At 39.3% G+C, this 72,089-nt stretch overlaps 1 long non-coding RNA gene, 2 other non-coding genes and 1 pseudogene across 3 annotated transcripts; 1 reads left to right on the forward strand and 3 right to left on the reverse strand.

The window, feature by feature from the left end:
- The first annotated feature begins 679 nt into the window (after positions 1-679).
- Positions 680-1,546, forward strand: LOC101149173 (mitochondrial fission factor-like; annotated as a pseudogene).
- A 13,397-nt stretch (positions 1,547-14,943) lies between these two features.
- LOC129529690 (uncharacterized) lies at positions 14,944-55,505 on the reverse strand. Its single transcript, XR_008675241.2, has 2 exons — positions 39,727-55,505; positions 14,944-39,596 (listed from the first exon to the last, which is right to left on the reverse strand). It is a non-coding gene; the product is annotated as an uncharacterized lncRNA (long non-coding RNA).
- On the reverse strand, positions 15,894-16,003 carry MIR221 (microRNA mir-221). Its single transcript, NR_106258.1, has one exon. It is a non-coding gene; the product is annotated as a microRNA mir-221 (primary transcript).
- MIR222 (microRNA mir-222) lies at positions 16,714-16,825 on the reverse strand. The gene has a single exon (NR_106305.1). It is a non-coding gene; the product is annotated as a microRNA mir-222 (primary transcript).
- Positions 55,506-72,089: the final 16,584 nt, after the last annotated feature.

The following is a 72,089-nucleotide window of genomic DNA, read 5'->3' on the forward strand; positions in this document are numbered from 1 at the left end:
TTCTCTTTAAAAAGACAAAACTGATGGAATATCTAATGTATTCAAATTTATTGAGAGAAGGAATGAAGAAGAGTCTGGAAGCAAAAGTACATGTAAATACATAGAAAACTAAGGAAACAAAAGAAACAAGAAAAGTATTTATTCCAGGGGAAACACAGTTATGCAGTAAAGAAAAAGTAGTCATAGTGAGTAGTGAGTAGAGGTGGAGAGAGGGATATCTAGATAGATAGATAGATAGATAGATAGATAGATAGATAGATAGATAGATAGATAGATAGACAGATGATAGATAGAGAGATGACACATTTTATGTAATCGCAATCTAAATTCCACCAAGTTGTTTCATAGAAGTTGGAAACCTTATTGTAAAATTTATATGAAAATATAAAGTATCTAAAATAACCAAATGAGGCTCTCCTAGTCTGCCACCGGCCAACCTGACAGGTGCTTTGTCCTAGCTCTTTCCTGCATTTTGCTAATGGTCTCTGAGAGCACCCACCCTGGCAGCCCTCACTGGGAACTCTCTACAGACCCAGAGGAACAAAAGTGGCTCTAAACCCGGCACATGCACTTTGAATGAAATTAAAGCATTTAATATGAAGCACGGGAGCAGATAGTGCCAAATAGCAAGTAGTAGCTGGTACATATTTGGTGAGTAGGGAAGCACTTCCTTCTCTAGATGGAAGAAATTAGTCAATTTCAGTATGAAATGGAATACAATAAAGATATTAGTCAGCAAATGAGGGTCCCAGAAAAACTAAGTCAGCACCATCAAATGGTGACCTGGAACAAGAATTCCAAAAAGGAGTTCTAAATGCTAATGTGATGATGCAGGTTCTAGAGAGGATTGTTACAGCAGAGAACAACGGAGACATTCTGTTTTGAAGACCAGTGGATTTTGACTTTATTCAGTCAACTCCCTTTAAACCTCTGGCACTAAAACCACCGCTTCATGTACTTTAAGTGGAAGACCACCAGACTTTCAGGATTTAGAAAGACCTCCTTCAACCCTTCAAAATGAAGAAATCTGTGCATTTGGCAAGCTAAAAAGAGACTGCTCTTTGAGTGAAAATGTTGTTGGCCAAAATAGACGTTGATCAGGAGTGATTTCATCGTGACACCATCACCATAAGAAGCTGTCTTCCCAACATGTTACCCGAAAATAGAACTAATCTTTCCTCTGTTCATGGCATTCTGTCATTTATCCAGTCTTCTACTCGTAGGGCTTACCAGCATATCGTGGATGAGATGGGTGAAAATCGCAGACCTGTGCAGTATGGCAGGTCTGCTGCTACCACTTCTAATCTGCACCGTGACAACATCAGGTATGGCACTTCAAACATAGATACAAGTGAAGGAACTTCGGATGACATGACTGTTGCAGATGCAGCTTCGTTAAGACGACAGATAATCAAACTAAATAGACGCTTGCAACATCTAGAAGAGGAGAACAAAGAACGTGCCAAGAGAGAAATGGTCATGTATTCAATTACCATAGGATTGTGGCTGCTTAATAGCTGGCTCTGGTTTCGCCGCTAGAGGTAACTTCAGCTCTTAACATACTGCCTCAACAGCTAGAAATATAGAGAACTTGCAAACTTCTTTGTTTCTGTCTTTGCATTTTATGCCGTTACATAGTCCATGCCCTGATGATGTGTTTCTTCCAGAGAGAAGGGGGGAAGGACCTATATTGTCAGAGGAAAGGTATATTCTGTCACTCAGCTGTATTCACTTTTAACCAGTTCTGCAGTAATACCTACTTAAAATTCTCCCTTTGCATGTTTTGTAAGTAGGCTCTAGTTTGTTGGGATTTTTTAAAAAGGAATTGATTTTTTGCCTCATCAGTCTGCACAACTAACTCTTTGAATGGGAGAAAGAGTGCATAGAGAATGGATTTAGAAAAGTATCTTTAAAAGAAAAACAATGTTTTATTCTGTTTTTCAAAGACTAATAGATTAAATGATTTTGTTAATAGATGGTTTTGCACCTACATTTCAACATTAACACTTTTGAAGTCACGGTCTGGTGTCAGATTTAAGTAAATCAAACCACCTAATATTTCATGATCACCTTCATTAAGCACATGTACAGGTTAAATTAATTCATAACATTTCAGCAGTTTATCTAATATGTGTGCAATATGTGTGTTCTTATTTTCATTTCGGTCTTGCAGTTGGTTTTCCATAAAGTGCATATTTACTAAGCCCATGTGTGAATAATTTTTAAAACTACAGCATTAAGTACAAATGTAGTATATTTAATAAACTGTCAATCAAAAAATAAAACCAAATAAGGTTTGAAAAAGAAGAATAAAGTTGATGGACTTAAACTACTGACTTCAAGTCTTATTATAAAGCTTTAGTCTTTAGTAATCAAGATTGTGTGGTATTGGCATGAGGACAGACATACCTATCAATAGAGTAGAAATAGACCCATGCATATATGGTTAATTTATTTTCTTAAAAGAGAGCAATGTAATTAAGTAGGAATAGGATAGTCTTTTCAGGAAATGGTGCTAAAAAAATTAGAAATCTACATGGAAATAAAAAGAATTTCAACCCTTATTGTATATTATACACAAAAATTAATTAGAAGTGCATCATAAACCTCAAATAAAAGCTAAAATTATGAATAATCTATAAGGAAATGAAAGATTTCCTTAATAAGATATAAAAAGCATGGTACTCTTAAAAGTAAAACAATTTAAAAATGTAGTATAGATACAAAATGGAATACAATTCAGCCTTTAAAAGAGGGAAATTGTGTCATTTTCAACAATATAGATAAACCTGGAGGACATTATGTTAAATGAAATAAGCAAGGCACAGAAAGACAAATACCACATGATCTCACTTATAAGTGAAGCTAAAAGAGGTGAACTCACAGAAGTAGAAAGCAAAATGATGGTTACAAGAGGCTCAGAACGGGAGTGGATGAGAAAATGGAAGAAGCTTATCAAACTTTCAGTTAGACAGGAGGAATAAGCTTTAGTAATCTATTGTACAGAATGGTGACTATAATAAATAATAATATATTGCATATTTAAAAATAGCCACAATAGTAGATTTTAAATGTTTTCACCACAGAAAGGTAAGTATTTGAGGTGATAGGTTTGTTAATTAGCTTAATTTAATCATTCTATATTGTAAACATATACCAAAACACCACATTGAATCACATATATATAATTATTAGTCAATTAAAAATAAATTTTTTAAAAATCTAAAGAATTTTTTAAAAAGTAGATAAATTAGATGTCAAAAACTTCTCTTCTTTGAACAACATTAATATGTTTGGCTCCAAATCTCATCTCCAATTATAATCCCCATGTGTCAAGGGGGGGAACTAGTGGGAGGTGATTGGATCACGGGGGCAGTTTCCCCCAGGCTGTTCTTGTGATAGTGAGTGAGTTCTCATAAAATCTGATGCTTTAAAAGTGTTTGGCAGTTTCCCCTGTGCTCTTGCTCTCCTGCTGCCGTGTAAAATGTGCCTTGCTTCCCCTTTGCCTTCTGCCATGATAGTAAATTTCCTGCGTCCTCCGCAGCCATGTGGAACTGTGACTCAAACCTCTTTTGTTTATAAATTACCCAGTCTTGGGTAGTATCTTTATAGCAGTGTGAAAATGGACTAATACAGAGAATTGGTACTGGCAGAGTCGGGTACTGCTATAAAGATAACCTGAATATATGGAAGCAACTTTGGAGCTTGGTAACAGGCAGAGGTTGGAACAGTTTGGAGGGCTCGGAAGAAGACAGGAAGATGCGGGAAAGTTTGGAACTTCCTAGAGACTTGTTGAATGGTTTTGACCAAAATACTTATAGTGACAAGGACAATGAAGTCCAGACTGAGGTAGTCTCAGATAGAGATGAGAAACTTATTGGGAATTGAAGCAAAGGTCACTCTTGCTATGCTTTAGCAATGAGACTGGCAGCATTTTGCCCCTGCTCTAGAGATCTGTGGAACTTTTAACTTGAGAGAGATGATTTAGGGTATCTGGTGGAAGAAATTTCCAAGAAGCAAAGCATTCAATAGTTGACCTGGCTGATTCTGAAAACATTCAGTCATGTGCATTCATAAAGAGAGGGTTTGAAATTGGAACTTACATTTAAAAGGGAAGCAAAGAATAAAGGTTTGGAAAATTTGCAGCCTGACCATGTGTAGAAAAGAAAACGCATTTTCTGGGGAGGAATTCAAGCAGGCTGCAGAAATTTGCACAGGTGAAAGAAAGAGCCGAATGTTAATAGCCAAGACAATGGGGAAATTGTCTCCAGGGCATGTCAGACTAGCAGCCCCTCTCATCACAGGCCCAGAGGCCTAGAAGAGGAAAATGGCTTTGTGGGCCAGGCCCAGGGCCTCCCCGCCACCACTACCCACGCCCCGCCCCCGCCACCAGTGTGATATCTTGAGGAAGCACGGCGATCAAGGTCTCTCCGAATAAGATTACGACACAAAGCTGTTGATATAACCCTGAGGTAGGACAGTAAAGGCATATTGCTGGCCTTGCCACCCAAAGGCAAATTGCTTCTTGTGGGCCTTATGGACAGGAATGGAGAAAAGGGCATTTTCCAAGGCAATGGCTACATACCAGGTACCAGGAAATGTGTTAATTTGCTCAAGCAATGAAACCACATCTGGTACAGCAGCTGCAATTGGAGTCACCACTTGGTTAAGCTTAGAAAATCCACTGTCTTTCTCAAAGATCCATCTGTCTTCTGCACAGGCCAAATAGGAGAGTTGAATGGGAGTGTGGTGGAAATCACCAACCCTGTGTCATTCAAGTCCTTGATGGTGGCACTAATCTCCGCAATCCCTCCAGGGATGTGATATTGTTTTTGATTTACTATTTTTCTAGGTAGAGGCAGCTCTAATGACTTCCATTTGGCCTTTCCCACCATAATAGCCCTCACCCTACTATTCAGAGAGCCAGTGTGGGAATTCTGCAGCTGCACCGCTTTTGTTTATAAATTACCCAGTCTCAGGTAGTATATTTATCGCAGTGTAAAAACAGACTAATACAAATACTGTTAAGAAAAAGAATAGGCGCCAGTCGCGGTGGCTCATGCCTGTAATCCCAGCACTTTGGGAGGCCGAGGCAGGTGGTTCACGAGGTTAGGAGTTCCAGACCATCCTGGCTAACATGGTGAAACCCCGTCTCTACTAAAAATACAAAAAATTAGCCGGGCGTGGTGGCGGGCACCTGTAGTCCCAGCTACTCGGGAAGCTGAGGCAGGAGAATGGCATGAACCCAGGAGGCGGAGCTTGCAGTGAGGTGAGATCGGGCCACTGCACTCCAGCCTGGGCGACAGTGCAAGACTCCGTCTCAAAAAAAAAAAGAAAAAGAACAGGCATGCAACAGGCTGGGAGAAAATATTAGCAAAACACATGTCTAATAAAGGGTCTCTATGCAGAATATATAAAAACTCTTAAAACTGAATAAAGAGAAGACAAACATTCCATCTAAAAACGGGCAAAAGATATGAAGAGATATTTAACCAAAAAAGGCATATGAATGGCAGATAAACACATGAAAGAAAGTCAACATCTTTAGTCATTGGGGAAGTGCAATTTGAAACCACAATGAGATACTACTCATAGCCACTATTGCAGCTAAAATTAAGGACTGCCAATATCAAGGGTCAGCAAGAATGTTTGAACAAATGGCACACTCATAAATTGTAGGTGAGAACATAAAGTGGTACAATCACTTTGGAAAACAGTTTGGCAGTTTCTTATAAAATAAAAAATATACCTACCTGTGACTCATAAGTATTTTCCCAAGACAAAGGTAAATATATGACTATACAAAGATTTAATGTACATAAAAAGCTTTATTCTCAATAGTCAAAACTAAAAACAACCCAAATGTCCATTAAAAGATGAATAGATAAACAAATTGTGATGTATCCATTTAATAGCATACTACCAAGCAGTAAAAAAGAACTACTGATTCATGAAACACAGATGAATCTGATAAACATGCCAAGTGAAAGAAACCTGACTCGGCCAGGCATGGTGGCTCATGCCTATAATCCCAGGACTTTGAGAGGCCAAGGCAGGCAGATCACCTGAGGTCAGGAGTTCAAGACCAGCCTCACCAACATGGAGAAACCTTGTCTGTACTAAAAATACAAAATTAGCCAGGCGTGGTTGCACATGCCTGTAATCCCAGCTACTCAGGAGGCTGAGGCAGGAGAATCGCTTGAACTCGGGAGGCGGAGGTTGCAGTAAGCCGAGATCATGCCATTGTACTCCAGCCTGGGCAACAAGAGCAAAACTCCATCTCAAAAAAAAAAAAAAAGAAAAAAGAAAAAGAAAGAAGCCTGAATCATAAGGCTATATATATAATTCCATTTACATAAAACTCTAGAAAACGAGTTTACTATTTTTCTGGGTAGAGGCAGCTCTAATGACTTCCATTTGGCCTTTCCCACCATGATAGCCCTCACCCTACTGTTCAGAAAGCCAGTGTGGGAGTGCGTGCCTTGTGGGGGTGAGTGTGTGTCTTGTGGGGGTGGGAGGGGTGTGGGAATTGACCTAAAAGAGACATGAGGGGGATTTTTAGGATAATAAAATGTTTTATATCTTGGTTGTGATGATTGCTAATGGGTATATATTTATCAAAACTTTTTGAATTATATACTTAAAATTGGTGCATTTTAATATATGTAAATTATACCTCAATAAAGTTGTTTTTAAAAAATCAGTGCAATTCACCACATTAACTAAACAAAGGAGACAAAAACCAGATGATCATCTCAGTAAATGCAGAAAAGGCATTTGATAAAATTCACTATCTACTCATGAAAAAAAATTTAACACTCTCAAAAGAGAGGTAAACTGCCTTAAAAGGCCTATTTTTACAAAGAACCTAGGGCAAACGTCATACTTACTGGTGAAATGCTAAGTATTCCCTTTGAGACTGAGAATAAGACAAAGATGCTCTCTATGCACTCCTCTATTCAACACTGCACTATATGCCCTAGCCAGTACAATTAGTAAACAAAGATAAATAAGAAGTATAAAGATTAGAAAGGAAGAAAGAAAACCTATTCATAGATATATTTGTGTACATAGTCAAAAATCTACAGTTAACCTTAGAATTAACAAATAAGTTTAGCAAAGTTGCTGGATACGAAGTCAAAAAAACGAACTGCATTTTTATATACCAGGACAATTCATTACAAAGCGAAATTTTGAGATACCATGTATGGTAGCATCACAAAAGATCAGATACTTAGGAATGAATCTAATATATGATGTGCAAAAGCTCCACACAGAAAACTTTAAAACATTTGAGAAATTAAAGACCTAAACCAGTAGAGAGATCCCAGTATTCACATATCAGAGCACTCTATAAAGCATAAATATCAATTCTCTCCAAATTGATTAACTACGTTTGCAATTAAGATCCTAACATTTTTGGCAAAATTTACAATGGATTCTAAAATTTATAACACAAATGCAAAGAGCTAAAATATCCAAAGCAATATCAAAGAACAGCTCTAGTGGATATCAAAACTTATATAGCGACCAGGCATGGTGGCTCACACCTGTAATCCCAGCACTTTGGGAAGCCGAGGCAGGAGTATTACTTCAGGAGAGTTTGAGACCAGCCTGAGCAACATAGCAAGACCCTATCTCTACAAAAAAAAAGAAAAACTTAGCCAGGCATGATGGTGTGCACCTGTAGTCCCAGCTACTTGGGAGGCTGAGGCAGGAGGATTACTTGAGCCCAGGAGGTCAAGAATGTACTCCAGCCTAGGTGACAGAGTGAGACCCTGTCTCTAAAAACATTTTTTTAACCTATACAGCTATGGTAATAAAGACAAAGTATTATTGGTACAAGAATATTCAAATGGACCAATAGAATACATATCCCAGAAGTAGACACAGACATCTATAGGCATTTGATTTATCTGTGAAAGTTGCACAGAGCCGTGGGGAACGTCTTCAACAAATGAAGTTGAATAACTTGTAAATCCCTATACTAAAAAACAAAATTTGACGTCTAACACACCCAATTTATAAAATTCAGTTCCAGGAGAATTGTGTATTTAAATGTGAAATGTGAAAGGCAAAACAATAAAACTTTTGGAATAGGAAAAGGTTTTAACAGGACATACAAAAAATAACACTTACTAAAGAAAATATTGATTGATTAGATTACATTAAAATTAAGAATTTTTGGTCATTGAAACCATTGAGAAAATGAAAGGGAAATCATAGAGTAAAAGATATTTGCAATAAAATAACAAAAGGCTTACATCCGGAATATATGAAGAATTCTTACAAGTCAACAAATAATCTGCCTGAACATAAAAATGAACAAGAGAGTTGAAAACTTCATTAACAAGCAATACTAAGCTATAATTTTAGAATTCAGAGTGATAGTTACCTTTGGGGAGCAGGGAAAGATACTGACTGGGAGGATACATAGGAGTTGAGTTTCTGAGATACTTGGAATATTCCATTTGTTGATTTGGGTGGCAATTACACAACTCTATTTAGTGAGTTGTTTATTTATTTTACGTGCATTTCCCCATATGCATGCTATACTTCACAGTATTAAAAGTTAAAATGGAAAAAATATATCAACAGGAAAGTTACAGAAAACCTCCAAAGCTCAAATGCATACAAAAAGATGTTCATAATCATTAGCAACCAGAGAAATGCAAATTAAAACAATAAGATATCACATCTTTTAGACTGGCAGAAATAGCTTCATCATGTCGGTTATGGGCAGGGATGTACCAAGGAAACCTCATTCACTAACACTGGGAACATGGACTGATCAGGCCATTCTGTGTGTGTGTGTGTGTGTGTGTGTGTGTGTGTGTGTGTGTGTCCTATGACCCAACAACTCCATTCCTCATTATACATTCCAAATAATTTCCTACAGAGACCCATAAGGAGACATGCATTATTAGAATGTTCAGTACAATGTTATTTGTGGTGGCCAGGAATTGGTTCCCATGTGGGGTCTATCACTGGAAATGGCATAGGTGAAATGTGGTAGTTGCACTCCAAGGAGTATCATGCAGAATTAAAAATAACAGATTAGAAACAAGAATGGACCTTAAAAACGGTGCTGAATTTTAAAAGTAAGAAATGGAATGAGATACAACACAATGCCACTCGTGTAAACTAAAAATACTTGGACACCAAAACAAGGTACATTTTTCAAGAACACATAGAAACTACATGATACACATTAAATATATTTGACTATGTGTGGGGAGTAAGGGAAAATGGGAGTATAGAATGGTGATAAAATGAAATTTTTTTATGAACAAGAAAGAAAACTATGAATAGTCACAATCACACACCAAAGAAACTGATCACTGAATTTAACATCACCAGTAGCAGGACAAATCGATGTAATGTGTATCCTAATATGATGCACTTAAGGACACAACTGTACTTACGTGTTATTCTTGCCAAACATGTATAACCTGACTTTAAGCAGAAGGAATTACCAGAAACCCAAACTGAGGAACACTCTACAAAATAACTGGCCTGTACTCTTCCAAAGTGCCAAAGTCATGAAAGACAAAGGAAAGCTGAGAAACTGTTTCAGGTTAAAGGAGACTAGAGATATAAAAACTAAACGTGGGATCTTAGATTGGATCCTAAACTAGAAACAGAACAACAGAGAGACAAGTGGTGAAATCTGAACACAGTGTGTAGGTTATAGTATTATACTGATGTTAATTTTTTGATTTTGATAATTGTAGGTACATAAGATATTGTCATCTGGGGAATTGAAGGTGTGTGGATACTCTCAATTTTTTTATTATTAGATATAATTCACATATTTTGAAATTCACCCATTTAAAGTGTACAATTCAGTGATTTTTAGTATATTCACAAAGCTTTGCAACCATCACCAGAACATTAATTTCATAATATTTTCATCACCCCAAAGAGAAATGTTGTATCCATTAGCACTCATTCCCCACTCCTTCCTACCTCCAAGCCCCGGCAACTACTTATCTACTGTCTCTATAGAATTGCCTATTCTGGATATTTCATATAAATGGAAATACATAATATGTGGCTTTTTGTATCTGGCTTCATTCACTTAGCATATTTTTGAGGTTCACCCATGTTGTAGCATGAATCAGTACTTCATTCCTTTTAAGGCTGTGTAATATTGCATTGTGTGGATATAACACATTTTATCATTCATCTGTTGATGGACATTTCCGCCTTACAGTTACTGTGAATAAGAATAGTGCTACTATAAACATGCATGCACATGTTTTTGAGTACCTGTTTTCAATTCTTTTGGGTATACACACAGGAGTGAAATTTCTTCATCATATGGTAATGCTATTTAAGTATTTGAGGAACTGCCAAACTTTTCCAAAGCAGCTGTACCATTTTAAACTCCCACCAGCGCTGCCTTCATATTATTTTTGCAACTATGTTGAAGTTTGAAATTATTTCAAAATGAAAAGTTTTTTAAAAAAGAATATAGTCAGGTTGTTGTGCCTCTTCTAGTAAGAGCCAACAAACCAATGTCCATTGCTTCAGGGTCTTACAGAATGAGAGAAAAAAAGCTGAGAAAAAGTGAGAAAACAAGCCCCTGGTTGTTTGCACCTTTCCATCTTGTTTTCATGCTTAACACTTTGACATCAAATGTGCAGGTTTCTTCCCCCACACCAACCAATTCTCTGACACTAGCTGAGTGCCCTACAATTTAATTCTGGCAACGTCTAACTGGAATTAGTGTCAGATGGTGCAAGTTAAGGACTCACAAGACTGCCCCCACTTCAAATGTCAATTCCAAGTTCTGAACCACTTGTATTTCTGACTGGCTATTAATCAGGAGTTCCCACTGCTCCCTCTTTGTGTTAGATAATTTGCAAGAACAGCGCACAGAACTCAGAAAAAATGTTTACTTAATATTAATGGTTTATTATAACGGGTACAAGTCAGGAACAGCCAAATGGAAAAGATATATAGGGCAAAGTATGTGGGAAAGGATGAGGGGCTTCCATGCAGCCTCCTGGAATGCCATCCCCTTAATATCTCCATGTGTTCACCAACCCAGAAGCTATCAGAACTCTGTAATTCTGGGGGTTATATGGAAATTTTATTACATACACAATTGATTACATCATTGGCCATTGGTAACTGCTGTGATCTGATTGCATCCCCCCAAATTTGTATATTGAAACTTAATCTCCAATGTAATAACATTAAGAGGTGGGGTTTTAGGCAGTGATTAAGTCATAATGGCAGAGTCCTCATGGATGGGATTATGGCTCTTATAAAAGCACTTGAGGGAGTGGGGTCTTCTCTTCTGCTCTTCTGCCATGTAAGGATAGTTCATCTCTTTTGCTCTTCCACCTTCCATCATGTTAGGACACAGCAAGAAGGTCCTCACCAGACACCAAATGTTGGTGCCTTGATCTTGGACTTCCCAACCTCAAGAACTGTGAGAAAAATAAATTTCTGTTCTTTATGAATGACCCAGTCTCAGGCACTTTTATATAGCAGGACAAATGGACTAAAACAGAAACTAGTACTAGAAAATTGGGGTGTTGCTATAACAAATATCTAAAAATGTGGACACAGCTTTGGAACTGGATAGTGGATAGAGGCTGGAAGATTTTGAAAGGTGCAGGCTAGAAAAAGCATACATTGCCATGAACAGAGCATTAAGGATGATTCTGGTGAGGGCTCAGAAGAGGAAAGCTGTAGAGAGATGCTTTTTTTGAGAGTACCTAAGTTATCATGATCAGAATGCTGACAGATATATGCATAGTAAAGGCCATCCTGAGGAAGTATTATATAGAAATGAGGAGTGTCTTATTGGAAACCAGAGGAAAAGTCATCCTTGTTGCAAAATGGCAAAGAACGTGGCAGAATTTTGCCCACCTCCTAGAACTTTATGGAAGGCAGAATTTAAGAGTGATGAACTAGGATATTTGGCAGAAGAAATCTTTGAGCAAGGTGTTCAGGGTACTGCATGGCTTCTCTTAACTGCTTACAGTAAAATGCAAGAGAGAAATATAGTGAAGATGGAATTTAAACTCAGAGGAGTGGCCAGGCATGGTGGCTCATGCCTGTAATTCCAGCACTTTGTGAGGCCAAGGGTGGGTGGATCTATTGAGCTCAGGAGTTCGAGACCAGCCTGGGCAACATGGTGAAACCCTGTCTCTACCAAAAATACAAAAAATTAGCCAGGTGTGGTGGCACATGCCTGTACTCCCAGCTACTCGGGAAGCTGAGGTGGGAGGATCACTTAAGCCTGGGTGGTCAAGGCTGCAGAGGGCTAAAATCGCACCACTGCACTCCAGCCTGGGCAACAGAGCAAGAACCTGTCTCAAATAATAATAAATAATAAAATCAAAGGGGAAGCAGAATTTAAAGATTTGGAACATTCTCAGCCTGGCCAAGTGCAAAAGCATTTGGAAGAAAACACCAGGGGTGTGAAGAAGTGACCATTTGCAAGGAGATTAGTACGGATAAAGTCATATACTGTTCATCAAGACAATGAAAAGTGACCCTGAACATGGTGAAACCCCATCTCTACTAAAAATACAAAAATTAGCTGGGTGGTGGTGCACACCTGTAATCCCAGCTGCTGGAGAGGGTGAGGTGGAAGAACCACTTGAACCTGGGAGGTGGAGGTTGCAGTGAGCTGAGATCGTCCCGCTGCACTCCAGCCTGGGTGACAGAGTGAGACTTTGTCTCAAAACAAAACAAAACCAAAAACACCCTGAAGGCATATCAGAGACTATTGGTGCTGCCTTTCTCATGACAAGCCCAGAGTGCCAAGGCCTGGGGCACATAACTAAAACTAGGGGCTTAGGGTAACCAAAGAACCTCTGCGTTCACTGCCCAGTGATGCCTCATCTCTGCTCCATTTACTCCAGTGTAGCACTCCTCACCCACCTCAGCTGTGGTTATGCCTAGGTGTGGCTAGTGCCCCCAGTGTCCACATTATAACTCTGCAGACACACAGAGCGCAAGAGCTGTGGAGGCATGACTAATTCCACGTAGGTTTCAATGGATGACTTGGAGAGCCTCAGGACCAACACAGAGAACTGAGACAGGGATAGTGCCACCAGACTCCCCAGTGGGACAATGCCCAGTGTAGCCATAAGACTGGGACTGCCTCTGAGACTCCAGTACTGCAGAGCCACTGGAGTGTGATCCTAGCCTGGGAGAGCTGCAGACACCCAACTCCAACTTGCGAGGTGCTGTATGGAATACGCCCAACAAAACCATGGGGCTGAGGCCCCCTATGGCCTTGGGGGCTTAACCTCCATTCTAGTGTGTCTAGGTTATTCTCAAGCCTTAAGATTTAATGTTGTTTACCTTGTTGGTTTTAGCACTTACTTAGGACCTGTTATTCCTTCTTTCTTTCCTATTGCTTTGTTTTGGAATGGAAATGTCTATCCTATGGTTGTTCCACCATTGTATTTTGGAAGTATATAACTTGTTTGACCTTATAGGTTCACAGCACAAAAGCAATTTGTCTCAGAATGAACCTTACCTTCAGTCTCACTCATATCTGATTTACATGAGATTCTAGACTTTTGAGTTGATGCTGGAACAAGTTAAGATCTTTGGGGCTACTGAGATGGAATGAATATATTTCATACGTAAGAACATAAATTTGGGGGGCCAGGAGCCAGACACTATGGTCTGAATGTGTCCTCCAAAGTTCATATGTTGAACCTTAGTCATCAGTGTGATAGTATTAAGAGGTACAGGCTTTAAGAGGTGATTAGGTTACAAGGGAAGAGGCCTCACTGATGGGATTAGGGCTCTTTAAAAGGGGCTTGACGGAGTGTGTTCTTTCTCTTCTCCTATGTGAAGACACAGCATTCATCTTCTTTTTGCCCGTTCATCATCATATGAAGAAGCAGTAAGAAGGCCCTCACCCAACACTGAGTGCCAAGGCCTTGGCCTTGGACTTCCCAGCTTCTAGGACTGTAAGAAAATAAATTACTGTTCATTATAAATTACCCAGTCTCGGGTACTTTGTTATACCAGCATGAATGGACTAAGACAGTGTAAGACAGTGATCAACTCAGTTGTCAGAGGTCAGGGGTGGGATTGAATGTTGAAAGCTCCAACCCTCTAATCATACCTTGGTCTTTCTGACAACCAGCCTTCATCCTGAAGCTAACTTGCCACTACCTCTACTCCCGGCTAAGCCAAGTCATCTCATTATCTTGTTAGCATACAGAAAGACACTCATCACTCCAGAGAGTCCAAGGATCTTAGAAGCTCTTGTGTCAGGAACAGGGGCCTAAGACCAAATATTTTAACAAAAGATGCTATCACCTCTATTAGTTAGAAAATTATGACAGTTTTAGGAGCTCTGTTCCAGGAACTGAGGGTGAAGACCAAATATGTCTTTTTCTTATTATATTATCACAACATTCAATCTTGCTTTGAGGATCAACCCAATACTTGTACCTGAGAGGGAAATGTAAACTTATCAATGGAATTAGGGAGTTCTTCACACCTGGCACCACTGTCAACACCTTCTCATTTAATGATAGGCAAAGGGACTCAAAGAACATCAGAAGTAGGGAGTGGAGGACTGGGCATGGTGGTTCAAGCCTGTAATCCCAGCACTTTTGGAGGCTGAGGCGAGAGGATCACTTGAGCCCAAGAGTTCTGTACCAGTGCACTCCAGCCTGAATGACAGAATGAGAACTCATCTCTTTAAAAAAAAAAAAAAAAAAAAAAAAAGTATGAGTGGACATGGGAGAAGAGAAACTGTCCCTTTGGTAATTATGATTTATTAAACATAACCATGTTGCACAGAGCCACTTATTTCTCTTCAAAGCCTGTCAAACATCTCAAAGGGAATTACTTTCTCTTCCCGGGTCACAAAAGCCAGTGGCTCAGGTACAGAATAGATAATAGAACTGATTGGTGAGTAGGAAGCCAAAAGACACACACAGAGAACAGTACAATCTTTTAAAAGCTCCAAGTCATTAGCTTTATTTTTACTGAATTCAGCATGGGATGACAAAAATGCATTATATCACTACCATCCATTATTACATGTAGACATTTATCCTTGTATTCTTTATATGTCCATTTTCTACATTAAATCTGTTAATCAATACTAATTTAAATTACATGATTTCCTACTAAAAATATGCAGTTCATATAAGCAAGGGCAAATAAATCCTCCTTAAAACATTTTATTCCTTTATAATTGAGAACTTAACAGTCTTAATGGCTAGTTCTTAAAAAATGTTTATAGGATTAAGTTTATTTAAGAGAGCAGACAAACAAAACATATTGTAAAACTAGTATTTTCCAGAAGCAATTTCCATTCTCTTCCTTTCTTCCTGCAAACTGGTGTTTTATCTTTACGGGTTCTCTGTCATTCCATAAGAAAGCTGAACAGTGGTTAAAACATCCAGTTTGCTTGAATTCCTGAGTGATTCAGATTCCAGTGAGATTGAGGGTCATTCTTAACAGTTACAAGGCTGGTGTGGTAAAGGGAGAACAAAAATAAACTGGGTTTCTGCAGGTAAGTGAGAAGACAAAATGAAGAGGAATAAGGTTGTAAGGCAGTATGATTAGGCTTGTGGGTGCTATGCCTTCTGATAATAATTATGAACAGAAATAGAAGCCAAAAAGTAAACAACATGTAAGTTGTCAATCTTTGACAGTTGAGGCAGGGAGAAGGAAGGAAGGATGACATTACACCTTATCTCTGGTTTACTAGGCTGGTGTGTGAGACCATTTGGGTGAAATCGTATTGAAATCATTCATTGCTGAGGTGATCAGCTTTCTTGCGGTCCTTTCTCTGCACTCTATTCAATGATAAACTCCACTGGTTTATACCTCCTGGAAAACAGTTATTCAGAAACATTATAGGGGTAGCATCGGTGAGACAGCCAATGGAGAACATGTTTCCAGGTAGCCTGAAACCCAGCAGACAATGTAGCTGTTGCCTAACGAACACAGAAATCTACATTGTATGCCAGGTTCATGCCCCAGACCTGGATGTTCAGCTTGCAAGTAATTCTCACGTACTATTTCAACACAACTGCCTACTGCATTCAAGATTTCAAAATTGGCATTTGTCTTTTCTACCACAAGGAAAAGAAAACCAACAGTCAGACATGCTGGGACTTACCTACTACCAACAAAATTTCCTTAAACCATCATATCATCAAGTTGTCATCATTTAATCATGACATCATGTTGAAAATGCCATCTAAAAGTCAAGAGATGAAAAAGCTGGATGGAAGGAAGATCGGATAGATAAACTGGTAGGTACGTGGGCAGGTGGGTGGATGGATGGATGGATGGGTGGATGGATAAATGGGTGGATGGGTAGGCGTAGATAGGTAGGTAGGTAGATAGATGAATAGATTGATCTATCTAAATGATACCTTTCATAGGGGGGAAAGAGAAAAAAAGAGGTAAAACAAAAACAGGTAAGAGGTAAAACATGGATAAATATCCAGATTCCTCCCCCTCGTAGTATTGAAAGCAAATAGACCTCATCATTCATAAAACCTTGAAGGTTCCCAAGCCCCAGCTGATAATGTTGGACTTAACACCCTAGAACTTGACTCTCTCCTCTCTCTCTGTCTCTCTCTCTCTCTTTGTGTGTGTATGAGTGTGTGTGTGTGTGTGTGTGTGTGTGTGTAATTCAAGGTAAAGTTTTCATTATTAAAGACTGCCCAATAATCTCTCTCAGGGCACTGAAGCAGAAGCTAGAAGATGCCATCAGAGACCCAGTAGCCAGATGTAGCTGCTGATTACGAAAGACAGGATCTACACTGGCTACTGAGCCATTGAGGGTACCTACACCTTCCAGCAGCTGGGTGATCCTTTGCCTTCTCGGGAGGGGCTCTGTGGAAGAAAAAAGAAGATATCAGATTTCAATTGCACATTTTCTTTGGATCATGAATTGACATTTTGACAATATTCCCATGTACGTAATTTTAAACAACCTCTGGATTTATTTACTTATCCAACAGATACTGACTGAGTGACATTAAATAAAGTGCCACATATTTTCTTAGGTGCTGGAGATACAGCAGCAAACAAAAAAAGTGGAAAATCTCTATACTTCTACAGCATACATGATTCCTTGTGACAAAATCTACAATCAATTATTTGGTATGTTTTGCAGTAAAATGGAAATATACACAAGAGAAAAACAAACAAGCAAACAAAAAACCAATCTACGATTTTATTGTGGCTTGGAGCATTTTTGTTGCTTCCTGTCACTTTAACTTGGGTAATCTAACAATGATGCACATATGTAAAGTAAATTGCAGTTAAAAAATTCTTTCCTGTTACGAACTGAGGATAATACAGTTATTTTACCAAATATCTCAAACACCAAAGAAAATTACAGAAAATGCATATTATAACAAATATTCAAAGCAGGTGCTCACTACTATGTCAGTTCCAAGCTTTCCTCCCATGATACAATGCAGGTAACAAAGTAAGTCACAGGATTGGTGTTCTCTTTACTATTCATTTATCCACCCCAGAAATACTTACTGAGTACCTTCAATAAGTACCTTTCAGTACCTTACTGAAATACTTCTGCGTACTTTATTCCAGGCACTGGGAATGCAACACTGAACAAAATCCTTGCACTCACGGAAGTTTAAGTCTAAGATTTAAGGAAAGGGTAGAAAAAGACTGAAAAAAACCTCCATAGATATGGATGGTCATTTCATAGAGTAATGAAACAGTTAAGAGGAATGCTATTTTCGATTAGGTGGCTAGGAAAAGCCTCACTGAGGGCCTGGCATTTGAGTGGATTCCTGAAGTAGGAGGAGAAGAATCATGTACATACCTGGGGTAGGAAAGGACACCACAGGGAGAGGCAAGAGTCAGAACAAAAAGCACTGAAACAGGAAAAAGCCTGGTATCTTGGACAAGGTGTTCTTTTATTAGCACATGACCACATGGCCAATTATTGTTTCCTACTTTTAGGATTATTCTAGAAGGTAAATGACTATGCAACTTTTCTCCAAGTACACGTCTTAGAATCCTTTACTATGAATTTAAAATGCTTCAGCTATCACTTAGAAAAGATTTAATAAAGCTACTGTCAATTGGAAACTAGTACCATTTGATCGGACATGTAGCTATACCACAGTATGACACACACATATTTATCACCAAGAGAAAAGTGGCTTTTTAAAAATGTGTTAGCTATAAGAAAAGATAACCAGCTTTCTGGGAGCTCTAAATATATACATATCTAGGGAATGATTTAACTATTTAATCACAGATGTCTAATTTTAAGAGGCAACTCACTTGCCAAATTATAATAATAGTGCTTCACCAGTGTGGTTAGCTCTTGGTGGGGGAGGATAAGGGTGGAATTTACAAGGTGAAGCAGGGGTTTTTTTGATTGCTTGCTTTTTTTTCTCTTTAAATAAGTTAAGGCCAATCCCATCTATGAAGTATATTTTGGCACTGCCTACAAACCAGAGCATACATACTGAAGTGGGGGAAAAGACCGTTTACATAGGTTTGGCTAAGTCTTACCCTCAATGTAAAATAAAGCATTTGTAGAACACACAAACTTACATTTCATAAACCACTAACACTAACTGTTCATAACTCTACTTTTATGAATAAGACTAACAATTAAATTGAGGCAAGGGTTTAGTGTGGTCACTTTCAATGCCAAAATACAAAAGATTATCTTTTATAAATCTTTACATTTAGATGAGAAAAGGTAAATTTTTAATTCTCATCTATTCTCCACATCCTAGTACTAAAGTTAAGGTGGTCTTTTGCCCCTTGTTTTAAATTTAATCTAGGTAATACAAATAGGAAAATCTGTAAATAAAATTTTATTAAAGGTTATTCTGTAAATTAGTGTCAACCACTAAACAATACTATACAGTTTTTAAGTTTATTAAAAACACAAAGAATAGAATATGTAGAATATATAACACCATAGAATATTAACCAATAATGCATTTTCAGTTTAGAAATAAAAGGAAAAGAAAAGAAATAGGTTCAAACTAGAAATGTTGAGTTATATAATTCTGTTATCTAACAATTAAGATGACAACTAAGCCCCAAGGGTGAGTGATAGGACTGTAACCAAGGTACTTCTGCTCAAGTCCTAGTCACACTGCAAACAAACAAAACAAAAATAATAATAAACAAAAACTCCCATACATTCTGGCTAAAGACCATTTATTTGAGGTATGAGAAAGAGTTTAAAGGGAGGGAAAGACTATTAAAAGTTAAGCCTGCCACCTGCTGTTGGAAGGCCTGCTTTGAACTGGGATAAAGACCATTTCTTGAAATGTTAACCTAGAATTTGAAGAGCTTACACTCCACACAGTTAGAACAGGGGCAACCTATACACCAAACCAAGAAGTAAAGAAACCCATTGATGTTTAAAGCTACACTGAGAGAGATAAAAGTCACATTCGCATCAAAGTTCTACTGGAAATGAAAGAAATGCTGCTTCGTGCGTCATTCTACTGAAGGAAGAGTAGGATTACTCTGTCTTTTAAACTGATTACCTGGACAATTCTATTTTGCCCCCAAAAAGCATCTCTGACTTTAGAAATTATCATTTTTAGAAAGAAATTTTGACCCTAGGGACTATATGTGGAAGTAAATGAAGAGAGATGAACAATTTCACAGCATTGCCAGAATGCTAACTTTACCAAGTCGAAATTGTCTAATTCACTGTTTTTAACACAAATGTGAAAGAATCTATGCTTCTTTGAGTAAAAGAACTTCCAGATGCTTTCCAGTTCCATGATTTTCTATAACCTCACAAAGTCTGGCCCCACATGTCCCCCCAAACCCCATCCATGATATTTCACATATTTTTGTTCATGCACCAGTAGTTTTCTGTAACTAAATAGGAATAGAGTCAAATTCTATCATAATCATGTTTAGGGATTTGACAGATCATAAGCCAGTCCACTATTCTAATGAAGTCAGAGTTTACTTTAGAAGTGAACAAAAACTGCCACCCACAGTGTATATCTCATGTTAAGTGATTCTTAACATATACACAAACACAGACACAAAACCAAAGGGATACAATGAAACTTTGAGAGATGTTGAATACATCCATTACCTTGATTATGGTGATGGTATCATAGGTGTTTGCATATATCCAAACTCATGAAATTATCCACATGAAATATGTGCAGTTCTTTATCAATCATACTTCAATAAAGCTGTTTTTTTTAAAAAAAAACTGCCTCCCACACCGTTAAGAACAAAAAGTCCAATTAACTCTAACTGTAGGCCAGGGAAGAAATGCACCCATGTATACACAGTGCGCCACAGGGTGAAATTATGCTAGAGGAGAAATCAGCCTTTTAAATACAGGTGTCTAATTAAAGTATGTTCTTATGAACTTGGATTCCTTCTGTGTTATGTTATGTTAGAGCAACTGAGCCAGGGTATCACCATAACCGGGCACGTGGTTGAAACCCGTCCAGCTCTTGCATACCTGAGATCCTGTGACTACACTGACCAAAAACATTTATACCAGCTGATGGTCACTTGATTCTCACATCTCTCTATTTAGTAAATTGCTCCGCAAGCCAACTTGAAGACTGAGGTGAACATTCTCTGGGACGTTCCTGCTGAAGACATTTTTTTAAAAGACATTGCCCCTGCCAGATAATTCTAGTCTGAACAGGCCTGAGAAGGGACTGGTTGGCACAAGATCCTAAAACAAGCTTCTAAAGGTGAAACCACTCAGAGCCCATAAAGACAGACTCAGACTAGTTTTTTAAAAACTAATATTTAACAATTAGGTGCATGCCTTTAATCCTTCTCAACGAAAAACAACATTTTTTAAACAATCAATAGATGAAAACATGAAGCATTTTACTCATTGCAAACACTCAGAGGAAAAGGATAGTTTTAACCTAAGTAACAAACAGTCTTTTTATGGACAAGTTTCAGAAATTGATTGCCCTAAATCCATGTACATATATATCTCTCTTTGTCCCTCTCCCCACACTCTGGAAGAAATCCCTAAGGCATTCTCTACATACAATGTCGGCAGTGTGCAACGATGGTGAGGAATTCTTGTCGTTTTTAAATAAAAGAAAGAGGAAAATAATTTGCATTCCATCAATGATAAGTAAAAATAAAAGAAGGACGTCAAAATAAAGTAACTTCTCTGAGCTTGTGAACAGTAGAAAAACCAGTCAGTTCTCTCAAGAATTCATGACTTAGAGACTTATTTAGTGACAATTAACCCATTACTACTCTATACTATTACCGAGGCCTTTCTGTGGATTTGGTCTCATTTTTAAGCCTTGTGCTATTTTCTGAAGGCATCAACATCACACATGTCTACCATTGCAATCTCCATTTATAATCAGATCTCTACCAAGCCTCTGCTTTTGGCACTGTACAGAACTTCTTTTGTCATACAATGTTCTTATGGTACAAAATTCTCTGTGTCGTCTTCCTTGAATCTTCCCATCAAGTTTCCCTCTCTTCAGATGGACTGATGGAGGAGCAAAATTTGGCTTCTGAACACTGCCTGACAAGCACTTCCCTCCCTGCAAGGCCCAGCTCTCTTATAGGATGCTAAGGGACCTTCCTGGATTCCTCTGGAAAGTTAGCTGCATACTACTGGGGGCTGGTTCCCAGATCACTGAGTCTGTGGTCTCAGCCAGAAACACAAGACACGTTGCTCTTCAATTTGTTTAGAAATGTGTCTCCCTGTGAGAATATGTGCTCTTTGAGGGTAAGAATCAGTACCATAATTTTGAGATTCCCCAGGTACCAGCATAGTACACTAGATCATAGTCACCTTTTAGTAAATATTTGTCAAATAAAGAAATGTGAGTGAATAGACAGTAAAATGCCTGACACCTATACTGATACATTTCAAAAAACAACAAAACACACACACACACACACACACACACACAGTGGAAGACTATCTCCATTCAGGGAAACTCTTGTATTTCTTCATCCTTTAAACATTTCTTGCTTTCTCTCTTAGTTTTATGGTAGCTTTCTGTAAGATTTGCGGGTGCTTATAAGATCATGCTATTTGTAAAAGAGTGTATGTTCCTTTTAACAGAAGTATGGACTAGTGAAAGCACTGTCTTAGAGTGTGTTTGTGTACCATCACAGGTTTGTAGCACAGAAGGGTCCTCAGGGAAATAAAATCTACTCCAGTAAAATGATAAAACTAAGACAAATGAACAGGTAATGAGGGAAGACCAGAAAGAGAACATCCATATATACAGTTTCTTTTGCTTATGATGGTTATCAGAAGCTCAACCACATTAGGTATCAATTATTATGAGTTCTATGACAGTATGTGGACTTTTAAAATTAAGTGGCTTATATAAATAGCTCACACCACAATGGAAGAGAATGGAAGATAGTTAGCAGAAGAAGTGTGAAGATTCGGAAAGACTAATAAAAATGATTTTTAAATGATGAAGGGCTAAATGTATTTCCCGCAGATGCTATTTGATGACCGACCTATCAGGTACAAAACACACACACACACACACACACACACACACACACACACATACTTCAGCAAAGAGGAACAGGATGAAAACATGGATTCTACTTGTGTAACAAAGAGAAAATGGAAACGCTAATTAAGATTTTTAAAGAAAGAATGTTCTAAAATGTGTTAAACGAAGGGAAAGAGGGGAAATAGATATTTTAAAACTACGAAGAAAGACTACAGTATAAAGACCTAACCTACAAGTCCAGTATTTGCTCCCAGAGTGGCTGCCACATAGTGGACGTGTGATCAGTTCTTCAACAGGTTGTAAGGAAACCTCAACTGTTTTGGAGGAAATAACTCAGTACACCCCAAGGACCATGCAAAGCCTTGATAATAGCACAACAGCATCCTTCTACCCCCTTCTTCTCTCCTTATTGGTTGATGCTGGACTGTATTTGTGCTGACAGTGGAAGGTTTTTTGACAATGTATGGACAGTTCTATAGAGCAAAATATAAGTATCTAGAAAAACACCATCAATATAATTAAAAATCAGATTCAAAATTAGGATTCAAAACACTAACAAAGAGGAAAATGGCAAAATATCAAGCACTCAGCTTACAATTGGAGATGGTCTACAACATGACAGTCTGGAATGTAAAAAGGAAGCAGGATATTGAAGAGGGAGCACCACCGCAAGTGAGAAAAGAGCCAGGGAGAGAGACGTCAGTCAATACATCAGAAGAGAAAATGGACATAGGGAAGCCCAACGCCCAGATACTCATCAATGAGGCAAGAGCTTCATGGGCGCCCACTATTAACTAGGTAGAATAAGAAGTTTACCAGGTAGGGAAAACCAGAAGGTGGGGAAGGGAAGGAGGCTGAGGAGTAACTCTTGGAGGTTTAAAAAAAATGTTAGAAAAGGTGAGCATCCGGAGTCCATGACAAAGCGAAGATTATTCATAGGCCTGGGCAAAGTCAAGAGATGAAGGAAGGAAGTCTTTCTTCCTGTGCGGGGTGGGGAGAGCAGCAACAGCAAACTTTATCACTAGGTTGAAAGGGGAAATAACAGAAACAAAACTGCTGTTTGTATTGATGGCAGTCACACAGGGGAAATCTGGTTCCTCTTTCTATGAGTGAAGAAAGAGGTCAGGGGAGGTACTTGGCACTAAAGGATGATATAACCTTGAAAGGACTGGCTCAGGGAGGACAAGAGAATGGTGTGTGTGTGTGTGTGTGTGTGAAGGGGACACCTGGTGGAGTGTGAATGGCAATATGCTATGGGAGTCGTTTTCACTCAAAAAGGAATAGCAAAACCCTCTCATACAGAGAAAATGACAGGGCGCAAGGAGCTCAGAAATGAAGAGGAGCCTTCCACTTCTAACAAGAACACACTAGATGTAAATTGGCAATGCTGAAAGAGCAGTGAGTCCCAGAGCCAGAAGGAACTTTCCTAAGGTATCCAGCCCATGGATAGCCTAAATGTCCCACGTAGATGTGACAAGCCAGGAATGATCCCAATTTACCTAGCTCCAGAATTGCCTGATCTTCTTCCTGACTCAATGCCCCTAACCTCACATTCATCCCCTTGCTTCCCATTTCTAGCTAGTAGGTAACAGCACTGAGCCCGTTGAAATTTCTCACAGACAGTCTCTATTCATTCTGACATTATCTCTCCAGTAAGTCCTACTCTGGTTATCAAACTTTCTGTAGTCTGGAGAACAAACAAATCCCTAATACGGTCATTCTTTTTATGCTGAGAGATCAAACTCATCCTATTACTGGGATCAGTAATAGTAAATGCAACCCTGACACCGACAGGAGAGAGTCGTCAGGTACATTACCACTTTTCTTCACAGCTGCCCCTATGAATGCCATGAAGGACCACGGAATCAGGGATGGAATAAATTCGAGGATTTGATGAAAAACAAAACAAAAAAATAGGGCTCCCTTTGATTGTCATCCTTAGACAAAATTTTATACTCTTTGCACTCCCATATGATTATATCCCCTGATTTTCTAAGATTAAAATCCATTAGAGTTAGAAATTGGAACTCTCAAGCCGAAGTCAAGAAAACATCATGTCTGGTTTTAGAGGTGCCAGAATGATACAATGGACTTTGGAGACTTCGGGGAAAGGGTGGGAGGCGGGTGAGGGATAAAATACTACAAATTGGGGCCGGGTGTGGTGGCTCATGCCTGTAATCCCAGCACTTTGGGAGGACAAGGTGGGCGGATCACAAGGTCAGGAGATCGAGACCATCCTGGTTAACACGGTGAAACCCCGTCTCTACTAAAAATACAAAAAATTAGCCGAGTGTGGTGGCGGGTGCCTGTAGTCCCAGCTACTCAGGAGGCTGAGGCAGGAGAATGGCATGAACCCGGGAGGCGGAGCTTGCAGTGAGCCGAGATTGCACCAGTGCACTCGTGCCTGGGTGACAGAGTGAGACTTGTCTCAAAAAAAAAACACTAAAAATTGGGTACAGTGTATACTGCTCGGGTGATGGGTACACCCAAATCTCACAAATCACCACTGAAAAACTTACTCATGTAACCAAACACCACCTGTTCCCCCAAAATCAACAGAAATTTTAAAAAATTTAATTTAATTTAAAAGAAATCAATATATGAAAAAAGAAAAAAAAAAAAAAAGAAGTGCCAGTCGGGACAGAGAACTCTCAGGAAAATTGCTCATTTTGCCAATACATCAAATAGTTATTTAAAAAAAAAAACAAAACTTTTCCAAAGTGTGTTAGAGGGCTAGTGAAGAGAGAAGGCCATCGAAAATGATGAAGAATAAGGAGGAGAGATGTGCAGGCAACACAACCAAGGAGAAAAGGAGGATGCCAGACATGGGTCAATCTTGTTAGCTAAGTAAATCTCAATGGCATCTGCCTCTAAGCTCTGTTTGGTGAGTCTCTGGGACCCAACTAATGATGGTTTAGTGTCCTTTAAAGAAGAATTTAAAATAATCCAGTACATAGGATTTCTTATTGTGCAACTTTCCAATTCTGAAGGAAGCTATAGGGCAACTAATGTAACTAAACTGCTACGTCTCCCTGTTGGGTTTGCAAAGCCACTCAGTACTGTGTCATCAGTAACCCAGGAACAAAGAGGGCAGTCACACAGTAACATCAACACCCACTGGGTACACAGAGTTGCCCACTTTTCATGACTCTTCCACGTGTAAGCGTCACAAACTTGGGAAGCTGGTGGCTGTGTTATTACCCATTTAGAAACGGGGAAACAGAGGATTAGAGGGAATTATCATCTTGAACATCTCATATTTTTAAAAAGGAACTCTCATAACTACCTGACAAATTGGTGAGTGAAGAGTCTTAGCCAAACACTCAATGACAATAGTTTGAGGAAGAAGCAAAGTGTAGTAGTTAGAATGGTGATTTCTGAGCAAGAAGATGGGGGCTCTGTATTCCTGGCCAAGTAGCTTGGCTTCTCTGGGTCTCAGTTTGCTGCCAAAGCAAACGAGGATAATACTGACCCTACCTGTAATAGGACCATTGAAAGGATTTCACAGGATGAGGTTTATGAAAATACTTTATAGTTAATAATTCTACATCATATACCTGAAATTTGCTAAGAGAGAAAATCTTAAAACTTTCTCACCACAAAAGATAACTATGTGAGGTGATACATATGCTAATTAGCTTGACTGTGGTAATCCTTTCACAATGTATACATATACCAAAACATCATATTGCACACTGTGAATATATACAATTTATTTGTCAATTATACCTCAATACAGCTGGAAATACATAAATTTTCATGCACTGTGTAAATATGAGAGATTTATTTCTCCAACAATGATAGAATCTGAAAGTGGGGATTTTCATGTCTTATCTTTGCAATCTGAACACAGGAACTTTGGATGTCTTAGCCACATTGCACGGTAGACTGCTACAGTAAGTTTGTTTAAGTGCTAATGCTTAGAAGTCGGGCAGGCAGCTGGAACCACCATGCTGGAAAAGATACTTCCTGAACCACTTGTTCAAATGCTTTGTAAACAAAAGGGACTAAAGAGATCCCATTTATTATGTTCACTGTTTAACTTTGGTTTCTCATCTGTACTAGAAGGTCGTATTTCTGTCCTCAAACCATTAAAACTCTATCAGGTTCCCCCCTCCCCCCAAGAAATGCTGATTTTGCCAAATAAGGGCATTTTAAAGCCTTCCATCTACTATAACAATGATTTCTTATTTTAAGTTTTTTTTAAGAATTAAGGAATAACTGACATACGATAAACTGCACATATTCAAATTGTACAATTTGGTAAGTTTTGACATATATACACCCATGAAACCAACAATACAAGACAGAAATTATCCACCAGCCCGGAAGTTTTCTCGGGCCTTTTTGTAACCCCTTTCTTGCCACCCCCATCTCCCCTACCCCAGGTAACCACTGATCTGCTTTCACATTTTCCAGAATTCTGTATACATGGAATCATATGATATGACTCTCATGGGTTAGGGTCATCCATGTTATTGAAGGTATCAATAGTTCATTCCTTCTTATTATTGAGTAGTATCCATCATACAGATACACCACAATTTGTTTATGCATTTACCTGTTGATAGACATTAGGATTGTTTCCAGCTTTTAGCTATTACTAATAAAACTACTATGCATATTCATGTACGAGTCTTCAGGTGAGCACATGCTTTCTTTTCTCTGGGAGTGAAACAGCTGAATCATATGACAGGTGTATGTTTGACATGTTTGTATCATTTTACATGAGAGTTCTAAATCCTACACATCCTTACCAACAGTTGGCATGGCTGGCTTCTTAAATTTTAGCCATTCAGATAGGTGTGTAGCAGTACCTCACTGTGGTTTTGACTTCTGTTTCACTAATGACATTGAAAAGATTTTTTCTTGTGCTTATCTGCCATTTGCGTATCTTCTGTGGTGAAGTGTCTGTTCAAATCGTTTACCCATTTTTAAATTTTGTTTTCTTATTATTGAAAATGCCATCAGTTTTAATGAGTGGAGCAAGACTGGTAACTGAGAACTGCAACAAAATTTTGCAATTCATGATACCCGAGAGGATAAAAAAATTCACAAAGATTATTTTCCAAAACTTGTGTGGAGTGAAAATATTCTCCAAATGTTATGACAAATCTGAACTTCTTTTAAAGCTTGAAAAGGATTTAATGATATTTTATCAGTATTGCTGCTAAGTCTGCACAGGTTCAGACTATTAGTAAACCAAATAAGCATATTTCAATGTACTCTGTCGGTACCCAAACCATCTTAACCTCTCTTTCGTGCATTAGTTCAATTACCCAAGCGTCTATCCCTAAGCCACATTTCACACTTTGCACTAATTATACTCTAATCCCATAGATTCCATTTTACTAATTATTTCTTATGTCAAATTTGTGCCCACATTCAAAAGGTGATGAAGGCCAAAACCTCTATCGCATTTTTTTATGTCAACAGTAACAGATAAAATGTGATCTACAAGCATGAAGATGAATTCTCCTTTCCGATCCATAGAGAATGCTAGATTTGAGGGCACCTACAGGCTTTGAGGAAAAGCAGGCCCCATTCTGTTGTGTAGAGCCATCGGTTCATAGCTCAATTGTTACAGTTGATGTGGGTTTCCTTTTAGATGTCTGGAAAATGACTCTGCTGACCACATCCACATTCTGAAATACTTTTTGAGAACTTGTAACCAAACTGCAGGAACTGACTCATTTTGCAGTGCCCAGCCACCACACAATTGTTCCAGAACAGACTCAAGTCAAAGGGAAAAATATGAAGGTCTTAGAACACAGACAGCAAGTTGTCTACTTATATGGGGGGACAACTGGGGGAAATCCCAGAGCACATGGGGCAAAACGGCTCAAGCCCCAGACCAATCTTAGAGGAAGGACCAAACAGAACTCACCACTTCATGGACAACACATGTGTTTTCCTCAAAGCAAGGGGGTCAGAGGCTGGTAGAAAAAGAAACTTAATGTCTATCTCTTAGACATTAATCTACACTTAGAAAGTAGATTCAGTAGAGAAATGTCTGCAGAAGACTCGGGTTAGATGTTGTCTTGAAAGTCCATTCCTGAATTCCTTGTCCTCCCAGCTCCTCTGAGATGGAATGCTCAGTAAGTCAGGAGTATGCCCCTTGTCTTACAGGAGATAAGCCAGCAGGGACAGCATGTCCAAGATGCTAGGCAGAACTGAGGCTGACACTTGAGCTTAGGACCAGAAATTCTCTGGCTCCCCTGGGGCTTCTGTACATCCTCTCCTGGTCCATTTTTACATCTTTCTCTTAATTCCCAATGTGGCTCACCCAAGGGGGTCAGTTTCCCCATGATGTCCCAAATCTTTCTCCCTCTCTCAATGCAGACTTCTTACCTAAGGGGAGGATGAAGAGGAGCAAACTAAGCTCTCCTCCACACAACACTCTATGTTCCCAAATTACTCATTTCTCTACCCCACAAGTGAAACTGATTTAGTCAGTCAGTTTCAGCCAAAGGCGGTGAGGAAATCCGGTCTTGTTGAACTAAACTATAAATGACAAAACCAATAACTCTTTTCTGCAGGTGGGTCCCTTGCTAAAAGAATATGAGGGTTAACCCAACCCAAATCTATCACTGACTAATAGAAAGTCAGGCTATGTGATAAGAATTAGGTATAGAGTCTCAGGCAGTATTTCAAGTAAGATAAACCTGGACGACACCTATAAAAGGCTATCAAGCTCCTTTCTAAGCCCTGTATGTTGTCGATATAATTACATATACATTTTATGTCTGTTCTCACCCGTGCAATGTCTCTTAACATGTAAACTCCCAGATGACAGAACTTGCCCATTTCCTTACATTTAGTAAGGGGCATTTAGTATCAGAGTATAATAGTGAAGTAACGACAGGGGGCTGCAATCAAATTATGGCAATCAACTCTACCTTTAAGAAATTACAAAAATGTTTTTAACACAACTTTACAAGAGAAAAGGTACATAAAACAATTTTACCCTTCCCACCTGGCCAATTGCCTTTATTTTTCCACACTCTCTTTGTACCTCCAATAAAATAAGTACTGTATAACAAGACTTCTTAACCTGTACCAAACAGTAAGTTTTCATACAGAATTTTAAAAAGGAGCTTATCATCTGACTGAACATAAAACTAAGAATTATTTTAAAATGAAAGCACTTGAAACATGGATTTAAAATCCCTTCAGTTCAAAATTCTAAACTGCTTGGTACTGAGTGCAAAAATCAGCAAAGATATGCCTTATGGAAGATGAGTTTTTGGCAAATTTAAATCAAATCAAAACATTCCACAGTTAGACATTCAGGTACCCCACATCTCTCTGAGGAGTAGATGTGATAGCAAGAATTGCCCACTTTGCGCTTTTTAGCTGTAATTGTGCTTCAAATAGTTCAACTTTATCTATCTTTGCTAAGGTTTTCATAGCATAATAATTTAAATTACAAAAGTAGCGTTTTACTGCAAGAAGGCCTTACACGGCTTGTAAACACTCCAGTTATGAGGCACAAGGGGCTCGACTCTCCGGGATCCCTACAATAAATCTATAGACTCTCAGAATACCATCTTCACTCTCTCTAGTTATCATTTCCTACCTTCCAAACAGCTTCTTACTGTGGCCAACAGAGTCCCACCTGATCTGCCATGATCTGTCTCTTGGACACACAAAGCCTGCTCCCGTCTCTACTGCAGTTACTTTTTTATTTTCTCTGCCTGGAATCCTCTTCCTCCAGACACTCCCACAGCTGACTCCTCACTGGCCTGATAATATCAAAGAGGCCTTCCTATTAGCCCTGGTTAACGTCGCTCTACCCCTGATCCCCAGGTACTCTCTCTCTGACACAGCTTTATTTTTCTCTGCAGTGTTTACTAACACCTGCTGTATACTTATGAGTTCCATCACCATCAGCCTACCCCCTCCATGTGAGCGGGGACTTTATTCACTGCTGTATTATCAGACCCAGAACTCTGTATGGCACATGGTAGACATGGTAGACGTACAATATATTTTTGTAAAATGTACATTTCCCATGTGGTGTCTTAGTCTGTTGTGCTGCTATAAGCTTATGAAATTTAGTTGGCACCTGAGACAATTTTTGTTAACACCTTACCAAAACTCCAAACGCCTCAAGGGCCAGGTGGACAAGAGCTGTAGGAAAGTGATCACTCCCCCAGCAGTAAAAAAGAAAGCAGGAAAAAGAACAGTTTCTCTATAATCTCCCTGCTACCCATGCATAGAAAATAAGGGAAGGTCTTTTGGAGTATGGACGTCAAACGGAATGGGGAGAAAGGTAGATATTCACTGTCATTATCAACCTAACTTGTCCTGAGGCCTCCTTATTGGTTTTAACACAGAGAGAGAGAAGAGCCTTGAAATACTGAGACATTCTTTTAGAGAGTGAGTGATCTTGTTTTTGTTTTTAAATCTACTTTAACATTTTCTTCCCTTGGGCCATATATACCCGCTAATAATGTAGACTTCACATTTCATGCTGAAAGACAAAGCATTTTCATTGCCTTTGCTGGTATGGTCAAACTTGTTTCAGAAAATGCACAGGTATAGTTTGTGCCATTGAAGACAACTTGAAGAGTGATGTCTTTCAAAAACTATAGGAGGTGATATCAAGACTTAAATAACAAGTAAAGATAATGACTCTGTCTTAAGGAAGCGTATTCCTAACTGCAACATGGAGACGAGTAATATTTTTTGAAAGAATAGTAGTATAAATTCCAAAAGCCCTCCCCTATGTTCATTCCTCATTTTCTATATATTTACTTAGAGATATTTTCAAAAAGTCATAATAAATTTGATTGAGGGCATGGCAACACTTCTTACCTTTAAATTAATTAAAATTCTATTTTAAAATTATTTTTGAAGACATCTTTGTGATGGCCTTTGTTGTCTCTTAATGTTATTTTATTATAAGCGTAGTCAGGTGAAGCAGCAGGAGTAGAGAAAGAACAAAGCAAACTGTAACTAGTTGTGATCATTAATTGTAAACACTACTGCACTTAATATCTTTAAACAAGGAAATTATTTGAAAGCATGGGTGCTCTTAGATTATATTTACTGATACGTTCCCTACTATGAACCCTTCTTCCGCCAACATTAAAAAGAAAGAAAGAAAAACCATTTCTCTGCACTGTTTTTCCCTCACAAGCATTTTCTCCTCTCACTTTAAAAAAAGAAATGCGGCTCCCAAAGGAAGATGCTTAAAGACCTTCATGAGTGTTGTGAGTGTCTGTCTGTGAAATATTGTTGTCTCCAAAGGGGCAAACAATCAGATACAAGATGCAGTCAGTGAGGTGAAAGGAACATAGAGTGAGTTTATTGCTACTCCTCTCCCGTCCCCTGACGGACTCTCACTCCCATCCTTTCTTTCACCTATTTGCAGGTAGATGTTGAACGACTTATGCGAGAATATGGACAAATGAAGGAATGAACAAACAAAGGAAAGAATGAAGGCTGGCATGATTAATAAATCCCCCAAGAGCAGGCTCAGTCCAAGGCCAGGGGATTTTTTTTTTTTTTAAAGAGATTTCCAAGCACTCTGAACCCACGGGCTAGGATAACATGCCCTCATCTTCTAAGTCAAAATTCTCAATCTACATCTGAAAGAGGAAATTCTCAATGTGAAACCCCTTTCCCATATTCTGAAAATTAAGTCCACACCCAAACATAAGGTTTTATGCACATAGATGGCTTCCTGTACTTCTTTATCTAGAAGTTTTACCCCATCCTCCAGAAAATATCCAGAACTAGATGGAGATAAAGAAGAAAAATATTAGTAAATACAGATTCTTACACATTTCATTTTTCTATGGATTAGTTCTATACCAGCAAGAAGGAATTTCCAGAAAGGTTGATGTAAGTGCATCCCTAGGACTCAAATGCTAACATACTTCTCCCTCCCACCCCCACTTGCAAGTGAAAACATTAGAGAAAAAAATAGGGGAAGTTACATGATTAAACTTGTTAGTATATGAGATCAACTGAAAACAAGGAATTCCCCTCCTGGACTGCAGTGGCCTAATTAAAACTCATAAAACACAAATGACTAAGACTGTTCCCGTTGATTTGTGAAATAAAAAGCAGAAAAAGTTAATTTTGTATTTCAATATTGACAGAGGTAGGCCTAGAAGACGTGACACTTTACAGAATAGAAATGAGAAGACCATTTCCGAGACTTTCAGGTTCAGTCAACTTTTATTCTGCTTTCCTGCCAGAAGTACATGTACTTACCATCTGTACTGGCAACAGCCTATTTGGATTTAGATTCTGGTTCCATGACAGATGAGTGGCCCTAAGTAAGTTCCTTTACCTCTCTGTGCCTCTGTGTGTTCATCTATGAAATGGGCATGATAATTGCACCAATAGTTTGTCATGAGGAAAAATGGGTCTATGCAGGTAGAGCCCTTACAACAGTGCCTGTCCAGAACATGGTAACTGCACAATAAGCGACAGTCACCATCATCAGTGTTTTGCTTAATCTGATGTGAAAAAAAGTCATATCACTTAGCATGGATCTACAGGCTTTAGGACTAAACTGAAGAAGTCTGTTCCTAAAGGGATTTTGGAAGGGAATGCAAGTGTGTTAAGCACCATTACTCCAGGTTCCACAGCATGTGCTTTACATGTGTTATCTCACACAACAAACCTGTGCACTACTTCTGATGCTCTACACTCTGGGGCTCAGGGAAATAGCAGAGTAGCTTACTCAGCTAGCAAGGGGCAAAGGGAGCTTAAAGCACAAATCTACTTATTTCCAAAGCCTGGGCCTCTTAGGGAGTAAACTACTTCAATGGAGGCTGTGAATGGACACCCTCTTGGGGTCATGGGTACCACTTTCACACACTAACACTCTCTGGAAAATGTCTGAAGCTTTCAAGATTTTTTTCAGGTAATCCGAACTCTGAATGTTCCCTGCAAAGTTTTGCCGGGCGTGTACATATTTACTGTTTCTCTCAACTTTAAGAACTCTAGTCTCACTTCAGATAAATTATACAAATCCTAATCAAGAAAAAAAATCAATGGATTTTCACTTTTAAAAATCTTTCTTCCCTCTCCTTTTAGGAAACGCAGAAAAACTAAGCTTTCTTTCAATGCCAACACCAACAATGGGCTTTCAATACCATAAGCACATCAGGGGAATTAAACTCTTCCATGGCAGAAAGGGGAGATAATTTAAAATGAAACCTCAGCCTACTCTTCATAGTCTACCTTAAATAGTTATACTATGTTTTTAAAAAGAAAGTTATTACTTTAGTAACCATTTAAAAGAAAGTAACTAGAACTATTTTGTTATAAAGCATAGCTAAGAAAACAAAATGTCCCAATCATTATATTAACTTACAAAAGCATACTAAATTCAACTTTTATATGTATCTAATCTGTTCCTTTAAGAATTAGTCTAGGCCAGGCGCGGTGGCTCACACCTGTAATCCTAGCACTTTGGGAGGCAGAGGTGGGCAGATCACGAGGTCAGGAGTTCAAGACCAGCCTGGCCAACATAGTGAAACCCCGTCTCTACTAAAAATAAAAAAAATAATAAATAAAAAATAAAAAAAAATTAGCCAGGCATGGCAGTGTGTGCCTGTAATCCCAGCTACTTGGGAGGCTGAGGCAGGAGAATCACGTGAACCCAGGAGGTGGAGGTTTCAGTGAGCCAAGGTCACACCATTGCACTCCAGCCCGGGTGACAGTGCAAGACTCTGTCTCAAAAAAAAAAAAAAAAAAAAAAAGAGAGAAAAGAAAAGAAAAAAAGAACTAGGCTAAAGAAAAAAGATCGACTAAAATGATGCATTTACATAACCACATTGTTTATAGTTAATAATATATGTGGGGGCTTTTTTACTTTATGTTTTAGATTATCCTAAATATGTTGGAAAGAATAAACTAGAATAAATATGGGGTTGAAAAACAAGAGGTTACAGTTGAGGATTTTAAGAACTTGAGTCAGGAAATATTCAAGGTTAAATCACTTACAGTCTTTAATGTGTAGAATAACTGTTTAATAATTGATTTATTTTTCAAATGAAAACAGTAGGAAGTAGGTAGGTTTAACAGGTCTTACTCCCAAAACATGTCATATACAGTTACCCAGTTGTCTATTTAAATTGAAGGTAGTTCATAAAATGCAAGTGTTTACTTTGCATGTTCTCCTTAGTAACTTAATCTTCTGGATTTGTTACCCAATGATTATATTCAAACTTGGCTCAATTTCCCCTCCTGAATGAAGACGTCTATTCTCCAAATTCAGACTGTATAACCAGTACAGCTTGTTTAAGAAAAATAAATATGATAATAGTAAAAAAAAAAGGCAAAAAATCATTTATTTACAGCAGTCTGAGATTGATAGGAGGGAATGAGTTAGAAGATGAACATCAAAAAGAAATAAATCTAGGACCTTTAAATGTATTCAAAGAAAACAATACTGCTAGTGTCTAATTAAAATGTCAAATGAATAAATAAGTAAGACATACAATATGTCAGACAGAGGCAAGTGCTAAGAAGAAAAATTAAGCAGGAAGAAGGATAGAAAGCTGGGGAATAGAATGGGGAGGTTGCCATCAGTTTGAAATGAATTTTTTTATCCCTAGAAACATATAGGGACTTGAGACATGCCTTATATACATTTTTTGAGAAGTACTGTTAAAGGTATCCTTCTGTGAATTCAAAGAGTCATGCAGCTGAAGCTCCATGGGCTGCCTGATTTCTCCCAAGAGGCTTTGCTGTGTCCCAGTGTAGTTCCCAAGCCAGGGAGCTCACAACCTTGGAGGTGACCCATGCCCTCTTTATTGATTCCACACCTCCTGCTGGGTAAGGGGTCTAAGGAATGTCTACAAAAACGTTTTTCCCACTGTTCAAGGAAACTTCCTTAGGGTTAAGGAAAGAGTTATTTCCTATGTCTTAATTTTTCAAGATGAAAAAGTCGGGCTGATTTACTGATGGAGATCACCTTGGGAAGCCTGTGAGGAGAGTTCAGACCCCTGGAATTCCTACACTCCCACCCAGGAGAACCTGTTATAAGCATTCAACCACAGCCCCAGTTAATGACCATAGTGGTGATACCACCAGCTCTTGATCGTAGGAGGTATAGGGTGACTATGAATAAAGTAAATCACTCAAACACCCCCTCTGACTCAGTTAAGAAGTCCAGTGCCACATCTCCAGTCCTCTCTTGTACCTGCATCAGAATCATTAAGAGCAGATTGGAGCTAGACTGTCTGCTTTCAAATCTTGGCTCCGCTACTTCCTGTATACTGTTTTTGTGAGTTAAATAATTTAATAAGTGTAAAGCAGTTCCTACCAAAACGTGTCTACTAAGTACCTACTATGTGCCAGACACTGTTCTTAGATGCCAGTGATTCATTTAGAACGGTACCTGGCATATAATATGAACTCAATGTATGTCAGTAATTATGGGTCCACAAATGCTTACCTGACACTCAGATTGATTATTAATATTATTTTATAAAGGTAATAGGTTGACTATTCAATATAGTATATAAACCTCTAGGGGAGTCTGGAACAATACTCCGTGATCAAACACATTAATACTTCTACAGTAAAACATACAAAGATTCATTCTGAGCGAGCTAAACAAAGACTATCATTAGCTTCACATCAGTTCAGGTCAGGATTTGCTGCCAAATTTGTTACATGAAAATCTTTTGATTTTCAGAGCTTTTTGGATTACAGAAGAGATGGTGGGCATATATTTATGAAGAGACTAACCCCACTGAAGTTTTTTTCTTTCTAACTTCAGGAGGTTCTAGCAACCAAATAAATACTTAAAACTATTTAGGAGTAGGAAATAGGAAGACCTTCAGACATGGAAAATCAACAACTGCATAATTAAGCTATGCCAAATATTAGTCTGAACAATCCCTCTCCTCAAATACAGTGCTCCATAGATTCTCCATTGACAGACATTTCCACAAACAACAGGTCTCAAACAATCTTTTTCTAAGTACTTTTCAAAAGCACTTTTTGAATATAGAATAAAATACTTAAATTTTATCACTATTTTAATAGTACAACCTTGTCTTTCCCATAGAAAAAAGACAAAAGCTATTAAATGACAAATGAACAACTGGTTTAAAAACATGTGCCTTAAAAGAACACAGTATCCTCTGTAGTCTGCCTGGGGGAGATGAATAAATGTTATGCCAAAGTGGTAAACCATCCTGCTACCAAAGGAATTTTCTCCACATTGCATTTTAAGGAAATTCACAGCTCTTGAAGAGCTATACAATAACTGGTTCAAGATGTTCTCACTGCTGGTCAGTACTGGATAAAGGATTTGCAGAAACCCATGGAAGCCTATTTCTCTTGCCTCTTTATTGCCCCCATGTGTTGTTATTTATCTTCCCCAACTTTTCTGACCCTTTTCATGTATTTTTTTATTGAAGTATTGCTTTGTTCAAGACCTATGTTTACCACTCCCATGGCAATCCTGTACACAAAGACAAGTCAGGAAGACATGAAACGAACGGAGATACTTATGTTGCTTCATGGTTTTTCCCCTTCTCATTATCCTCCTACTCAATGAGACTATAGTGGGAGGTCTGAATGACATTTCCAAACCAAGAAGTTAAAGCTACATTTCAACACCCAACTACTCAGTTGTCATAGGAACAACACTATGAGGCTTATCTGGGTTCTAACAAACAGCCACTTGTTTCACTAATGATTAAAACTCCCCCTTCAAATCAAATATAGACACCCATACATATACAGACCTCAAAAGAAAAATTTAATTGGGTAAAACTGTATACTACACCAAAAACTTAGGAAACAAGCCCAAAGGGAAAGCATTTACATTCCCGAACATGCGAATTCAAACACTATTTCAGAGAAATTATTTTGAGGTCTGTCTCTTGACCAGATCCCTTCAGTTTGTTGTTTTACATACCCACAAAGACAAAGGCATATGCATGGCATTAATATCTTTTAACAGGGTATACGAAAATGTGAATACTCTCAATGACCCCAGAGGAGAATTCAGAGCAAGTAATGCTACTCACTTTCGATGTACTTTTAAAAATTAATAAATTGAGAACAGAGAACGGCAAATAGAATTGAAAACATGAAGTTCTCAGTTAATTCTTCTGGGATATACTTTCTAGCATTTACTGTTCCAACCTGCTTCTATCCCATTTTGTCATTCAAAACAATGGATTTTAAATGGATGAGGAAAACCTAAAAATTAGAGGCTTTTTTCCAACAGGCACGGCAGTATTTATCCAGATTATTAAATCATCATGTTCTCCCCAAGTATTTACTTACATGAAATACAGAGTTGAAAACATAAGCTAGCAGTTGAATATAAATTACCTGTAAATACCTTAATGCTTTGTTGCCATTTTTCTGTCTTCAAGACTCTAAAAACCTATAAATTCATGTGCTTCAAGAAAACTAATGCCACTCCTTAATTAAATCAAATTGACTTGTCATATTCACAAGTTTGGATCACCAGTTTCCTGACTTATTGGAGGACCTGCCCTTAAGAGCCGTGCTTATCTTGTCTTTCTATTTCTTTAAGAATAAATACTTATGCAAAAGTCTTGAGAGCTGCTAGTCTGAGAAAAATGATCTCAAAAGTTATCCAAGTATACAAGAGGGGGAAAAAGCAATTAATATATCTCACTAGATTCATCTCCCTCCCCCACCCTCATCCCACTCCACTGCTAAGAGAGAGAAATTTCAGCACTGCTATCCTGTTTTATTATACATTTTCCCTTTTGAGTTAAGGATTTTAAGATTTTGAAAGTAACAGAACAGGAACCAAAAGTAGATTCAACTTCCAATTTGGCTTAAAAAGAAAGAAATAATTATTATTTCCTATATTACCCAAAACTTATTCTATTAATAACAGTTATAATTATATATTCAAATTAATAAATGAAGATTGCTAAAATTGCCTATATAATTGTTAGCAGTTAAAGAAGAAAAATTTTTTCCATTTGCTTCTATAGGTAGACATCACATGATTACTTCTATTGACCAATAAGAAACTAGTAAAATCAGGCAGTCACCCACCATTCTTTTCTAATGTTCTTTTTCTTATTCTATTCAACCTTTTCAGTATATTCTTAAGAAGCCAAATCAAGAAATTAGACATTCATGCCTAAAATAAAATTGCGTTACCTTATACATCATGAACAGGAACCTGTTGTATATAACACAGGTATTCAAAGCTTTATTGTCTTTTTCTAGAACGCTTTAACATAAAGGCAGCTCAGATTCAAGATTAGAAAACTGAATTCAACAGGCAGGAACATGCATACGAAACCAGTAAGAACTACTAATCACAACCTCTCAAAATGTCATGAACCATATAGATAGAAATAACCCCCCTTTTGCTGTACTAATGTAATCCAATAGAACAAACTTAAAATTCGTGACACAAATGTAAGAAACAAAAAACAAAAATCTATTGCCATTGTAATCTACCCTTCCCAATCAGGAGAGGTGTTTCCGACGCATTACTTGAACTTTCATTTTGTACAACTTTCATCTTGTAAGGTTCTAACTAAATACTTGACATCTTAATGCAGAGGAAAGGAAAGGAGGGCAAGTAGACTAATTCTGAAAGCATCCCTTCAAATTTCATACATGCTATTCAGACTAAATGGAAATCTACATCCATGGAAAGTTAATGTCGCAATTCTACTAAACAGCCCATTCTGATTTTATGTTTCTCCTCCACTAACAAGAAAAAATAAAACAACCAAATCTAGCTGTATTACATATGTTTAGCTAAACTGATAGCACTCAGCTCATTTTTGTTAATTACCTGGCTTCTTCTCAGTCTTATGCGGTATTCTCGTGCTGCTCTTTTTTAGAACTCCTCACTGTTTATGTGTTCTCTGTTCAACACAGTTGTTAGGGGTCTGTGAACAATTTTTCAATTCCCACACACACATATGATATCTATTAGGGAGCAATGCCACTTTTCACTTACCAATTCTGGATAAAGGAGTATTTCCTGGTGACAGAATGCTGCTGCTTCCGTTCACTAAAACTCCCTCTTCGCAGCTTGATAAATCTGATTATAAAACGTCTTTGTTCCAGATCACACGAGGCGCTTTTCCTACAAAAGTTTTCTAAAGAGTTATCTGCATTTCATTCCTGTGACAAAACAAATCAGAACAAGGGGGGTGGGGGGGAACAGGGAATAAGTCCACACAAGTTCCTGGCAAAGATTTTAAGCTGCATTTTTCTGAGTTTAATCAGTAACCTATATTAAAGTGACAGTTACCAGTTCAGGAAGCCTAGAGTTTGATCAAGTCGGTCACAACCACTTTGAGAGTCTTCCACTGGTGTGCGGACTCCAAGAAAGCAGTCACTTGGTCATCTATCACATGTGGCTGAATCACTGGACAGACCACCCCCGCCCCACACACCCCCAGCCCCCGTTGAGCAGCAGCCCAGGCAGGAGAGTGGCCGGACGCCCGACCCAAGACCTCTTATAGGGACCCGCCAATTAGCTGCTGACCAATCGCAGCCAGCACCTAGTACCTAAGTCACATGATAGGGCAGTCCCTATGACTGCAGGATTTCTGAATTACTGGGGTTACACAAAGGACACTCATTCAGGAAAAGAGAAAAAAAGCCATAAGCCGAAACAGAAAACGCCCAGGCTGCGACAACTACGGCTTTAAAACAGGGAACACCCCAGCCTCACACAGACAGAGAAAGAGCCACAACCAAGCCAGGATGAAAATCAGAAGAATGTCTGGCACATATTAAAAAATAATCCCAAAGCAGACGCTGAGTTTACAAACCCACTTCAGCTATAAATCTACTCCTCCTTCCCCTTCCTCTATAGTCTCCAATAATTTTACATTCTAAACTTTTTTATTTTAAAAAGCTCCAGTGAGCCTCTGCAAAACCGCTGTAAGAAAATGTGCGAGACACATGAGCCTCTCTTCCCATCCCCTCAAAATACCCCTGAAGGAGATTCAAATTTGCCATGAAAAGATTCCTAAGTGAAATACATTTCTTTTAAAATAGTTAAATAAATTAAGTGAAATTAAACATTGTCAGAACAGATTCGTATGGTAACTACCAAATCATCTCTCTCTCAATCATTTTAAACTGTACACATCATACACATCAAGGATACTCTTGTTAAGTAAACGAGCCCACTTTGTGAACTAGATACCCATTTATTTTTATTTGAATGCCCCCAATTTGTCTCTTAAACACCTTTTATGTTTAGGAAGAAATTCAACTGTGAACACCCCTACCATTGCTCCGACCTCCAAAAATGGTACTTACAAATGTTCCTTGTTTGGATCTGTCGACGACTTCTCCCCTCCCCCGACATTTGGAGTCAAAATATGGGCTCAACCTCATCCTTCAAACCTAAAGGCCCTATTTTGATCGTGCAAGGCTGCAACAGCTCCTTCTCCCAGGCAAGCCCAGAACACTGTGCCGCTTGCCATTCCCAATTTATGGAAGGAAGTGTATGTCAAACAAACCAGGTGATGACTCAGACTGCCTCCTCCAGCCACGTTTTCCCTAGAATGGGAGGGTAGTTTAAGTGCAGCCCATTTGGATGTGACTCAGTTTTATTAGACTGGTGGCTGTAGCTAAGCTGACAAGCTCACATTTTTTTTAAATAACTTGTACATTTAGAGATCAGGACGCACATTCCAACTGGTTTCAAGAATTGAATCATGTGAACAGGAGAGATGCAAGATTATTTTTAAGGTATGGCAACGCTCTGGCTCTGTTCCCTAATATTTTAAATTTCAGAATTGTGCACTGAAATTTTTACAATGGAGGCAACCAAACGTTTTAATTCACACAAGAGTAGCAAACAGGTTTTCTACATTTAGGTTTACTTGAGGTCTTTACCATGAGGGACTTGGACTCTTTCCATCCTGAAGATTCAAGTCTCTAAGTCTGGGGCCCGCGTGGTGGGTTCTTCAGGAAGTGGTTGGGAGCATGAGAGCCATGTTGCAGCTTTCACTTTTGCATTTACTGCAATTGACACTCTAAGCTGAGCTACTCACACACAGCACACACGTAATACAATCACATCACCAAAAAATCTGTACAGTCCTTTAGTCTCGACCTGCCTAAAAGCTGTGAAATAAAAACTTGAAAATCACCAGTGAAAATTCCAATTAAATATACTGACATGCCCTTGTAGTCTTCCTCTTCAGTAAAAACTTTACTACCAAGATGGGAGTGGCATTACATGGAGTAAATTGTTCCCAGGTATTATGTAGACAGGAAGAATACAGTAATAAGAAGTGCAATTCCCCACATGAAAAATCTGGAAGGCTTGGGCTGAGCAATTTAACTACAGTTATCTCTTTTCAGCATACTTCCTTTAACCTTGAGCAAAGTCAGCAACTGCTCTGACTAAGGCTTGGCATTTATTGTTGATTATGCCTTGATGGATAACTAGTTTTATTACAATACAGGAAATACATCCAACATTTGAAACACAGAAAAATGTTCAGATATCTAATTTTCAGATTGGTAGATGAGAGCACAGAAAAGGTATACACACTGAAACCATGTATAACAGTTAATTCAGGAGTTGATTATTCACTTTATAAAAAGACTTCCTGCAGGGTTTTACTGGAATAAACACTACATTCAATTTACATACAGAATTGATTTTCAGAAATTAAAATCACACGAAACTATTTTGAGAGCACTTCCAAATTACACTTTTGAATTCTACTTTAACCATGTGTATGTATTTCTCAGTTATTAAAACTTATTCACACTTCAGTAGTAATGTATTAAGTTTTATTGGCTTAAAGACAGTTACCTTGCTAAGATACAGAACATAAAGTCTATAATTATATGGCTTTCAATGGAAATAAACACAGGCTATGAAAATAGAATGTGAATAAAATGGAACATCTAAAACTCTGGCATCTAAAAGGACCTATGACATCTCTGAGGAGTCTAGCTTCTGGAGTCAGACTTGCTGGGATTTGACTTCTGGTTCTGCTGTTCCTAGCTGTGGCACCTGGATTAAAAAATGATTCTATGTTAAGTGCTGAGAACAGTGTCTGACAGAGAACTCTGGAGTCATACACATTTCAGTCATTCCCTAAGTAACACTTCTGAATGAGAAAAATATGATTCCATAACTTTTTAAAAAAAGAATCACTAGTAACTATTTTACTAATGTTGACAAACACGTAGCCCATCCATATTTTCCTCCTAAAGTTTCAGCAGTTGAAATACTCATCCAGTTTTACATCTGAGATCTGTTTGGGTCTTTCCTCTCCAAACTTCCTGGAGCCTGCTAAGGCCAGTGCAGAATCGAGCTGGGGCCAGCCAGAGAGGGCATTTAAGAACTCCAATTCCACTTTGCCCAGATGTGTCAGGACATTGGAAGTGTCATCAGCCAGGAAAGAAGGTGAGTGGGTCAGAGACTGGGGGCAACACTACAGCTCTGTTGGGGACAGAGCACTGCCCTTGACATTAACAAGGGCCCCTAGTCAGAGGCATGAAGAGATGGGTACAGACTCAGAAAAAAACACCCAAGATCCACTGTTTATTCGCTCCACAGGGCCGTGACATAAAACCCTACCACAACTACCCTAGGAGAAACCCAGAGAGTTGGGTGGGGAACCTCAGTATGCATTCTCCTCTATGCTGTCTTTCATTAAGAAATTGCGTTTCTTAAAGGAGCAAACAGCATGCATTTCCATCTGAGAACTATCTGAAGCTGTTTCAAGCATCCCACAAACCCCTCAGTAACAAAAGCTAATCGTTTCCAGTCAGCACATAACATATTTGAAGAATAATAAAAAGGACAGCAAGCAGACATCATCGAGGTGCAGGCAAGCTTTATAAATATGGAATTCCTCAAATATGGTGCTCGGCACTAGTGTGGGGGGGAATGGGAGTGAGGAGAAGTAGTTCTGTGTTTTGTTTGAGGGCGAGCAACTGCTCCAGTTTGTCTTTACCCAGGCAATGTTTTGGAGACAGATGGTAACATAATGGGGGAAAAGCCAGCAAAATGAAGAGAGGGTGGTTGGGATTACAAATGAGTGATGGGGGAAGGCTCCATTCTGTTCCCCTCCATGTCGCAGCCCAGTTTGAAGATGCACACAGACCTGATTCAACAGTTCAGTTCAAGGCTGGTTTGGAGCTCCAGCATGGAGCTTCCTGTCCACCGCCACTCCTGTCTTGGGTAAGTTCTAAAATACCAAACGATCCAACTGTGTCAGGCTCCCAGAAACCAAAGTTACAAGTCAGGGTAAAGACAAACAGCCTGGGTTGTAATACTGTCTCTGAGGCAATTACCTGTGGGGACATAGAAGAGTCCCTTCATTTCTCTAAGGCTTTTACTTCATCTGAAGAATGGGAATAAGCGAAAAAATACAAGCAAGGAACAGAGACTGCTGCCTCAATATGTCTGCTACCACCATCAGCTCTCTAAGGGTGAGCTGTCACCTTCAGTACTAACCTTACAGTTCCTCAGGAGAGAAACAAAAAACAATCTTGTGGCCGAGTGCAGTGGCTCACGCCTATAATCCCAACACTTTGGGAAGCCGAGGTGAGAGGATTGCTTAAGCCCAGGAGTTTGAGAACAGCCTGGGCAACATAGTGAGACCTCATCTCTACAAAATAAAATAAAATAAAATAAAAAAATTAGCCAGGCACAGTGGTGTGCGCCTGTAGTCTCAGTTACTTGGGAAGCTGAGATGGGAAGATCACTTGGGCCCAGGAGTTCAAAGCTGCAGTGAGCTGTGGTCTGTGCCACTGCACTCCAGCCTGGGCAACAGAACAAGACACTGTCAAAAACAAAAAAAAACAAAACAAAACAAAAAAACAAACAACAACAAAAAAACCTCAAGCTGCCAAGTCACACGTTCATTTGAAGGCAAACAAAATGTCTTTATCACCTATGTTTTGCAATGATCAAAAATCTTTGGATTGCTTCTATATTCACTTTTTGATTATAGCAAAGTATCCTACTTTGAAAACAAGATTCTTTCTGTATACATTTTATGTAAGATCCACAATATCAGAGGTTTTTCATAGAAACCTGCCTCCATGGCTATGTGTATGCCTCTACAGACATGCACACAAGCTATACTAGTCTTATATAAGAATCTGAACATTTCTTTATGAGGGCTGGCCTCTGTTTCAAGCTTCTCATGTTATGTAAGTAGCCGCTTTGCCTGTCTTCCTGCAATGATTTCAGCTCTAAGCAGTATACTTCGCTCAGAAAAGTTTTTATTAGTTGTCTTCTTTCCCCACCCATTTTAAAGAACAAACTGACTCAGTTTTTTGATGGCAACACCACTGGGTGGGAGTGAACATGGGAGTGGGCAGGGTGGGAGAAAGGGAGGATGAGGAGGAGGAGGAGGTGGTGAGAGCCAAGAGCTGAATCACAGCCATGTGAGTAATCTTAGGCTTTTTTTTTTCTTCCTAAGGGTATGAATCAAATTAAGCTTATTTTGCTGTGGGTGAAGGAAGAGGAATATAATAGCGTGAATCAGAGCAATTATCAAATATGCGGCACTCACTAAAAATTAATTACAATCACTACTTTTTTTCACATGTCTGCCTGAAAATGCCAGAGAGCTTTTGTTATTAATCAATATAATCCTTGACAAAAATTCTTCAGACTTTGAACTCAATTATCACCCTCTTCCCTTTAAAAATTTCCTTTTACACATGAATTTCAGAAACAGGAATTCTTTCGGAGCTTCTGTGAGATAATCTTTGGCCCTTGGAGGTAAGTGTGAAAACAGCATGGATAATACTCGGTAGAGACCAGGTTATACACTATCTGGCCATGAGCACTGGAAGCAAAATATTGAATTTATAAAAACAATTGCTCAGAAAATGAGTTCAACCTCTCAAGAGCATTCCAATGGGAATGCTGCATGCAACAACACGCCCTCAGGGAAAAGTGGGCATTCCTTTCCTAATAGTTGGCAGTGAGAATAAAGTTGTCATACAGAACTTTTGAATTGCCTTAGGGTGAAATAAGCAGATCTTCATCAATGTGAGAATTTACTAAGAGTAATATTAAGAAAAAGATGGATCAAAACATATAAAATCTGTTTTTCTGAATTTACATAGTTATTACCAGGTGTAAAATGGCTAAGGGGGAAGGCTTGGACAACTAAAATACTATTTTAATGGAGTCTATGCATTAGGAAGTCAAGAGGGCATATTTGAACTCTACTGAGATTCTGTTACATGTTTTACTACACAAATGAGCTAAAATACATTGTCCGCTTAGTTACCTACCCATGATTTTTTCCTTTATTAAACATAGGTATGGATATTCTTTAGATAAGCAAATGTTCTCTGTGAATTAGTACCCTTACAGAATATTCTACACCCAGGAGCTCAGAGAATAGAGTCTTTATCACATTGTCGGGTTTTCCAAAGTTCATTTCTATTTATATAACACTGTTTTTTGTGCTAGCATCTTTACTGGGGTCTCCAAATAAATTCAAGACCACTCTGAATAAGCCAAGGCTTTTACTTCTCTATTTCTATGTGTTCCTCAATTTGGAAATTTTAATCTGTAAGGATGAGCTAGCTCTTTAGGGATGATAATTTGTATGCCCAAGTTTGCATATCCCTAAGTCTGCCTATAGAACATTAACAATTTTGGAGACCTTAGTCAAAATATATTTACATAATCTACAAAGATATATCAATATTGGGTTCATATAAAATGGGCCAGATCTGTTTCTAGAACAGGTGACTTGGCTACCTCTACCCCCAACCCTCAGGTTCTCTACCATCCCACCTAAGCCAAGTTAATTGTATTGCAGTATTTGACCTTCTACCTTTCAAGTCAGTGCTCTCTCAACTAACTTCCTATGTAGTAGAAATAATACTCCCAAACCCAATTTTGTCACATCCTGACCAGCATCTATTGCAAGGGGCTGGCAGTTTCCAGAAATTTCCAGTTCATATTTTAGTTCTCTCTCTCTTTTTTAAAAAAATATTTCAAATAGCAATTGCAGGGGAAAATTCTCAGAGTTCCAGCCCTCTGAAGAAAAGAGTCCTTGGGCACTCTGTATGGGTTTTATCGGCTCCCAAAATGCCAGATGTTTGAGGCTGAAGGTCAGGGGCAGGGGGCAGGGGTTGCCATTCTGATATTTTATCTGGGGAGAATCAGAATTTTCAAAGGCATCATTGATGCTGAGCGAGTATACATGAATTTAAGACTGTTTGGTCTCAGCATAGTCACTAACTATGCTGACATGACGTGGTTCTCATCTAGTGATAAGAGAAAAGAATAAAAAACAGCAGCAGAGACAACTTGAAGGCCAGGCATTTGGGCAAGGACAATGATGGAAATGAGGTAGAGGTGAAGGACAATGATGGAAATGAGGTAGAGGTGAAGGACAATGATGGAAATGAGGTAGAGGTGAAGGACAATGGTGGAGACAGAGGTGGAGGTGGAGGTGGAGATAGAGGTGGAGGTGGAGGTGGAGGTGGTGGTCTTGGCTGAGAGGTGATGTAGTGAAAGAGTCAGCAGAAGCAGAAAACAAAAGGTGAGTATTTGGACCGAGGTGATAGGGGTATCAGGGCCCCTCACAATGCAGACCATACCCTAGAAGTCTGGCTTCAAGGGATAGAAGACAGTACAGGGTGTCCAAAAGTGCAAGTGAAAGATAACAAATAATAGAAATAGGAAAGAGAAACAGGATAAGGAAGGCACTACCCTCATTTGAAGAATATAATTTTAATAATGAGCTTTCGTTTCTAATCTTGTACCAAATACCTTCTGTCATATTTTTTCTATAATGTACCTCTCTCAGCTCACCCCTTAATCTACCACCATTATCTTCTCTCTAGGACGTGGCCAAGCTATCAAAAAACTGCAGCCTGTGGAGAAGTAGCAAGTAGGAGGGAGGTCAGGAGTGGGTAGCTAAAACCACCACAAGATTTGAGAACGCAGATGTATTTAACGGGAAGGAGAAAAGGAAAGCACAGAGGTACCTGTCTGTTGTCTGATTTGTGGGTAAGAAAAGTCCATCATGTGGAAACTGGACAGAGGCCTTAAGCAGAGAAGGATCTTAAGAAGAACTGCAACAGTGACCTGGCTGGGTCTTTAAGGGGGAAATCACCCTATCCAATGGGTCAGGTTGACCTCACATCCCTTCCAAATGAGGTTCTAGATCTTTAAGTTGATCTATTTCAAGAGGGTTTTTGGAGCACCTGAAATCACTCTAAAATGATTGCTTCAAAAGAAAGCTGTGCTGAAGCAAAAACAAATCAATTAAGAGTTTCTCTGTTGGAGAGCTTCAGGCCACTAACTCTTGAAGACATTTTAACCTGAGTGATTATTTCCTCTAGGTCATGAAAATCAATGTATTAGTCCCTCTATAGCAACTCTGCCTCTGGGCTCACCACCTGTGACCAGAAACACTCCCTCCTAAAGCGAGGCGGCTTAGAGCATAACGAAATTACCTGATCTCTCTATTCCTACTCCAACAGGTCATGGGAAAAGAACAAAATGATCTATTAAAAACTGCAGCTGTGCTATAGTTATGGGCGATGTCACTATGGGGAGAAACTAGCTGATGGATACTCGAGACCTCTCTGTACTATTTTTATCACTGCTTAGGAACCTATAATTATTTCAAAAAAAATTGAAAAACAAAACCAGCAGCTGTCTGAAAAAATTATCTTCAAGCTAATCATGAGAAACAAAAGTCAAAACTCACGACTGGATAATTGGTCCCAATTATGCTAGTTCTGTACCTAATGCTTGGAGAAAGACATTCAGTAAGGAAACCAAGAAATGATACACAAGTGTCTGGCCAAACCTCTCCCTTCTTGGTTTAACTAATACGGAAGAGTAACATTTGTTATCTTAGAAACTAAGAAGTAAACTAACAACTGTAAATGGCAAAATTAAGATTTATAAATTCATTTTATCATTCTAAGATCTAGAAAAGAGACCCACCCTATTTTATCCAAGCTAAAACTCTGCTGATTGTAAGACACTTCATTATTTTATGTATCATTAGGAAAGAAACAAACTTTGCCAATTAACTATGACACAATGCCTTAAAGACAGTCTTGGGTGACAGTCAAACTAGTTCCTCACTGCTTTGTTCTGGGGGATTTGGCAATTTCTTCTGCCTTGAGTTGCATTGCTTGTCGTGTGATCAGCAGTCCTTCTGAATGTAACTCAGTAACAAAACATAACACAGCTTCAATCATTTCTCCAACTATGAACATTTGCTTGACTAATATTAAATTTAGTGCCTGGTTTTCTCATGCCTTTCTGTATGCCCAATAGCATTTTGTTTCATCACGAATAAAATCTTATTTCAATAAATGTAATCGTATTGAGAGCATATTAAATGACAGGTACAGCCACTCTTCCATTCTCTGTAGCCTATTTCTGACCAGTTTGCCTAGGAAATTCACTCAGTCATTTAAAAACTGTTTATTGAGTGCTTACTAACTTCCAGGCACTGCACTAGGTTAAGGTGATACAGCAAAGAACAAGAGACAAATTCCCTGTCCAGTCTAAAGGGGAAGGAAATATAACCAAATAACTACATAATATGCTCCCGGTGATGAGTGCTCAAGCAGGATAGAGAAGGCAGGCAATCCTGGGACATGGGGGTGGGAGCAGGGTTAGGAGCAACTTATTTTGTTTAGGGTGATCAGTGAAAGAAAGCCTCTCTGATCAAGTAGGCATTTAAACAAAGATCTAAAGGAAGAGAAGTAGTAGGTTTCATAAATATCTAGGCAACAAATGAGAGGGCAAGGCAGAGCAAACTTGTAAAAGAGACAGTAAACAAGCCAGTGTCACCACAGCAAAATGATCAAGGGAGAATGAAGAGGGATATGAGACTGACTGAGTTTGGTAGAGATGGGAGAGCAGATCACATAGGACTTTCTAGGCCATTGTCTTTACAAGGGCTATGGTCTTTACTCCGAGAGAAATGGAAACCCACGTGAGTAGATTGGGAGAGATCTAAGAATCCTTCCAGGGTGATTCCAAAGGCAAGGGTGGAACAGGGCACCCAACTGATCACCTCCAGATAAGACATGACAGCTGCCTGAACTAGGTGGTAGCAGTGGAGATTATAAGTGGTCAGATTCCAGATCTATTTTAAAAGAAGAGCAGACATGATTTGCTAATGTGGAGTAGAAGCTAAAGACAGAGGTCAATAGCAGCACTAGGATTTTGCAATTTTAAAAATGGCACTGACATTTACCAAGATGGGGCAGTTTAGGTATGGCAGGGGTGAGAAAGTGTGTAGAAGGAAATGAAGAGTTAAGCTTTGGACATGCTAGGCTTGAGATGCCAATCAGATATCCAAGCAGAGAGGTAGAAAAAACGGTTGAAATTGAGCAGAGTTCCAAGATAAAATCGTCAGTGTTTAAGTGACATTTAATGTCAAGGGACTAGATAATTTGGGAGTGAGGACAGTTACAGAAGTTGTGGAGGCCTGAGGCACTTGAATATGAAGAGGCTGAAGCAATGCCAGGAGGATCAGCAAAGAAGATTGGCATGGATCACCCTCTAGGTAGGCAAAGGACCAAGTGTGACATCAAGGAGCCAAGTGAAAAAAAAATGCTTTCAAGGAAGAGGGCATGATTGGTTGGGCCAGATCCTGCCAGTAGGCTGAATAAGATGAAGACTGGGGACTCAACACTGAATTTGAAAGGTGGAGGTCCCGGGCGATTTTGTCAGAGAGTCATTTGGGGGTGGGGAGGGGAACACCAAGCCTAACTGGAGTGAGGACTGCAGAGCATGGGAGGAGAGGTATGTGCGGCAGTAAATAGAGACAACAACTCTTCAGAGATATGGTATAGTAGCTGGAAGGCAATGTGGGTGCAAGAACAGATGCCACCAGGGACCACAGGGACAATTGCAGAAACCTTGATTAGAAGACAGGATGATGGGATTCAGTGCATTGTCAAGAGATGGGCCTTCGGTGGTGCACTACAGAAAAATAACCCATGAGCACCCATAAAAGTATGTCAATAGGTTCCCAAGTAGCAACATATGAAAGCTTTCTTCCAATTGCCTAACTCTATGCCATATGTCTGTTTAAAATCTTCTCTTTAGATATAGGCTAGTTTGTTCTCCTCTGTGACATTTTATTGCTGCCTTTGCCACATTGAGATATACAGTAGGCCCATGGGCCGATCCCAATTTTTTACAACAAAGAAACAGACAGACTTTGTTGTTGTTAATGTCATGCAGAGTGATCTGTGGCTATATATTGAAATATTTGGCAAACGTTAAACCACAAGCATAAAACAGAACTGTGTGTAATAAATGGCACTTGCTTTTTGTTTACACAGCTAAGAAACACAATGAATTGTAAGCAAAGTGCATCAATAGCAAATAATACTACAAAGCCACTACAGCAACTTTAATATCTGTATCTTTCGTATCTTAGTCACATTGTTTGAAAACATCCAACTACATGGCTTATGCAGATCCATCATCTGGAATCATGAGACAAACTTCAGATTGATTTTCTCTCTGGCAGTGACACCAATCACTCTAGTCAGAGGCAGCCCCTGCCCCGCCTGCCTTATGTGGTGCCTCTCTGGAATTGGCTAGTTGTGCACACCAGGTAGAATCTATCTGTAGCCACAGAACTGAGGCTGACCTGAGCTCTCAGTAATTGAGAACATCAGGCCCCACCACTGAGTTTCTTGAACTCTAGGCAAAATAGGTGCCTGCAAACGACGTCAAAATTTATTCTAAAAATGCTGTGTGAAAAGTAACACCAAAATTACCAGATCATTATCTGAAAAAAAAAAATCAATTGGCTTCCCTAAATTAGTTTACCATAGAGGCAGGATTATAGAGTGAGGCTAAGAACACAGACTGGCCAGGTCTAATCCCAGCTACACCATTTACAAGCTGTGTACCTTTGCGCAATTCACTGAACATCTATGTGCTTCAGTTTTCCGTCTATAAAATGAGTAACGAACAGTACCTTTTACATAGGGTTATGGGGTGGGGGTTAAGTTAATTGCTATATGCATATGCAATAATTATAATGAGGCATAATCTCCATCCATCTTGTAATTTAAAACTGACCATGAACAATATAGCTATAAGTAGCATGCGGACACTCCAGGGAATTTACAAAACCAGGGGATAGGCATGTTCCATATCCTTGGGGTTTAACTTACACTACAAAATCTAAGGACAATAAATAATGTAATTTGTAAAAATAAATTTTAAATTGTTTAAATACGAAAACATAGCTATAGTGAAGATTAGAATACAAAAAATCCCACTTGAAGATACGGCAGAGACTGGAAATAAATTGTATGTTTGCCTCTGGCCCTTTCATGCTCACACCCTCTGAGGCTTAGTGCCCTCTTGTGAAACTGCAGAGGAATACTGGCATAAAGCATTGTCTGCTGAGTCAGAGGAGATTCACAACCAGCAGGGAAATCATGCTGGGAGGGCTCTCCCATATCGAATTCTCAAAATGAGATGAAACAGACCTAGAAAAGTTTAGTGACTTGCCTAAGGTTAAATAAATAGGCAGTGGGGTTAGCAAGTAAATCAGGGCTACCAATTCCCAGTTCAGCCATCTTTTTACCTTGCCCTGGTATTTGAGGTCTCCAGTGGGAGACACCATGTTGTATGTACAGTTTCTTAACAAGAGAGTCTGGGAATCCTCGGAGTGTTTCTGAGAGGACTGTGGTCTCCACCCTAAACCTTGTCAAAGGGCCCAGCCTCCCCTGCATTCCCCCCAAGTCAGGTAGCTCAGCTCCCAGAGATGCTCCAGCCAGGCCTGTCACTACCTGTCCCCACCTGTCCTTTACTTTTAGCCCCAGACTTAAGAGATAGGTGAAAGGAACCTGAAGGATGAGCAAAGACAAAGAGAAGATGGCTCCCATTTTCAAAACTACACATTTTAAGAGGAGCAAGTAATAGAAGGAGGTGGTCGCAGGGTATGAAAAACTTAAATTTGTATCATCTCTAAACTCTGTGCTCTGAAAATCAGGGAAGGAAATATTTTAATTCACTCCTGCAACAAATATTGATTTTCAACCTTATGATTTACAGTGCAGTGGCTGGGCTCTGGGACAGTAGAAATATACAGGACTGAGACCCTGTTCTCCAGAATTCATGATGGAATCTTAGAGACGAGGTATGAAGATTAGGAAAGACAATGAATAATATAAGACAACATGCCTTATATTATTATATACCTTGAGCTTTGCAATGTTTTCTTCAAAGAAAATTTATGAGAAAGCCCAAAATGTAAAACAGATAAAGTCAAGTGTTTTGGTAGAAGCTAGAAGAGCCTTCAGGAAGGGGAGGCAGGCTGTGCTTTCAAAGGTGAGCAGCACTCCCATGAGCAGGAAGGAAAGGGTCCCCTAGGCAGGAAGGGCTGAAGGAAGGGCTGTCAAGACACCGGTGTGGAGGCAGGAATAATGCCACAGGTGGACTTCAACAAACAAACAAAGAGCACAACTGTCAAGAACAGAAGTTCATGGATGGGAGAGTTACAAAAGCTGGTGGCATGACTTCCCCTTTCTGAAATTCTAATCCCGAAGAGTACAAAGCAACTGCGCAGCCAAAAAGCTGTGCAGCAGTGGCCTGGGAAGGGCTCGACGAAGGGCATAGCTCAGGGGCACTGCTCAGGGGCAGAGCTCTGGGGCATCGCCCACTCATAGGGAGAGCAGCAGGGAGCCACACTTCCCATCCCAACTCAGCTTCTGTCCCACTCTCATCCCAGGCTCCCCAGCCCACAGGATGATCCCTGTGAAGAGAAGCATGTGAAGATGGAGTAATCCCAACCAAGATTCCACCAAGGACAAAAATAGCTAACACGATGAGAGACAGAGGCCAGGGAAGGTTGCAGAACATGTGCCTCTATTGACCATGGCAGACATTTCTCAGCAACCCCTTACCCCTGCCACTTCCCTGACTTTGCCATGTGAGGATGCAGGTCCAGGGGGCCAAATCAACCAGTTTTTCAAGAGAAAAAAAAAACACTGCAGTGTTTATAACTGTGTGGACCAAAGAGAACATGTCTACAGGCCAGTGTGCAGTTCCTATATTAGAAGCGGGGTCTGAGTTGATCCTGCCTATTGCACTGGGTCCAGTATCTTGTTCAAGGTCTAACAAAGGTAGGTGCTCAATACATATCTGTTAAATCAGTGCATGAGAACCAAATATTAGATTAGGCAGCAAATTGTAAGCCAACGTCTTTCCTTCCTCCTCCATTAAAGAAACACTACAGCTTAAGAGAGGTAGATGGAGTAGCAGGTTCTAAGTAAAAGGAAATCTACATATAAGTTACTCACCAAGTCACTATTAACAGTGCCAGGGTTAGTGTTATTGCCCTCCACATCGCAATTCTTCAAGCTCTTCAGTTATGCTGTTATGTTTACCTCAATCCCAATCTAATTCTTTTCATCCTCTTTTCCCTTCTCACATTTTTTAAAGACCTCACTTGGGGATTTACTAGAGGAAAAAATATCAAAATCACAAAGTAAATGGGGGAGAGGGGGTATATGCATACTTCCATATCAGGATGGCAAGGGGCGCTACATCTATCTCCACCTTCGGAAAGGTGATAAGACCTGAGCTCTCATCCTCTGCCCTTCAGAATCTTGGTCCTTATCAGAACTGAAAGTGATGCCTTCCTACTCCTGGGGTTGCTAGGACCATCTTTGGCACTCTCACATCAAAATGTATTCTTGAGGTTTTTGAGATATATCCCAACTCTCTGCTCTCAGCAGCTCCAGCTGGAGTTTACAGAAAGTCAAATGTGAGGTTGGAGAGGTCGGTAGTTCGGAGATGAACAGGGTGAGGTGGATCCTGTACATCAGAATGAAAACAACTCTCAAAAGGTAATACAGAGATGGCTGCAGGCACCCAACCACTGAAGAGAGATACTTAATCAGATGTTCAGGGCAAAAACCAAAGTGTCCCAGAAATGAGCAGATCCTACACTTGCCGAAGTAAGTAAAGAAATTCTTGATCATCTTGCTGAGAGAACGCAACAGAGGTGTTGCGTGGAGATGGTCCTGTATCCAGAGGCCATAAAGGACAATGGAAGGTGTGGGCCAACTTTTAGAGGAAATGGGGCTGACAGCAATGAGCAAGAGACAGGCTTCACAGGAAACGGCCCTTCACTGGAGGGTTTATGAGAGCCAAATCTAGCTGGATCAGGAATTTCTATCTGTGCCCTTCCTCAAATACTGCTTCTACACTCCATCCTGACCTGGCCCCATACCCTGCAGGCTGCTGTACTTGACCTCTAGATATATTCATCTCTTCCTCTGACCTTTTAAGAACACCAACTGTAGTCCTGAAATAAGACTGAGTTTTGTCTATTTCTGCTGCCTTTAAAATATATATATTTGTAATCCCAGCACTTTGGAAGGCCGAGGTGGGTGGATCACTTGAAGTCAGGAGTTCGAGACCAGCCTGGCCAACATGGTAAAATCCCACCTCCACTAAAAATATAAAAATTACCCAGGTGTGGTGGTACGCCACTGTAGTCCCAGCTACTTGGGAGGCTGAGGTGGGAGGATCGCCTGAGCCTGGAAAGTGGAAGTTGCAGTGAGCCGAGACCGCACCACTGTACTCCAGCCTGGGTGACAGAGTGAGACTCCGTCTCAAAGAAAAAAAAAAGCCATTTCAAAAGTTATCCTCATTGTGCTAATCTTGTTTCATCTGGCCCCTCCACATTGTTTTTTCTCCCCCCTAAATGCCTCACTCAGAGTCACCCTGTTAGAAGCACATGTAAGATTGTAACTCAGGCCAAGTCAAAAAAAATTGTGTGCAACAAGGTACATATACAGTTAACACTATTGTACTGTACACTTAAAATGGGTAAGATGATTAGTTTTATGGCAAATTTTTTTAAACCACAATGAGAAAAATTGTACAAGGTCCTTTTGAGAGATTAAAATTCAAGGAAAACAAACAAAAAAGACCCTGAGTGAAAGCTACTTACCACTCTTTTTGGTACCTTCTCTGACCTCAGGAAGTTAAAAAAAGATCAATAGGAAAATAGATAAGCAACTGAATATGTAAATATTTTCAGGCCAATATTTACATATTCAATTGCTTATCTATTTTCCTATTGATCTTTTTTTAATTTCCTGAAGTGAGAGAAGGTACCAAAAAGAGTGGTAAAGGCTCATATTCAATGAACCGCAACAGCAAAAATCTGTATATCTACAACTCCACATTTTTTAAAAAGGTATGGGGGGAGAGCTGCATTTTTAAATATTGAACTTTAGGGCTTATAATTGAAAATATATTATCAATTCATGATATTTTATACCCTCATATACTTTTTTTTGGTAGAGATGGTGGTGGCATCTTTTTAAAATATAATTTTAAGAAGGCAGTGATTTTCCAGGTAACTAAAGCACATGTCACAATTAAAACTGAGAAGCAGACATGTAGGCTTCTCCTAGGACTATGATAAAATGTTTCATTTTATAAAATCAGCAGCCAGGATTGTTCTATTTGCTGTTCCCTCTACCTGCCCCTCCAGTTCTAGCTAAATCCCTTCTGTTCTCTCATCTCAAATTTCTTAAGGTTCCTCACACAGCCCACTCCTTGTTAATGCTCCCACATCATAGCTTCATCTCCTTCATTCACTTACCACAGTTACCTTCTATTGAGATTTCATCCATCTAGAATATAAGCTCCGTACCAGGGCCAGGTCCTTGCCTCACCTTCTCTACTGCATCCCTACTGCCTAAAGCAATGTGGTGCTCCCTAGCTAGGTGCTTAAAAGGATTTCTGGCATGTGAAATCAATCACTGTTGGTTTGTTTTACACTCTTCCCTACTGTGCCATTCTTCACAAACCTTCCCTTTCTCTGCTTTCCAGGTTTCTTCTCTTGTACCAGCTCTATCCCATCTCTTCATTGATTTTAGTGCCCTGACATTTGATGATAAGTCACCAGAAATGTCTAAGAATGATGTATTGCCCCAGATACCATGGTTCTGTTCCCTTTCGCAAGGTTGGGATGGCAGATGGGAGCACAGCTAACTGCTAAGCATTTCACAACTCAAACTCAAGTCCTGAGGCACAATCTAAACATGTAAAAATAGACCTTTAAGTGTTTTATTAACAAGAACCCCATATAATGCCATTGGACGCCAACAAGGCAGTATTCTTAGGGAGCATTATATTCTGTCTTTGCCACCCCACTATCTTTATATGTTTAGTAAAGATGCAAATAATGTTAATACACTGTAGCACTCCTTACTGTGTCGATGCTACCTAAAGCTCAGGGGCAATTTAATAGCAGCCCCTACAGAACTTGGACAAAGAATACTTCATGCAGAATGGCTACCAGCTAATTACTACCTCCATGACAGAAAGCTCAACTGGAAATGGAAGAGGCCAAAATGACACTATAGAAATTCAGGCTTGAGAAAAAGAAGTATATCCTAAAAGTGAAAACCTAAAAAACAATGAATCTCTGAAACCACATGTAAAACCTTTTTGTTAGTAAGCTATAGTTTCTATTCCTTGAGATGTCTAGCAGTAATATTTAGACATACCTATTTGCAGGAATGAGTGAATCAGGCTAAATTGACATGTATCTTCCATACGAGTGAATGCAGCAGGGAGGACTTTGGTTTTCATTTCTTTTCTGTGTTAATTTTAAGCCATTTGTTGCTCAATGTCAGCACTGTGGCCATATGGGGTCAGAACACTCTTGGTTGGTGGGAAAGTTCCGGGGGGACGGGGATCCTGTGCATCATAACGCACTAGGGTATTTAGGCTCCATTACTGGCCTTCACTCACTACATGCCAGTAGCATCTCCCCTCCTCAACCAAAACACAAAACAGTATGCAGACATTGCCAAATGCCCTCAGAGGGACAAAGTCACCCTCAGTTGAGAACCACTGCTTTAAGTCCCCAAACACGCCAATCTGTGCACCCATTCCTTCTTATCATCCTCCGCCCAACAAAAGCCAAACTCACCAACCTATGAATTTGTTTTCATACCAATAAATTTACTTCAATGAACAGTTATGCAACTTAAAAGAAACCATAAGCAGAATGGATAACCTGCTTCCAGGAGGGCACATAAGAGGCATTTAAGAAATGTTGGTTCCCACTTTCCCTTTCTGTTAAGGAATTCATAACTTCTGAAGCAAATACCTGTCCCTTCTAGGCACCTGATTTCAAAGGCATGCACGTATATTTTGAATATGACATTATATTCAAAATAATAAAACTAAAGGTTGTGATTCTCTTTATTTTCTCTCCATAAGAGGAATGCAATTCTTAATTCTTAGGAAGAGCAACTGAACTAAATAAATAAGTAGCACATTAAAGGAAATACTTTCTACACTTCGATGAATTCTTGCCAGGCATGGTCTTAAAAACACAGCACCTTCAACAATGGTGTCTAATAATAACACCCCATATACCCCACAGTACTTATAGCCTCCCACCCAAGTTTCTATGGTGATTCTTGAACTCAAATGGTTTGATTTCAAACTACTTAGCAATCTGAAGAAAATCCCTTTCTTCATTCCTTCAAGTATTTTTTTTTTTTACATAATTTGTTGGGGGGAGTGAGATTAGGACCCTATAACTCTTAATAATAAATTTTCTTTCAAAGTTAAGGAATTTGGCTCAGGACCTTCTCAAGTTTCAATGGACTAAGGATAAGAATTCTAGACTGATTTTCTAAGACTTTTTTCCATTGTTATAATCAGGAAATACTAGATATTGTTCAAGTAGAGGCAGAGTGTAAGCATGCCACATAGTTGAGAAATCAGCAGCAAAATATTAATCACAGCTGAAACCTGACATACACTCTCCCATGTTCCTTAGGTACAATACATTCCGGTGATTAAAAATACATTCCATTTCCTCTACGTGCAAATTCAATCTGTCGAACTGGATGACAGCACCATAAAGCCGCTGAAATTCTGAAACCCAACCTGCTAAACATCCTGAACAGACGTTCTCCAAAGAAAACTGAAGAAAAATGTATGTATCCCTTTTGAGATGTGGAAACATCTTAAAATTACTTAAGAACGATTTCAAAATAACCCCCTAATAAACTGCTTAATGTGAACAGCATTTCAAATTCTCAGCCTAGTTTTAAATTTCCACCTTTGTTGTAAATGGAACCCAAATAAGAATTTCCTTGTGCTCTTAAGAATACTATAGGGTTTAAGATCTACTGCAAGATCCCTCTAGCAGACATTGGCACAAACCCTTGAAAACTGTGGGTTGTATCTTTAAAAGGTGTCAAAGGAAAAGCAGATGAAATGCTGTAATCTCCACCCACTGTCACTTAAGACTTACTGCCCACGCACTCCACAGTCCCAGCCAGCATCCTGCATCCACCCTTTTTTTTCAAGCCCACTGCATTAGACCATGGAAACTCAGGATGTGTGGCCACAACGGCCCCTGCTCTGGATCCAGCTGGCCCACCACGTGGCGTGGCCGTGACCTTAGTCACACTTCCCCCTGACATCCTGTGAGTGGGCTCAAGCTGGAGCCAGACCTTCCCACCGTGCTGCCCGCCCTGCTCCTGGAAATGACAAAACCCGGCTCCCTAAAACATTCCATTCTCCACTTACACCAACAGAGCTTCCTGCTCCCCACCCCTCCTGAACAACAGGTCTTTGAATATCATTCACCACCCTGGTAACACCTTTAACCATTTGGCCATTAGCTATTAAGGGAGGTATGCACAACTTCACTTCGGATTTTCATAGAAGCCTGTTCTCTTGATTTTCACTAAGCTTTTTAAACTATTATCACAAGAATCACTTCTACGGGATTTATAAGCATATGCAACATTCAAAATCGAAAACGTGGCACTGCAAAATCTGCACAACAAAGCTCTTCATGAGAGAAGTATCTCTTAATTTAGTGGAGAGAGTATCTGCTGGATTCAGATTTACATAAGCATTATCTTCTTGGTCCTCTTCTAAGCTGGCCTAAAAGGATTTCAGAAATCTTCGACTTACTATGTATAACTCTCATCTTTGAAAAAGAACTTGCATTTTAATAAAAAGGTTAATGAGAAAAAAATACTCCCAATTTAGTTTTAGCTGTAGAGTCAAGAAGCAAGTTTTTGTTTCATCAGATGGTAAAGGTAATGCTTTTAACCGGCAGCACTAACCCCACCTTCCTCCTAAGAGGTGTCTGTGGATCCTAAGGATGGTTTTTCAAGCAAAGAGGTAAAGTTGGGTAGAGTGACACTAAGGGGGCAATTAAGGCACCCATTGTTTAGATTCATACTATTCTCCATATTCAAAATCAAACAGAGGTTCCAGTTCTACATAGGATAGATAGTCAGCACACTCCACCCTGTTTTTCCCAGGGCCGCAACTACGAACCTCAGAAAGAATGCTTGGAGCAGCTATACCAGGACTCTGAAAAGTAAACAGTAGCAGGCGCATTAAGAAGGAAGACTAGAACATGAAAGACCACCCAACTGACAGTTTCCTCTTCTGTTTTCATCCAGTGTGCCCAAGCCTGGTCTCAACACACTGTCGGCAGACCCTAGGTGCTGACAGACGAGAGGGGAAAATCCCCTGTTTTTTCCTTTTCTCTGTTCTCTCAGGCCACAGTCCCCAAGTAACCCTGCAGTGGCTACAGCAGCCAGCAGCAAGGGGAGCCTGCAAGACAGGGAACTCTGAGGGAGGAAAACCTTCCTCTAGATTCAACAGTGCCGTGATTCCAAGAGAGTAGGGCCAAATCCCACTGTTTTTAGTGTCTCTGTCCTCCAGGGGCTTGACCCTGGGGACATGGGCACAGTTGTGAAAGTACATGGCAAAACAGAGTAACTAAAGCCCAAGCTTTCTAGCTAAATGGCCCAAAAGAGAAGCCCCATAGAACTGGAAAGAACTAGAGAGAGCACAAAGGGGAAAGAGCTCAAGAAAGAGACCCCATAAAGTTGCTTATCCACGTGCAGGTCACTCCTCAGATTTGCACTTGTTGACCTCATCCTAACAGTCTACCAATGACTTTGAGAACTGAAGACCTAGCTCCCAGATCGGCCACTGTGGAGCACACACACAGGATATATCCAAATGGTGCTGCAAATGCTAACACAGGACCACAGCTCATAGAAGGTGGTTGGAACTTGTTCTCTGAACCTAACCATTATCAACTGCCTGCTAAAACAAAAATATTGACATTCTCCATAGGATTTAGACAAGATGCAGAGTTTCATAACATAATATTCAAAATGCCCTGGATAAACTCAAAATTACTCAGCATGGAAAAATACAATCAACAGGTGCCAAGGCTGAGATGACAGACATTTGGACTGACAAAAACTTTAAATAAAGTTATTACAAAAATGCTCCAGCAGCCAATCATAAACAATCTTGAAACCTACGGAAGAGAAAGTCTGGGCAAAGAGACAAAAGATCTAAAGAAGAACTGTTGGAAACTGTAGAACTGAACAATAAAATAACCAAAATAAAAAACTCATGGGATGGGCTCAATGGCATCATGGATATAAGAGTCAGCGAACTTGAAGATGAATACACAGAAATTAGCCATTCTGCACAAGAAAGAGAAAAAATATTTAAAGTAAAAAACGAACAGGGCCTCAGGGGACCAGGGAACAATAAGAGAAGGTCTGCCATTTGTGTCATAGAAGTCCCAGAAAGAGAGAAAGAATGCCGTGCAGTACAGGAAAAACATTTGACAAAATAATGGCTGAAAACTTCATAAATTTCACAAGACACATATACGTACAAATTCTTGGAAAAGCAGAGTGAACCTCATGTAGGATAAACCCCCCAAAACCATGCTATAAACCAGAGATGAAACAAACATTCCTGAAAGCAGGGAGAGAAAAATGCCCTATTATCTATGTATGGGGCACAAAAAGTCAAATGGTTATAGATTTGTCACTAGAAACCATGGAGGAAAGAAAGAAGTGGCACAATATTTTTAAAGCATTAAAGGAAAAGAACTGTAATATAGAATTCTATATCCAGCAAATGTATCCTTCAATAAAGGTGGAATACAGATATCATAACAAAAGGCAGGAGGACAAAGGAACCTATATGGTGGTAAGGTTTCTACAGTCCACTTAAAGTGATAAAATGTCCATTCGAAGTGATTCTAAGTTGACTGTGAATGATTCTAGTTGACTATACATATTGCAATCCCTAAAGCAGGCACACACACAAAAAAAGAACTACGAAATATTCAAATAGCTCAAAAAAAAACACAGAATAGGAGAAATAGGAACAAAAATGGAATAAACAGAAGGCATAAATCCAAACATATCAACTATTACATTAAACTGAAATGGTCTAAACACAAGAATTAAAGGCAGAGACTGTGAGAATGAATAAATAAATATGAACCAACTACATGCTGTCTAACCAAAACTCACTTGAAATATAATATAGGCAGGTAAGTTAAGAGCAGAAGGATGAAAAAAGGTGTAACATGCAAGCTGTTGAAAAGAAAGCTAGAGTGTCTATATTTAGACAATGCAGACTTGAAGACAAAGACAATTGCCAGGGACAAAGAAGAACATCACATAATAATAATAAAAGTATCAATTTGCCAAGTGGACATGACAATTCTAAATGCGTATCTACCCAACAAATGACCTTCAAAATACACAAACCAAAAACTGACAGAATACAAAGGAGAAATAGGTAAATCTACAGTTGTCATTGGAAACTTCAACACTCTTCTCTCAGTAATATATAAAAATAGACAGAAAACACCATCAATCAATTAAATTTAATATTTATAAAATACTCTAACCCAGGGATCCCCAACCCCCAGGCCATGGACCAGTACCAGAACGGGCCGCACCACAGTAGGTGAGCAGCAGGCGAGTGAACATTGCCACCTGAGCTTTGCCTTTTGTCAGATCAACAGACGCATTAGATTCTCATAGGAGTGGAAACCCTATTGTGAACTGCACACATGAGGAATCTAGGTTGTGCACTCCTTATGAGAATCTAATGCCTGATGATCTGAGGTGGAACAGTTTCATCTCGAAACCATCCCCCCACCCCCCACCCCTCCCACCCCCATACCAATCCATGGAAAAATTGTCTTCCATGAAACCAGTCCCTGGTGCCAAAAAGGTACATTCACCAAGATAGACCATACTCTAAAGAATAAACCTTTAATACATTTAAAAGAATTAAAATAATACACAGTATGTCATCTGGCCATGATAAAACTAAACTAGCAATCAACAACAGAAAGAAAAGGAAAATTTCCCAATACATGGAAATGATACAACAACACACTTCTAAATAATCTATCAGTGAAGGGGAAGTCTCAAGTGAAAAAAATATATTGAATTGAACAAAATGAAAATACAATATATCGGCCGGGTGCAATGGCTCACGCCTGTAATCCCAGCACTTTGGGAGGCTGAGGTGGGCAGATCACTTGAGGTCAGGAGTTTGAGACCAGCCTAGCCAACATAGTGAAATGCTGTCTCTACTAAAAATACAAAAATTATCTGGGCGTGGTGGCAGGTGCCTGTAATCCCAGCTACTCGGGAGGCTGAGGCAGGAGAATCACTTGAACCCAGGAAGCAGATGTTGCAGTGAGCCAAGATTGCACCACTACACTCCAGCCTGGGTGACAGAGTGAGACTCTTGTCTCAAAAAAAAACAAAAAAAACCCACAATATATCAAAATCTGTGTGATACAGCTAAAATAGTGCTTACAGAGAAATTTACAAAATTAAATGTTTATATTAGAAGAAAAGAAGGTCTCTAATCAATAATCTAAGCCTCCACCTAAATAAGTTAGAAAATGAAGAGCAAAATACAGCCAAAGCAAGCAAGAAAGAAAAAGCAGAAAGCAATGAAATTGAAAGCAGAAAAACAATAGAAAAAAATGAAACCAAAAGCTGATTCTTTGAAAATATCAGTACAATTGTTAAAACTCCAGCAAAACTAATAAAAAAATAAAAGCGAAACACAACTTAACTAATATTAGGAATGAAAGTGGGAATATCACTACAGATCCTACAGACATTAAAAGAAGGGAATGTTTATAAATTTGATGGATGATGTTACTAGTATTTTTTGATGAACTTATGTTGTCTATGTTTATAAAGGATACTGGTCTGTAGTTTTGTCATCATTATTTTGTTTTGTTACTGCCATTGGTATCAGGGTAATGTTGGCCTTATAAAATAAGTTGGAATGTTTTCCCTCTTATTCTAGAAGAGACTGTCATTTCTTCCCTAAATGTTGGAATTTACCACTGAAACCATCTGGGTCTGAAGATCCCTTTTTCAGGAGATTTTTAACTATGAATCCCGTTTTATTAATGGTTATAGGACTATTCGGGTTGTCAATTTCATCTTAGGTGAGTTCCAGTAGTTTGTGGCTTTTTCAGGAATTGGAGCTGCAAGACGTTCTTGTTGAATTCTCAAGTTTGTTTCAGTTACTTGATCTCCTTGAATTCCAGAAGAGACCACCTGATCTGGGATCTTCCAGATTGTCACAGACAGGTTCCCAACCTTCTTGGCAACAATCAGATAATGGGTAAGGGGAGCTTAAGGTTGGGGGAAGCTGAGAGGAGGATGCTGATGGGTTAAATTTCAGGTTCCCAGCTTCAGAGCCCGGGTTGTCACACAGCACAGTGGTTAGCACAGCCATCAAAATTCCTATTGCCTGGCCAGGGCAAAGGATTTGAAATGTTTAGTTCTATGAAATGAACTGGGAACTGTGCGGCTGGAGGTGGGGCCAGGGGTGGTAGGTGGAGGAGGGGTCAGGTCTAAGAGTAAAGCTGGCCAGGGAAGGCCATGGGGACTTCACCACTCTCTCTCCAACTACAGCAACTACCCTCTGAACCACCTGCTGGGAGGCTACCTTCTGGGATTCCTCCATTGTACAAGAAGCAAATACCCAGGCACAGGGTAGGTGCTGACACAGTCTCTGCCTACATGTAACAAGGAATATTTTTTTAAACTCTTTATTCCTTTTAAGAAAATTTAGCTTCCACAGAAAAAGTTGGAAAAACACTGCCCTCAGATACCCCAAAGGAGGTGACTTGGGTTTCTGGCATGGGCTCCTCAGGACAACAACAAGCCAGCCATTCCCAACCCAAGGCAGGGGACCTGAGTGGAGTCAGCCTGAGTTTGGAAACAAAGTCGTGGCACCCAAATGAATGGCTGCAATTCTTCCCCCATTTAGTCAGACTCATAAAGCTGAAAGTAACCTCATAAATCTCTCTGCCCATGCCCTTATTTCACAGATGAGGAGACTTCTAATGAAAAATTTCTATCAGGGTTTGACAAGCTATTCTTTCAGGAGATGTTTCCCCTACACCTGGCATTCTCATGATGGGGAATAATCTATACTTTCAAGGGACAAACACAGTGATGGAATCTGAAACTTGAGGTGAAACTGGCTACCATTTAAGTTTTGCATATGGCAAATTGCCACATGGGAAAGTTTAAAAAAAAAAAAAGACTCAAGTCTGTAGCCCAGGAACCGATCATTCTATTTTAACAGGAGGTCAGGCTCTGCTAACCATCATGACCAACAGATGAACAAAAAATTGGTATGCAAGTCCATATGAAGCATAGAGCTTTCTGGAAGCAAAAAAAAAACAAAAAAACAAAAAAAAAAAAAACAAAGTCAAATCAACTACAAGATGGCTAAGACAACTACTAGAAGAGATGTTCCTGGGAGATTCTAAACTGCATTGCAAACTTGGGTAAACTGACCAATCGTTTTGGGATAGAAAGGCAGAAGAAACTATCAGGCACTGTCATCACAGTGGGTAGGATTCCGGACACACCAGTACCAAACAGGTGTGTGACCACCTGCCTGGGACTCTGCTTCTCGTTTCATAACCTCTAAAGGTGCTTATTTTGGATAAAAGTATAGAATTTAGGATTTTAAAAATGCTTTTCATGTATTCAACTTAAAAACCACATTTATTCCATCCAGCTCTGACGGGGCAGAAATAATTTATCATCATCACAGCAGGCTGTAAGGGTCCAAAGCAGCAGCTACCACAAAGGCTTAGTGGAATCTCCCTCCTTGAAAATGATGAATACTAGAATGGTTTAGGTTGGCATTCCCTCCAGACCCTCAGAAGCTGGCTAAGTAACCTCAAAAGTACCCTGTTAGTTCAGTAATTCTGTGAGTCAATGGAAAAATAACAGCAATTAATCTTGGGCTCTATGTTTCCATGCCTTGCTATTAAAGAAAGAACATAATGAAATATGCACAGATACAGCTTCTTTCTAGTTTTATCTCAGAACCTGATAAAAATAACTTACTTTTGCATATGCTCACTGCTGTATCCCCAGCACCTAGACAGGATCTGGTATAAAGTGGAACCTCAGAAATATTTTTCCAATGTCATTATTACACCAAAATTCTGCAAAATGAAAAATATGCCTTGAAAAACAAATTTGTTATTTATACTGATATACGAATAAGAAAGGAAATCTCAAACTCAACATCCATTTTGCTGTATGTTTTTTCTTGGTATAGGCTTGGTGAAATCAGACAAGGGAAGGTAACGCATATCCTCTCTATCATTTACAATGTGATTTTGGGCAAATGACTTGAATGCTCTCTTAAGTATCTATGGCCTCATTTCTAAAATAAGGCCAATCATCTCTTCCTCACAGTGTTGCAGTACAGATGAAATGTGTAATAACTGTTTCAGAGCCTGGCACACAACAGACAGATATTTAACAAATAAACACACATGAAAGAATATGGGGAAACCTCTTATCTTCTCCTTTGACCTCACACATGAGCCCTGAGTAAAGGTTAGTATCATCCATGTTATTTTCTGAGTTTCTCCGCAGAGATGAGTCCTTCAATCATTATAGCAAGAATTCTCTGCCCTGGCTGTGATCAGAGACCCCAGGGGAGCTTTCTAGCCAGGTAATTTGCTGACCTTGACTCTCCAGGCGTGGGCAGGAAGAGAGGGGCTCTCTGGTGTGGTTTCCCGCCTGCTCCTGAGCACTCAGGCCCTGACCCAGGCCCTCCAGGAGCCCAGGTACTTGAAGACAGAGGGGCACCAGAAAGGTCACAGGCAGCGTGATGCTTCAGAGGCAGATAAGAAGGAGGCACAGCATGAGGAGCACCAGTGAAAGGATGGCCAGCCCAAATTAGGAGAACATGAGCTCTGCCTGAGAGAAGCATCCTTAATTTAACCAGTACATGAAAAGCAGTTTGGAGATAGCTTCTTCAAGCTGTGATTTGACAGAAAGTTCAAGTGAATATATACCTAAGCTTTCCAAAAAAAAAAAAAAAACAGATCTGAAATTGGCTGGTTAATTTGGCCCAAACCATAACATATGGATAGATTGAAATGCTGCTGAAAGCCTCCATTTTAAAAGTGGCATATGTATTTTTTCAATGTAAGTTTTAACATTTTTTTAAAAATCATGAGTGATGTAATCAGAAGGTCAATAGTTGCAATGCTGAGCAAAAGCATTTCTCTTTAAGAGGGAGCCAATCAAGGAGAAGTCTTTCTCATCTTGACCTCCTAGACAAGCCAGATGCTACTTCAGTTCTTTGTATAATTTCAAGGATGTTATAATCCTTCAGGACTCAGTTTCTCCATCTGTTTAAAAAAAAGCGGGGAGGGATAGATCTAGCTAACTCCAAAATACTACGCTTCTCTTCTGAAAATATAAATCATTGTTACTTTCCTCTGGGCCAGGTATTTCATTGTCAAATATGCGGTATCTTTGAGTACGTGGTTCGTGAGAAGGGTAAGAGGAAACAGGGTTTCTAAAATAACACAAATTCACACAGCCTTTAAGAAAAACTTCTTAGAGACCTTGTTCACCTCAAAACAGGACAGACCAAACAATATTCCCCCCTCTTTTTTCTTTTTAATCAAATTTCCATGACTCCATCTCCCAGATGCCACAAACCTCTCTCATATAAGCCAAGGCTTAAGATAGAATAAATCTACTTATAGGCTGGGAACTCTCTTGCTAAGTATGGGTTTGTGATAATCACATAAGATGAGCATGGTATCGAGTTGAAAGGCCCACACTGCGGATGGTGAGAAGGCCACATGGGCCTGGTGCTATATGCTATTCAACACCCCTGCTCAGCTCATAGTGAAGAGTGTATGATACAGACAAGGAAAATCCGAGGCTTAAAAAAGTGCTTTCATTTAATATTGATGAGGGGAGAATCACATGTATTTTTATGATATATGCAAAGTATAATCAAGTTAAAATACCAGCACAGACCCTATTTTGTTACATTCTCAAATAATAATGGAGGAAAGGTCACAAAAACCAAATGCGGCCAAGACCAGTCTATTTTTAAAGCATGAGGTATTTAGAGTATATGAAAAAAAATGAATTTTTCATTAACTCCAACACACAGAAAACCTTAGTATTCATTAAATGCCATAAAAACTCTTCGCATAGGCTTTAAACTTGATAATGCCACATGCTCTAGAAACCCAAAGTAGCTATAGAATATTAACATTTATTAAGCACTAAGAACTGCAGAGTACATAAATAGGGAAACTGCTCACTTACAAATGCAAGAATTCAAAAGCACATAACAACAACCAATCCTAGGAACAGTTCAACAGTTTAACTCGCTACAACAGCCTGATTCTATAAGCACTTGAAGTGTTCCTGGTTTGCAGTGATGAAAGTTCATCTTTAAAAACTAAAGCACTACTACTGTAGCCAATGGTTCAACAAAGCACATATGTTGAGAGTCAATGAAAGAAAATTAATTAGGAATAAGAGAATTTGTACTAACATAATTTCTGCAAAGTGAAATGTCTTCTCTCAATATTTATAGGGAAAACATGGATCCCTCCTTTTCTCACACCATTTCTTAGGCATATAACACTGTGCATAAAATGCCCAACTTATACCATTTTGTCCTAAAAAGCACAAAGCCATTTTTAATTACAGACAACTGCAAGAAGAACCAATACAACTCTTTTCCCACTTGCTGTAAGGGGAGAAATATACAGAGAGCCAGAATGTTACTGAAAATGCTTAATGATAAACTCAAGTTGCCAAAAATGGAGGTTTGTGAAAAATAATCAATCCTGCTAAACATTAATGTGAAAATGATCTCTTAGAAATCCAATCTCCAATAAACATGTCAACAGAAAGTTTTAGAAGTATATAGCTGAACAGGCAAATTATTTCTCCCATTTCCTTCGGAATGTTTTCACATTGCTCTTACAGTTCGGTTCATGAGATGTAATATGATCTAGTACACTGTGTAAATGGATTCATTTGGAAAGTCTCCTTTCATTCACAGGTCTGAAAAATGCTTGCTTGCTGCGTTCCAAAGGAGGCCATTTTATAATCAGTAGTTTTTATAAGATTTACTTTGCGTGCTTCTCATGTGATTAGACACTGGCAAGGTCAGCCCTGGTGTGGGGAACAACTGAGCATTAGCAAAATGCTCTTGCTTGAACGCTCACAAGCCTACAATGATCTGTTCTTAGCCCTCAGTTATTACCTTCCCAAGGCATCCATTAAGTTTCAAGTATTTTACCTGAAAGGAGTAATAAGTTAACAGCCACAAATACATGTCTAAATGCTACATGCAAGTTTACTTCTGTCAGTAAAGAGAGCACAGGGTGGGAGGACACCTAAAGCTCCCCATGACCCAGTGGGGTTGCCTGAGTGGTAAGGAAAGGAAAAAAAGGGGAGAGGAGGGAGAGACAGAAGAGAGAGAAGCGTGACAGGGAGAGAAAAGGGGAAGCGGGGAAAGAGGGAGGAGGGAGAGAGGGAGAGGGACACAGGGAGAGTCTGGGGAAGGAGGGAGGGAGAGAGAGGAGGGCTCCTAATAGTAGGTGAGAAACTTAAAAAGACACTAAATTTCTCTGCTTCCCTACGTGGCCTTAAAGGCAGGTAATTCCATGTTTGCTTTCACTTTCAAACAACTTTACCTATGCATATAGGTGAAGCCTAAAATTAAAACGAATTGATAAAAAAAATTGAGAGGGCCCAATTACACAATCGATGGAAAAGCAACACGTTTATACCTCCCAGTCAAGAAGAGCATTCTGAGAAAGGAGACTTGCCAGCTTCCAAAGGCACTCAGCCTTGACAGCTTGGCTACTTCATGGGCTGACTGCAGCTCAAACACCTGTTGGTATCTTGGAGCCACAGCACATCCATCCTTCCCTCACGCCAACATCAACCTGATGGTGAGCTTTCTGAGTAAGGTGTCTTTGTTGGTTGGTTGAGGCCTTCGTGTCCTTCTTAGTTTGGGAGGCACTTACATTTCATATAGCATCACCACATCTATCGGAGTTGACTTGGGGAAGGTGGGTGTGGAGCAGTGATAAAGGAAAACGTTACATCCTCTGTGGAAATTCCAGGCCTTTCCCCTTCTTTCAGGTACACCAGAGTTCACTGTGGTCATTATATTCAGAAGACTCACACAGTGCAAAAGGCAGTATTTTGGAGAATGAAGCCATAAACCAGTAAAATAAGCCTCAGACTGTTTCCCCAATTTATTATTCTCATTATTCTCATCTCCCATACACAGCATGTTACATGGGGTGCAACAAAACCAGGAAGTTGTTTAAGGATCAAAAATCACTTCTATTTTTAAAAAATAACTTGTAATAGAAATATTTTTTCAATATTTAAGGCAGTAAAAATTTAGCACTCTTAGATAGCCCAAACTGTTACTTTAAAAACCAGATAAATATATATGATGCTTAAATGTGGCAAATATTTTGAAAACATTGACTAGTCTTTAAGATATCAATTTTAAAGAATAAAATATTTGATTCGTTAATTTGTCTTTTGTTTTAAAACTCAGTTACTGTCATAATAAAAAAAAGTTGGCAAAATAAGGTTCACTTTTCAATTGCTTTGTAATTTGTCGTCCTTTTTCCTACCTCCCAGTGTGTGAGAGATGGCTACACAAGTTAAGGCAAAATATAAAACTCCCCTATGGCTCAATTTCCTTTTAAGTAACATGAGGAAATTGTCAATGATTTGTTTCTGCCCCTCATAACTTTTGAGAATAAGTAAAACTTATAAAGTACTTTGCAAATACAAAAAGCTGTTTTAAAACATGGGGCAGGGGATGGACAAGCAGAATAAATATTTCTAGGTCAAAATTCTTATTTCATAACTACCTTTTAATTTTCTAAGTCTCCTGTATTTTCAAAATGTATTTTATAACAGCCACAATCCCTAGAGAAGCATTTTTAGTAAACACTCTTTGAACTGAGGAAGAACTGTCTCAGATTTGCAGCCTAAGGAGACACGATGACTAAAAACACTGTGGGATCCTGGATGGGATCCTGGAACAGAAAAAGGACATAAGTGGAAAAACTGGTGAAATCCGAATAAAGTCTGCAGTTTAGTTAGTAGTTCTGTACCAGTGTTAATTTCCTGGCCTTGATAAGTATACCACGGTTAACAGAGAAAGCTGGGCAAAGGGTATATGGGAACTCTCTGTACTATTTTTACATTTTTTTTTTTTTTTTGAGACAGAGTTTCGCTCTTGTTGCCCAGGCTGGAGTGCAATGACGCGATCTCAGCTCACCACAACCTCCGCCTCCCGAGTTCAAGCGATTCTCCTGCCTCAGCACCCCCCGAGTAGCTGAGATTACAGGCATGCGCCACCATGCCCAGCGGCTAATTTTGTATTTTTAGTAGAGACGGGGTTTCTCCATGTTGGTCAGGCTGGTCACGAAATCCCGACTTCTGGTGATCCACCCGCTTCGGCCTCCCAAAGTGCTGAGATTACAGGCATAAGCCACCGCACCCAGCCTATTTTTACAATTCTTCTGCAAATTTAAAATTAGTTCAAAATCAATAGTTTTTAAAAATCATTCTTTGAGTAAGAAAATCAATTGTTACATGTTTTATTAAGAACCTAACTCTTGGCCAGGCATGGTGGCTCATGCCTGTAATCCAAACACTTTGGGAGGCTGAGTCAGGAAGATCGCCTGGAGCCCAGGAGTTCAAGACCAGCCTGGGCAACGTGGCAAGACCCTGTCTCTGTAACGAGGGGAAAAAAAAGAACCTAAATCTAAATTAGTGTGTACTGTAATACATTATAGTGAAATGTTTCCACTAGATGGCACTCTGTTTTCTTCAGTGACCAGAGACACCTCTTCACACTTCTAGTACCCATCACCTGATAGAAATATTTCTTGAGCTTATTTTATAGCTCCAGTGGGCACACGTCTTTGTATAATTTATTCTGTGATTTGAGTCAAAAATATTGTTTGCTTTATTTTCTTAAAATGCCTTCTTTCAGGTTTCAAGCCTCACTATCATTCCAGAATTTTAAGACAAGGTTTGTGAATCCAGTCATTCAACATATTCAGTAAGCCATTACTTTGTGCCACTATTATCTCTACAGTCTGAGGAAACCCATTCTCTTTAGCATTGACCAACATAAAAACTGTCCATCCTCCTACACATTTGCAAACTGCATAAGATTCAAAGAGTAACTCTGAGCAAGGAGGAAACAAATGCTTTCCACCTTGTTTGCATGACTCTTTGATGATGCTGGACACCCCACTGATTTTTACTGCTTAAACAAAGGGTTAGCTATTCAAGAATAACTTCTAGCTTCCTTTTGTATGTCAAAGCTGAAAACCAAAGTTCTTTTTTAAATTAAAACCAAATAGCTAGGAGTTCACCAGTTCCAATGAGGTTCGGCTTCTGCACTCCAATCAT

The sequence above is a fragment of the Gorilla gorilla genome, chromosome X, assembly GCF_029281585.2.
Source record: "Gorilla gorilla gorilla isolate KB3781 chromosome X, NHGRI_mGorGor1-v2.1_pri, whole genome shotgun sequence".
Classification (NCBI taxonomy): Eukaryota; Metazoa; Chordata; class Mammalia; order Primates; family Hominidae; genus Gorilla; species Gorilla gorilla.